Below are 72089 nucleotides of genomic sequence, written 5' to 3'. Positions count from 1 at the left end.
GTAAGGTCAGGCAATGTGAGTGGGTAAGGTCAGGCAATGTGAGTGGGTAAGGTCAGGCAATGTGAGTGGGTAAGGTCAGGCAATGTGAGTGGGTAAGGTCAGGCAATGTGAATGGGTAAGGTCAGGCAATGTGAGTGGGTAAAGTCAGGCAATGTGAGTGGGTAAGGTCAGGCAATGTGAGTGGGTAAGGTCAGGCAATGTGAATGGGTAAGGTCAGGGAATGTGAGTGGGTAAGGTCAGGCAATGTGAGTGGGTAAGGTCAGGCAATGTGAGTGGGTAAGGTCAGGCAATATGAGTGGGTAAGGTCAGGCAATGTGAGTGGGTAAGGTCACGCAATGTGAGTGGGTAAGGTCAGGCAATGTGAGTGGGTAAGGTCAGGCAATGTGAGTGGGTAAGGTCAGGCAATGTGAGTGGGTAAGGTCAGGCAATGTGAGTGGGTATGGTCAGGCAATGTGAGTGGGTAAGGTCAGGCACTGTGAGTGGGTAAGGTCAGGCAATATGAGTGGGTAAGGTCCCGCAATGTGAGTGGGTACGGTAAGGCAATGTGAGTGGGTAAGGTCAGGCAATGTTAGTGGGTAAGGTCACGCAATGTGAGTGGGTAAGGTCACGCAATGTGAGTGGGTAAGGTCTGGCAATGTGAGTGGGTAAGGTCAGGCAATGTGAGTGGGTAAGTTCAGGCAATGTGAGTGGGTAAGGTCAGGCAATGTGAGTGGGTAAGGTCAGGCAATGTGAGTGGGTAAGTTCAGGCAATGTGAGTGGGTAAAACAAGGTAATGTGAGTGCTTAAGGTCAGGCAATGCAAGTGGGTAAGGTCAGGCAATGTGAGTGGGTAAAACAAGGTAATGTGAGTGGGTAAGGTCAGGCAATGCAAGTGGGTAAGGTCAGGCAATGTGAGTGGGTAAGGTCAGGCAATGTGAGTGGGTAAGGTCAGGCAATGTGAGTGGGTAAGGTCAGGCAATGTGAGTGGTTAAAGTCAGGCAATGTGAGTGGGTAAGGTCAGGCAATGTGAGTGGGTCAGGTCAGGCAATGTGAGTGGGTAATGTCAGGCAATGTGAGTGGGTAAAGTCAGGCAATGTGAGTGGGTAAGGTCAGGCAATGTGAGTGGGTAAGGTCAGGCAATGTGAATGGGTAAGGTCAGGGAATGTGAGTGGGTAAGGTCAGGCAATGTGAGTGGGTAAGGTCAGGCAATGTGAGTGGGTAAGGTCAGGCAATATGAGTGGGTAAGGTCAGGCAATGTGAGTGGGTAAGGTCACGCAATGTGAGTGGGTAAGGTCAGGCAATGTGAGTGGGTAAGGTCAGGCAATGTGAGTAGGTAAGGTCAGGCAATGTGAGTGGGTAAGGTCAGGCAATGTGAGTAGGTAAGGTCACGCAATGTGAGTGGGTGAGGTCAGGCAATGTGAGTGGGTAAGGTCAGGCAATGTGAGTGGGCAAGGTCAGGCAATGTGAGTGGGTAAGGTCAGGCAATGTGAGTGGGTATGGTCAGGCAATGTGAGTGGGTAAGGTCAGGCACTGTGAGTGGGTAAGGTCAGGCAATATGAGTGGGTAAGGTCACGCAATGTGAGTGGGTAAGGTCAGGCAATATGAGTGGGTAAGGTCCCGCAATGTGAGTGGGTACGGTAAGGCAATGTGAGTGGGTAAGGTCAGGCAATGTTAGTGGGTAAGGTCACGCAATGTGAGTGGGTAAGGTCACGCAATGTGAGTGGGTAAGGTCTGGCAATATGAGTGGGTAAGGTCACGCAATGTGAGTGGGTAAGGTCACGCAATGTGAGTGGGTAAGGTCAGGCAATGTGAGTGGGTAAGGTCAGGCAATATGAGTGGGTAAGGTCAGACAATGTGAGTGGGTAAGGTCAGGCAATGTGAGTGGGTAAGACCAGGCAATGTGAGTGGGTAAGATCAGGCAATGCGAGTCGGTAAGGTCAGGCAATGCGAGTCGGTAAGGTCAGGCAATGTGAGTGGGTAAGGTCAGGGAATGTGAGTGGGTAAGGTCAGGCAATGTGAGTGGGTAAGGTCAGGCAATGTGAGTGGGTAAGGTCAGGCAATGTGAGTCGGTAAGGTCAGGCAATGTGAGTGGGTAAAATCAGGCAATGTGAGTGAGTAGGACCAGGAAATGTGAGTAAGGTCAGGTAATGTCAGTAGGTAAGGTCATCAGCCATAGTCCACAAAGAAGTTGAGATATCTCTCTCTGGTACAGACAGACAAATGGATAAACAGTTTGAGGGGCACCTCTCTACATTAGATTTAGGGCAAGGCATGGAGTCAACCCTCCATGAATGGCCACAGCAAGTACTGGGAGTGAAACAAATAGGCAACATTCTGGAGCACAGTATCTAACCAACTGAGCTAACCAACCACCACACAAAGCTAGTGTATTAATGCAATATGAACAGAACTTTGAAACTTACTTTCTTCAACATTTAATTGACTATTCTGCTTTAAAATGTTTGCAGCAAAGTTTATCTGAAATACTGTACTGTAGCAATGTGGCAGAAATACACAGCACAAGCTTCATGTTTTCCCATTTACCACAAGTTCCTTACAGAGATAGTCCATCTCTACCTGTATGATAATTCCCTTTGAACCATATTCTGCTTGGCAGCCTCTGGAGAATCTTTCAATGAAGATCTGGCAAATAATTTAGTGAGAAAAACAGAGTTAATGCATTTTAAAATTGGTCAGAAAAGGACAAGCAAAAGTTTATTTGAAAGATCTCAATTTGTGAGGATGATATTGGGCTACATTGTACCAATTGTTTGGGGACACTTTGGGAGTTGGGAAGGCCCATAAAATGGCACAGGAAGATGGCAGGTGGAGCAGGCGTCACCCTCTCACCACTGAGCCAACTGGCCAGGAACATAAAGGTGGCAAATAGCCTTCTCCCCAGAGTCTAAATAATCACTTAACTGACCAGCTGGGCGTCCTTCATACCTCTGTTGGCATTTAACCAGAAGCAGTGCTGTCTCTGCCACAAAGGATGGCTGCTAGGTAACCTCTTTGATGCACTGCTGAGCTCAGGATTGGGAAAACCCACACATGTCCTCCAGTAGATCTTTGGAACGAGCCATAGACACTGAAATCAACTGAGAGTCACAGTGATCAGCAAAGTGACCGACTTTCAGTGTCCACCAAAGTCCATGGGCCTCAGTTTATCCTGCAAGGTGCTACACAGGTCAGTGATGTGCTCCATGGAGAGCCACATTCTTCACTGACACTGCCCCTCAGACATTTAGTTCAGCCTCAGGAGGAACACTCCATCCTGGGGATTGTCTCACCTCTCTGCGTATGGTTGCCCATGTTTTGAAACAGCGCCCGTCCAGAGGCTGGTGCTTTTGCTGCTCCTGAGATTGTGCCCCTACCGATGGCTGAACCTGCCTCCCTCTGAGCTGCCCCTTCTCCTTAACCAGCCATGAGGCCTACATGAATGTGGTCTATATGGCAGGTGGCTTCCCTGTGAATCCTAGACCATCTATCAGGATGGTTCCCACTTGACCCCAAATCCTCCGCATACACCTGACACCTTCTCCCCCTCATCTGCTAACTTTTTTAATTTGTTCATGAATGAGGGCATCACTGGCTAGGCTTGCATTTATTACCCATCACTAGTTGCCTTTGAGAAGGTTGTGGTGAGCGGCCTTCTTGAACCGCTGACGTTCATGTGGTGTCGGAGCACCCACAGTGCTGTTAGGGAATGAGTTCCAAGGTTTTGACCCAGTGACAATGAAGGGACGGTGATATATTTCCAAGCCAGGATAGTGAGTGGCTTGGAGGGAAACTTGCAGGTGGTGTTGTTCCAGTGAATCTGCTGCTCTTGTCCTGCTGAAGGTCATGGAATTGGAAAGCGTTGTTGAAGAAGGTTGGTGGGTTGCTGCTTTGCATCGTGTAGATGGTGAACACCGTTGCCACTGTGTGTCGATGGAGGAGGAAGTAGGTGTTGAAGGTGGTAGATGGGGTGCCAATCATGTGGGCTGCTTTGTACTAGATGGTGTCAAGTTTCTTGAATGTTGATGCAGTCGCATCAACTCATCCAGGCAAGGGGTGAATGTTCCATCACACTCCTGACTTGTGCCTTGTAGATGGTGGACACGCTTTGGGGAGTCAGGAGGTGAGTTACTCTCCAGAGAATTCCTAGCCCCCGACCAACTCTTGTAGCCACAGTATTTACAAGGCTGGTCCACGTTAGATTTTGGTCAATGGTAACCCCCCCAGGATGTTGACAGTGGGGGAGTTCAACGATGGTAATGATGTTGAATGTCAGGGGCAAATAGTTCGATTCTCTCTTGTTGGAGAAGGTCATTGCTTGGCAGTTGTATGGCATGAATGTTATTCCAATTTATTAGTCCAAATTATCTAGATCTTGCTGCCTTGTTTTACCAGGCAGGGTTCTGAAGTCCCATGATCCCTGTGCGCCACTAATAAAATCCAAATCAACCTGTAAAATTTCAGTTGATTGGCCTTTAACCACCTCAATCGTGTCCCACTGCCTCAATATCAGAGGATCACCCTCCATCGTTGCTGCAGCTTGTAAGATCTGACCGTTTGGTCAGACCTGCAGCCAAATGCTGTCCACTTCCATTTTGAGCGCAGTTTTAGTTTAGAAGGGGGGTGACCATCAGACTGGAAAGCAGTGTTTCTCTCTCCCTGGTTTTGGAAATTCTGCTGTTAGTTGGAAGCAAGGTTCCTGGCCTTCCTGGAGTAGAAAATCTGCTGTTGGTGTTGGCTTGACCAGGATCTCCCTGGTGTTTTGGGAAGTTGCTTTGATTCCAAGCTTGTCCGTGTGTGCATCAAGAGAACTGCAGCATTCAACCAAAGGACTAAATTACAGTGTCACGTGAGCATTAGTCTTTGTTGTGTTAAACCTGTGAAAAGGGTTTTGTTTATGGAATTTGTTTGCTTGGAACATTTCCTATATTCATTAAGGGTTATAGAGTCAGAGGTTTACAGCATGGAAACAGGCCCTTCGGCCCAACTTGTCCATACCGCCTTTTCTTTTTTAAAACCCCTAAGCTAATCCCAATTGCCCACATTTGGCCCATATCCCTCTATACCCATCGTACCCATGTAACGATCAAAATGCTTTTTAAAAGACAAAATTGTACCCGCCTCTACTACTACCTCTGGCAGCTTGTTCCAGGCACTCACCACTCTGTGAAAAAATTGCGCCTCTGGATACTTTTGTATCTCTCCCCTCTCACCTTAAACCTATGCCCTCTAGTTTTAGACTCCCCTACCTTTGGGAAAAAATATTGACTATCTAGCTGATCTGTGCCCCTCATTATTTTATAGACCTCTATAAGATCACCACTCAGCCTCCTACGCTCCAGAGAAAAAAGTCCCAGCCTATCCAGCCTCTCCTTATAACTCAATCCATCAAGTCCCGGTAGCATCCTAGCAAATCTTTTCTGCACTCTTTCTAGTTTAATAATATCCTTTCTATAATAGGGTGACCAGAATTGCACACAGTATTCCAAGTGTGGCCTTACCAATGTCTTGTACAACTTCAGCAAGACGTCCCAACTCCTATATTCAATGTTCTGACCGATGAAACCAAGCATGCCGAATGCCTTCTTCACCACTCTGTCCACCTGTGACTCCACTTTCAAGGAGCTATGAACATGTACCCCTAGAACTCTTTGTTCTGTAGCTCTCCCTAATGCCCTACCATTAACTGAGTAAGTCCTGCCCTGGTTCAATCTACCTTCACTGTCTTCACTGTCCACTATGCCACCAATCTTAGTGTCATCTGCAAACTTACTAACCATACTTCCTATATTCTCATCCAAATCATTAATATAAATGATAAATAACAGTGGATTCAGCACTGATCCCTGAGGCACACCACTGGTCACAGGCCTCCAGTTTGAAAAACAACCCTCTACAACCACCTTCTGGCTTCGGTCAAGAAGCCAATTTTGTATCCATTTAGATACCTCACCCTGGATCCCGTGAGATTTAACCTTATGCAACAACCTACCATGCGGTACCTTGTCAAAGGCCTTGCTAAAGTCCTTGTAGACAACGTCAACTGCACTGCCCTCATCTACTTTCTTGGTTACCGCTTCAAAAAACTCAATCAAATTTGTGAGACATGATATTCCACTCACAAAGCCATGCTGACTGTCCCTAATCAGTCCGTGCGTCTCTAAATGCCTGTAGATCCTGTCTCTCAAAATACCTTCCAACAATTTACCCACCACAGATGTGAGGCTCACCGGCCTGTAGTTCCCAGGCTTTTCCCTGCAGCCCTTTTTAAACAAAGGCACAACATCAACATCAATCAACAATATCATGATTGGTTTTTTTCTTGTTTATAATTGGTAAAAGTTATTGTTAATGCTAAACTTAAATAAACTTTGTTTGATTAAAAAGCTCCTTAGTGGGTCAGTTGAATCATACCTGAAGTGAAATGTCTCAAGCTTACCCTAGCCAAATTCAAATTGCAAAACTTATGATCCAGCGGACTTCATAAAACACTTTGGAGTTTCTGACCTGAATTATAACATTAGAAAATAATTTATTTCAAGGAAACTATTGTCAGGTTTTGTTTTGACAAGAGGCTCAATTGTGGAGAGCTGACAGCCTTGTACACTACAGAGGCTTTGCTGTCTTTCAGATGAAAGATTAAATTGAGATTCTGTCTGTTTTCTAAAGAGGACATAAAGATCTCTTGAAATAATTTCAAGGAAGACTAGAATAATTAGTCCTGGCCTCTACTTATCCCTTAACCTACATCACAAAAGCAGATTATTTAGTTATTATGCCACTGCTGTTTCTGGGGGCTTTCTGGGCAAAAATGTCCTGTCAGATTTAAAGTTTATTTATCAGTGTCACAAGTAGGCTTACATTAACACTGCAATGAAGTTACTGTGAAAATCCCCTAGTCGCCACACTCCAGCGCCTTTGGGTACACTGAGGGAGAATTTAGGATGGCCAATGCATCTAACCAGCATGTTTTTCAGGTTGTGGGAAGAAACCAGAGCACCCGGAGGAAACCCACGCAGACACGGGGAGAACATGCAGACTCCACACAGACATTCACCCAAGCTGGGAATTGAACCCAGGGCCCTGGTGCTGTGAGGCAGCACTGCTGAACACTGTGCTTGCAACAGTGACTTCCAGAAGTGGTTGTAAAGAACTTTGGGATGTGCTGAGGTTGTGCAACGTGCTGTTATAAATGCAAGTTGTTCTTTATTTCACTTACGTCAGGGTAATGTAGAGTTAGAGCAGTGCAGCAGGCCAAGGGCCGTAATATTAGCATGAGAACAAGGTGGTGAACTGAAACTGCACACAATCAGGAAGGTCAGGGTCAGGTTAGTGAGCAGTGGTGTTCTGCAAAGGTGGAAGTTGTGAAAGGTAGTGAACGCAAGCATTTCTTTCATTTGCTTTTGGTTTAGACTTAAAGATAAGCTGACAGAGATTCATAAAATAATAAAAGAGCTGGATAGAATCCTTAATGAGAGATTATTCCCATTTCACAGACAGGAAAGACAGGTTAGGCTGTTCTTTTCCCAAAGACTTGAAATATATGGTATGCTCTGCCTGTGTAGTGCACAAGAAACAATCCTTTTCACTCTATGCTGATACATGTGACAATAATAAATCAAATCAAATCAAATATATTACTAACTGCTCAGGTGAGTGCTGACTCAGCATGTCTTAGAGAGAGAACTGGATAGGTTCCGAACTCGGGTCAGAAATCGTCTAACATCGAAGGGAGCTAAGGCTTGGAGTGATTTCAATTGCCCAGGAGGGGGGTCACAGAGGTATTTTATTGACTACTTTTTCCCTCTCATTGACCCTAGATATTTTTTGACCTGTCCCATAAAATTACATGGCTGCTGAGATGAGTATGAGGTGTGGGGGGAGGAATTGGAAAGTTTTACTGGCCATTAGCAGTTAATTTATTCCATTTCCACAATGAGAGGATCTGAAACATTAGAAATCAAAACGGTAAGACTTCTGAGAAAGAAAAATCATGTATTTTTTTAAAACCAGAAAGAAGTCATCAATGAGTTGAATTTCTCCAAAACACTTGCTGGATATTTTTCTGAACAAAAAGTCCAGAAATTAGAGGTTTAAGCCAGGAATTTCTGCAGCGCTGCTCCTGCTGCATTGTTGTAAAATCACTGGGAATGCAGCTGAAATCCCATTCATGTGCTTCACTGGGATTTCCAGTGCAATTAAGTGACAGCCTTATTGTTGATTCTATATTTTTAGTCAGTTGTCACAGAGAAGTACAAAAAAGTACAGTTTTCAGAGAAATTAGCCTACTCGAGTTAATAGTCTATTTACTTAATAACAAATGGAATAATAGCCTATTTATTTAAAACAACGCACCTTAGTGGAAGTATATAAACAGTACAGTGGGAACGGAGCACGAGCCACACCAGATGAAATGTTCAGGATCAAACCCTTCCGTCTGAAAGTACAATATTATTTTATATAAAAGATCAAAATATATATTACAGATACCCTGCATTTTCTTTCCAAAGAGAAAACAGACTAGATTAGATCTAAAATATCCAATTATTTGGTTTGGGCATTGTGATAAACCACTGTTAGCTTATTACCTGTAAATGTGACATGCCTGGACACATCCCTGCCGGCCCTACCCGAGACTCCTCCCCCCCACCCCCGGTCCAGGTATAAAGGCGACTGCTCCCCACCCCCCTGCCTCAGTCTGGACCAGTTCATCGGCATGGGTGTGCTCCAAGTCTTTTGCTAATAAAAGCCTATTTGTTCTTGCACACAAACTAGTCTTTGCTCGATTGATGGTGCATCAGGCATTTTACTCTTCAACCCCCATGTCCCATTCTCTGGAACTCCATTTCCATACCTGTCCGCAGATACTCTAAATTTCTTTTAAAACTTTCGCAAAACCCATCCTTTCGAGCAAGGTTTTAGTCACTTACCCATAAGTGGTACTCACACCTTCAGTTTTTTTTCATTATATTTATCTCACCCCATCTCTTTAAAGGGACTTGACTTGTGGAGCATTTTCAATCTTAAGGGCACTATTGAGCTACAACTTCATCTAATCCCTACAGTGCAGAAAGAGGCCATTCAGCCCATCAAGTCTACACCAACCACAATCCCACCCAGGCCCCACTCACATAACTCCACATAACTCCCTGCTAATCTAACAGGAGGGTCAATTTAGCATGACCAACCAACCTAACCCGCACATCTTTGGACTGTGAGAGCAAACCGGAGCACCCGGAGGAAACCCACGCAGACACGGGGAGAATGTGCAAACTCCACACAGTCAGTGACCCGAGGCCGGAATTGAATATGGATCCCTGATGCTGTGAGGCAGCAGTGCTAACCACTCTGCCACCATGCCGCCCCTTGTGTCAGTTGTAATCCACCACAAATTGTGATGGATTAGACAATACATATATTGTTAAATGGAATGACTATCTCCATAGGCTTTCTGGAGTCAGCCACTCTACTAGAAAGGCACTGTCTGAAAACCAGGCACCTCATTCCTTGGAATAAAAGAGAAAGGCATCAGATGAGTCACACAACTACCAGCAAGCGAGTGAAAAGTGTGCAGAGGACGCTGAAAGTCTGCAAAGGGATATAGATAGTCTAAGTGAGTGGGCGAGGATCTGGCAGATGGAGTACAATGTTGGTAAATGTGAGGTCATCCATTTTGGTAGGAATAACAGCAAAATGGACTATTATTTAAATGGTAAAAAATTGCAGCATGCTGCTGTGCAGTGGGACCTGGATGTCCTTGTGTGATGCACTATCAATCACGATACAAAGACTCCAGTGAGTGAGTGAAAATAACAGGCTTTTATTCACAAAGAACAGGAGCACACCCTTGTAGCTGACCTGGCCTAGACTGAGGCGAGGAGGAGGAACCATCACCTTTATACCCCACTCTGGGTGGAAAGGGAGGAGTCTCGGGCCAGGTGCAGCATGGGTGTGTCCAGGCACATACATGTAGTTACAGTGGCTCACCACATTCACCCCTCCTTTAAAAAAGAGTCCGGCGGGGTGGGTGGAACCATATGTACAGAGGTATGAAGATCTATATATACACAAGAGTCACGAAACTGAGGTAAGGCGTCGTCCCTTCACAGGTTCAGCCTGTCGGGCGGCTTGACCAGTCGTTGTGACCGCCGCAGTACCAGTTGAGGTATTGCTTCCGATGGCAGGGTGGAGCCGCTCGAATCCGCCGTCATCCCTTCTGGTCGGGTCCCGCGTGGTGACTCCAGGGGCTCAGGCGAGCTGCGTACACGGGGCAAAGATGTAAGCAGACCTGGTGCTACCTGAACAGAAGGGTCTAGGGATGTGGGGTTGGGGGTCATAGTGGGCTCCGGGGCAGGCGCCAGGTCCCGGATAGAGACCGTGTCCTCCCGCCCATCATGGTATGCCACATAGGCATATTGGGGGTTGGCGTGGAGGAGCTGGACCTTTTCAACCAAGGGGTCCGACTTATGGGGTCGTACATGCCTCCGGAGCAGAACGGGGCCTGGGTACGCCAGCCACGACAGTAGCGCGGTTCCCGAGGAGGACTTCCTCGGGAAAGCAAACATCCGCTCATGGGGGGTGGCGTTGGTGGCCGTACACAGGAGGGACCGAATTGTATGTAGTGCATCGGGGAGGGCTTCTTGCCAGCGGGAGACTGGAAGGCCTTTAGACAGTGGCGCTAGTAAAACGGCCTTCCAGACTGTCGCGTTCTCCCTCTCTACCTGCCCGTTACCCCTGGGGTTATAGCTGGTAGTCCTACTCGAGGCTATGCCCTTGGAGAGCAGGTACTGACGCAGCTCATCACTCACGAATGAGGATCCCCGGTCGCTGTGGATGTAGTTAGGGTAACCGAACAGAGTGAAGAGGCCGTGCAGGGCCTTGACGACCGTGGTTGAGGTCATGTCCGAGCAGGGAATGGCAAAGGGGAATCGGGAGTACTCATCTATCACGTTGAGGAAATAGATGTTGCGGTCAGAAGAAGAAAGGGGCCCTTTGAAATCGACGCTGAGGCGTTCAAAGGGGCGGGTGGCTTTTATGAGGTGTGCCCGGTCCAGCTGATAGAAGTGCGGCTTACACTCTACACAGACCGGGCAGTGTCTGCTTAAAGACCGGACGTCCTCAACAGAATAGGGCAGGTTCCGGGCCTTAATAAAATGGTAGAGCCTGGTGACCCCCGGGTGACAGAGGTCATTGTGGAGAGTCCGTAGTTGGTTCACCTACGCGCTGGCACATGTTCCGCGAGACAGGGCGTCCAGGGGCTCATTGAGCTTCCCGGGCCGGTATAAGATATCATAATTGTAGGTGGAGAGCTCAATCCTCCACCTCAGTATCTTATCATTCTTAATCTTGCTCCTCTGCACGTTGTTGAACATAAAAGCCACCAAACGTTGGTCCGTGAGCAAAGTGAACCGTCGGCCAGCTAGGTAGTGGCACCAGTGTCGCACTGCTTCGACGATGGCCTGAGCCTCCTTCTCGACAGAGGAGTGTCGAATTTCCGAGCCCTGAAGGGTTTGTGAGAAGAAGGCTACGGGTCTGCCCGCCTGGTTGTGGGTGGCGGCCAGGGCGAAGTCAGACGCATCACTCTCCACCTGAAAGGGGATTGACTCGTCCACAGCGTGCATCGTGGCCTTCGCGATGTCCACTTTGATGCAGTTGAAGGCAAAGCGGGCCTCTCCCGACAGGGGAAAAAGGGTGGATTTGATAAGCGGATGGGCCTTATCCGCGTAATTAGGGACCCACTGGGCGTAGTATGAGAAGAAGCCCAGGCATCTCCTCAGTGCTTTAAGAGTGGTGGGAAGGGGAAGTTCCATGAGGGGGCACATGCGGTCGGGACCAGGGCCGATGACCCCATTCTCCACTACATATCCCACGATGGCGAGGCAGTGAGTGCGGAAGACACACTTCTCCTTATTGTAGGTCAGATTTAGGAGAGCGACTGTACGAAGGAATTTATTAAGGTTGGCGTTGTGGTCCTGCTGATCATGGCCGCAGATGGTGACGTTATCCAGGTACGGGAAGGTGGCCCGCAGCCTATTCTGGTCCACCATTCAGTCCATTTCGCACTGGAAAACCGAGACCCCGTCGGTGACGCCGAAGGGAACCCTAAGAAAGTGATAGAGGCGGCCATCCGCCTCAAAAGCCATATATTTGCGGTCCTCCGGGTGGATAGGGAGCTGGTGGTAGGCCGATTTGAGGTCAGTCGTGGAGAACACCCGGTATTGCACAATCCGACTGACGATGTCGGATATGCGCAGTAGGGGATATGCATCCAGCTGTGTGTACCGGTTGATGGTCTGGCTGTAATCGATGACCATCCGGTGTTTCTCCCCAGTTTTGACCACTACCACCTGCGCTCTCCAGGGGCTGGTGCTAGCCTCAATGATCCCTTCCTTCAGGAGCCGCTGGACCTCGGACCTAATGAAGGTGCTGTCCCCCGCAGTGTACCGTCTGCTCTTAGTGGCAATGGGCTTACACTCGGGGGTGAGGTGTTCGAATAGTGGTGGAGGGGTGACTTGGAGGGTTGAAAGGCTGCAAGTGGTGCGCGGTGGGAAGTCTAGGAATTGTGGGTTGCAGATGGAGATCGGAGGAAGAGGCCCGTTGTACTGCAACGTGACACTCCTAAGATGGGTCATGAAATCGAGCCCTAGGAGTACGGGAGCGCAGAGGTGTGGCAGCACCAGGAGCTTAAAATTTGCGTACTCGGTCCCCCGAACCGTAAGGGTCACCACACAATACCCAAGGACATCCACCGAGCGGGACTTCGAGGCCAAGGAAATGGTTTGTTTGACTGGCCGCACCGAAAGGGCATAGCGGCGCACAGTATCGGGGTGGATGAAGCTCTCCGTATTCCCGCAGTCAAACAAACAATTTCCCACGCGGCCGTTTACCTGGATGTCCATCATGGACCTGGCGAGCTGATGCGGACGAGACTGGTCCAGCTGGACCGCTGCCACCGTGGGTCCCGGAGAATCATCGACCGGCGTCCACAATGGCAGCTCCCTTGTCTCGCATGCGGCCGACGGCGTCCAAGATGGCGTCCCTCTTGACTCCCACGTGGCCGATGGCGTCCAAAATGGCGGCTCCCTGGACTCACACATGGTCGATGGTGTCCAACATGGCGGCTCCCTTGAGTCACACGCAGCTGATGGCGTTCGGATTTTCTGTTCCCTCGGGTCGCACGCTGCGCTGTTTGGTTTCGAGGCCAACTTTGCCCTGCAGACTTTCGCGTAGTGGCCTTTCTTTCCGGGTAGTGGCGGGGGGCGGAACACCTCCCTTGCCGGGCAGCGTTGTCGGGAGTGCTTCCCTAGACCACAAAAATAGCACTTTGGGGCTGCAACAGCTGCAGCAATCGAGTCGTTGGTGTGGCGCTGTGTGGCATAAGTCTGTGGCCCTCCTAGGTACTGGGATGGTAGTGGCCGTGAGGCCCACGATGTCGCGTGATTGGGTGCGTACGCCTCGAGGTTACGGGATGCCACTTCTAGGCATTCCGGGAGTGTCACAGTTTTTGGCAGATCTAGTCCACCTTGTTCTAGCAGGCGCTGCTGAATATAGTTGGATGCGATGCCCGTAACGTAGGCATCGCGGATTAAGTCCTCCGTATACTGCGCAGCGGATACAGCCTTGCAGTTACAGGCCCTGCCGAGCGCATGTAGTTCGTGGAGAAACTGTGCGTTTGATTCTCCCGGCCGCTGTTTTCGGGTAGCTAGCAGGTACCTGGTGTAGACTTTGTTTGTCTGTTGGCTGTATTGGTTCTTTAGGAGCGCTAGCGCGTCCGCGTACGTTTCTGCGTCACAGATGGTGGCAAAAACTGCGTCGCTTACTCGGACGTTGAGCACGTGCAGTTTGTCTGCATCGGACCGGACGGCAGTGGAGGCTCCGAGGAAGGCTTCGAAGCACTTCAGCCAGTGATTGAAGCTGTTGGCAGCTCCCACAGCTTGCGGATCCAGGTTTAAGGTATCGGTCTTTAGAAGTTGCTCCATTCTGTTTTATTTTCTTTGTGAATAAAATTGATGCACTATCAATCACGATACGAAGACTCCAGTGAGTGAGTGAAAATAACAGGCTTTTATTCACAAAGAACAGGAGCACACCCTTGTAGCTGACCTGGCCTAGACTGAGGCGAGGAGGAGGAACCATCGCCTTTATACCTCACTCTGGGTGGAAAGGGAGGAGTCTCAGGTGGAAAGGGAGGAGTCTCGGGCCAGATGCATTTTGGAAGAAATAATGTAGGGAGGAGTTATACAATAAATGGCAGAGTCATCAGGAGTATAGAAACACAGAGGGACCTAGGTGTGCAAGTCCACAAATCCTTGAAGGTGGCAACACAGGTGGAGAAGGTGGTGAAGAAGGCATATGGTATGCTTGCCTTTATAGGACGGGGTATAGAGTATAAAAGCTGGAGTCTGATGATGCAGCTGTATAGAACGCTGGTTAGGCCACATTTGGAGTACTGCGTCCAGTTCTGGTCGCCGCACTACCAGAAGGACATGGAGGTGTTAGAGAGAGTGCAGAGAAGGTTTACCAGGATGTTGCCTGGTATGGAGGGTCTTAGCTATGAGGAGAGATTGGGTAAACTGGGCTTGTTCTCCCTGGAAAGACGGAGAATGAGGGGAGATCTAATAGAGGTGTACAAGATTATGAAGGGGATAGATAGGGTGAACGGTGGGAAGCTTTTTCCCAGATCAGAAGTGACGTTCACGAGGGGTCACGGGCTCAAGGTGAGAGGGGCGAAGTATAACTCAGATATTAGAGGGATGTTTTTTACACAGAGGGTGGTGGGGGCCTGGAATGCGCTGCCAAGTAGGGTGGTGGAGGCAGACACGCTGGCATCGTTTAAGACTTACCTGGATAGTCACATGAGCAGCCTGGGAATGGAGGGACACAAACGATTGGTCTAGTTGAACCAAGGAGCGGCACAGGCTTGGAGGGCCGAAGGGCCTGTTTCCTGTGCTGTACTGTTCTTTGTTGTAAGGGGGAAAATACAAGGGGGGCACACTCTAAAATGGCAATACAAGAAAGCACACTCTAAAATGGCTGCCTGGCACATAAAGGGTTAACTGGGAAAGCCAAAAGAGCAGACACAGGCTCCTGCTGTTCAGAAAAACCTAACAGACAAGCCATTCCCAAATCACAGACAGTGACTCATAGCAAACAAACACCTCAGGAAGCCAAAGCCAAGGGTCGAAACATCTTTAAGATAAGGAAACCCCTAAACAAAGAGCTTAGATTAATGTTAAAGGAAGGCGGGAAATATGAATGCGAGGGAACCGATTAGCACCCGCACAAGACGAAACTAGCCATTGATAGACCCATTCATAAAATGCTAAATGTCTATACCTGTTTGTATTCTTGTAAATATGGGGAAATGTACCCATTCATGAAATGCTAAATACTTGTAAATGTGATAATCTTCGAATCACCGGTCTAACCCATTGTGTAAAGGGTATAAATTTGAACCGCTCCCGGCATACAATTGAGAGAAGGTTTACTACAGACCAAGTACTTTGTCTCCATGGAGCTCCATTTAATAAATCGTATTTTCTGAATCTCGAAGTCTGACTACTGGTGGATTTTTCCCACAACAATTGGCGTAGTCGGCAGGATCCTATTACTGGTGAGACCGATTGGCCACGGTCGCAACCGGGGTAGAGATCACGGAATCTGTGACAGTCGGACTGGATCGGAAAATACGGTTTATAAGGGGGAAATATTTGTACTGTGTATTTGTGATAGTATTTGTTATAGTGATAAGTACTAACTGCTGATAGGAATAAATAACTGTGATTTGTGCTGATCGACAAAAAGGACAAGGTAGTGCCTGTCTCAAAACCTCTGCCTTAGACTGGCTATTAAGAGCAGAAATCTGCCATGTGAAGGTCAGGAATTGAAGTGAGTGAGAGACACCAAGGGCACTAAAGGATTGTGAAGCACAAAAGGGCAGAAGTCGGTTTAACATCACCCTCTGTAGTGGCGAACAGACGCAGAGGTGCCAGCTGATTGCATGAAAGTTATTGAAAAGTTGGAAACTGTACTGTCAATGTGGTGAAAAGCGGGGCGGAACAGGAGTTTGATCAACTCTGACCTAAACCGAAATCCGGTGGAGAAGCACATTGCCGAAGTGGTAATCGTGGAAGCCGTGAGTATAACTTAAAACCCTGTAACGGCAGTAAAACACGGTGTGAGAATAGCAATAGTGGCCCGGGGTAGTGAAGTCCCTACGGTAGTTAACACACTTTGCTAAGAGTAGTAATAGTGGCCGGGGGTAGTGAAGTCCCTACGGTAGTTAGCACACTTTACTAAAGAATAATCGTGGCCGGGGTTAGTGAAATCTGCGAAATGGCAGATAGTGAAGTTAAAAGGGGATCTGCAGGTTCCCTGATTGAAATCTACATGACAGACAGGAAGGAGTTAATAAAGAGAATGCAAAAGGATGGCTGGGATACTTCTCAAACCTTAGAGCAGCAGAGAAAGTGGATAGATAAAGTAAAAAGAAACAGAACGAAGAAAATAGGAATAATATTAACACATCAGTTAGCAGGTCTAATTGAACAAACAATTGCCTCTACAAGGAAATGGAGAGAGGACAAAGAAAGAATCAGAGAACTAGAATCCCAAGTGAGGGAACTGGAAAAACGAAATCAGGTTTTAGAAAGGCAAGGGGGAGGAGAAACTGATCCTCTACCTTCTTATGAGTCCACCCAGCAAGGGCCAACGGCACCCTCAGGAGAGTGGGAACAGCTGGAACATGACTTAGCGCCCATAACTAGAGGGGGGACAGCAGCGCGACCCAAGGCAAATTATAAACCCTTTACCCCAGGGGAAAGACAGCAGATAATGGCTTCCCTGGGCAAATTACAAACCAGAAGCGCGAACACTACATTCTGGGAGGAATTAGACACAATCTGGGTAGGACATCAATTACACCTAAGAGACATACACCAACTGGTCAGGGCAGCCTGTCCAGCGGATACGTGGAGGCAGGTAGCAGGGGGACCCGTTGCCCCTATAGCACAGGATTATAGTAGGGGACGGTGGACACATGTAATCCCCCTAACAGCAGAAATAGATACCCAACAACCACCCTTCTTACAGTTTAAAGAAGAAATTCAGAGGGTCTTAGGGAATGCTCCCACTAACTGGAGCAGAATTACCACCACAAAGCAGCTAAAAGGGGAAGGAGCCTCTGAGTATGGGGAACGATTGTTCCGAATATACCAAGAGTGCTCAGGACATAGGAATCCAGGGCGAGGAGATCGAGCGTTCATCCAGGCTTTTAAGGATGGACTCTCTAGTTCTCACCAGGTCATCCTAAAAATGGGAGTGATTATGTCCCAAGATTACGATGAATTGGTAGAATGGGCTAGTGGCATACCTGCAGATGGATAGGAGAGATCTTAGTTTTTGTATTTCAGTGTGTTTGTGAGATCTGGTAGCTTGTCGAATGTAGGTGGTTGTTGTTGTAGTAAGATTGAGAGCAGGGAGCTCTTTGTTCCTGTGGAATGTTTGCTACAGGCAGTGGGTGCAGTGTATTGCACCTTGGTTTAGCCTCAGGGGGCTGGGAGAGTGTTAAAACTGTTAAAGATTAAAGTGATAAGATTTCTTGAATTTACTTCTGTTTTGAGTCAATTACAGTTTGGAAGAAAGAAGAATAAAAGCGATTGTCTTAATCAATGTTCTGTATTCTCTTTGAATGTTTTACACTCATCCCAGTCTGAAATGATAAGTTTGAATGAAAAAGGATGTACTGTGGAATGACTTTTGGAAGCTTCCATGTGTATGTGTGTGTGTGTTTAAACAAAGTGGTTGCGTGGATGCTTTGTTGTTGTTTGTTTTAATGTTAAGAAAGGATTTAAACCTTGGAAGGAAGCATGTGCTCTTTCCTTTGTCTTGAAGTAGAAATTATAAGAGTTAGTTGAGGAGTTAAGAGAAGAAAATAAGTTATTTTGTGGAAAGGTAGAAAAGCAGGAACAAAAGACTGAGGTCTATGAATCAGTTTAAAGTATATCAAGTCAGTGAAATACAGTATTAATCGCAGAATATCGCGATTTGCGAACGTCAGATAGTTTAGTATTCTGAACTGGGTAAAATTATGTACTGCCGTCGGAATTTCATGAGCCATCAAGGTTCAAGGTTTGCCAAATATAAAAGCACTGCAAAGCTTAAAACCTAGCCAGTTAAGAAACCAAAATGTTCCTAATCAAATAACTGGTATGTATTGTACCTGCTTTGATTTTGATTCGGCGCCTGTTACTTTTCCTAGAGTGCGGGGGTTTCGATCTGGAGCTCAGTTTAAAAATAGAAACGGCTTGAATTAAAAGGGTTTGGATATCACGGTTACGATGTGTAAAGTGGTATGATACAACTGCCGCTTGATTATTTTTATTATACAGTATAGCACTGCCATATAGACACAAGAATAACATCAAATCCTGAAAAGCCTTAACCAACTTTGTATGATATATTCATATACTATATTGTGTATTGATAAAGACATAATTATTTTGTGAAGTACTGTGGTGTAGCGCTTGCACGCAAACAAATGATCAAATTAGAGATAGTGTAAGAGTACATCATATAAAGATCGGAGCTGTATGGCATGTGATTTTAATGGGGAAAGCGATGTCTTTTGATAAAGATTACATACAAATGAATGGATGTCCAACTGCAGCCAAAAAAGGCCAGTACAAAGTGTTATTTAATTCACACTAAGCTTGCTATGGAAGGGGGATATATAGTTAAAATGTATAATGCACTAGCTAAAGTCATACAAACATCAGGGAGAAGGTGGACAGAGGTATTGCCCACTATTCTAAAGAAATTAAGAGCTACCACAAACCGGACAACCGGATTAACCCCTTATGAACTAATGACAGGACGGGTGATGCAATTACCAGAAAGCATCATAACAGGTGGGACCGATGTCGGTCCACTAAAAGATAAAATCAAGAGATACGTTCTGGACCTGAGCACCCAGCTAAAAGGGATGCGCAAATTGGTAAAAGACAATCAGGAAATAAAAGACGCAGAGAGAGAGCTGGAAATGCTCCCTGACGTCCCAACAGTGGGAAGTCGCGTCCTAGTGAAAACACTACCCGACAAACCAGGGTTTGCACCAAAGTGGAATGGGCCACATGAAATTATAATTAGTGGGGACACCTGTGCCTGTATAGACATAAGAGGGAAAGGTGTCTGGAAGCACTGGACGCAGCTGAAATTATACAAAGGAGATAAGTAGCTAAATTGATGAACTAACAGAACTGCTTTCCTCGACACAGGCAAAGACTGCAAGCAAGAGCCGGCGTGCGCGGGTTAATAAATGAAATAACTGTAAAAAATTGAATTGTAGTGTTAAGTTTTATAACTGTTGCGAATATGTATGTAATCGCGTATGTAATTGTATTATTTTGTGTTGTGGTAACCGTAAATCTGACTGGGCTAGAAGACAACTTGTTTTACAAAGCCCACATACATTTACATGGGAATCGAACTGTATGTTACCCATTAACACAATCTGTAGAAGCCCTATTTGTAGCCACCCCTGGATGGACCCCTCAAGACTTATATACTGTAGATACATCAGAGACACCCTGTAAGGGACAAATTGGCAAATATAAAAGAGGTTTACAGGGGAGATGTGTGGGACTTGTAAACCCCACAAATCCTACATGCGAGGGGTCCCAAAAGGAGGGAGGAAAAGCTTGCCTAGACACTGCAAGCTATCCGCTTTGTTTCACGGGGCAGGGATGGGGATGTGCCTATGCCTTAGTCCCTAAGAATGATTCTTGTGTACAGACACAGTGTGTCCGTCAACATTGTCGGATCAACAAGGGACAGATTATTTGTATTTGTGACGAACGAAAATGTTTAAATATAACCGCGGGAAGACAGCTTATTTGCGGGCAATGTAATGGAACTCATGTAAGCTCAGCCAAATGGACATACCCCTTTGATACTTACCAGGTGGTGGGATCAAACGGGAAGCCAAATAAACTGAACAATTGGCAGTATGAGCAAACTAACAATCGGGCCACTGACTGTTCCATGCCCTCAGAAGGGGTACATTCGGAGGAGAATAGTAACCCGGGCTATTAGCAGGGAATTCTGCGCTGACTGGGAAGCCCCGGGTACACTAGGATCCTCACTGGGGTATGGGTTCCTCGGAACTTTATCTCTAGGAGGGTCAGCCGGGGTAATTGGAGCAAAGAATAGAAACCATATTGTTTGTGGGCTAACAATCCTGGGAAACAGCACTTCAAAAGCATTGGAGGCTGTCAACCAAGAAATGGCTGAATTAAGATTGTATGCGCAGCAGACACGATACGCAGTGGACTACCAGTTAGCACAACAAGGGGGAGTATGTGCCATCATAGGCGACAAATGCATAACCCATGTCACAGATGAGTCTTACAATATTACACAAGTCATCAATGACATCAGGACTCAACTTGATAACTTTAGACAGGGACCCAAAAGAGGAAGTAGTTGGCTGGCTTGGCTGGTGGGAGAATCTGGGAATCGTACCTGTTACATGGGTTGATTATACTCATTGTCATTATACTTGTCTGTTGTCTGACTGTGGGATGCCTTAAAGCCTGTTTTAAAATAATGTTGACAAGAATTGTGCCAGGAGCCAGTGTGTACATCGAAGAAGAACCCCTAATGAAGATCCCCGAAGACGTCAGAAGAAATGAAGATACTGGAAGAAATAAAGACATCAAAAGAAGCAAAGAAGGAGAGAAGAAAGAGAACCTGTATATGTGAATGTATGATTGTTGGTCTGAGGATTGTCCAAGCTATAATCCGACCAAAAGGAGGGACTGTAAGGGGGAAAATACAAGGGGGGCACACTCTAAAATGGCAATACAAGAAAGCACACTCTAAAATGGCTGCCTGGCACATAAAGGGTTAACTGGGAAAGCCAAAAGAGCAGACACAGGCTCCTGCTGTTCAGAAAAACCTAACAGACAAGCCATTCCCAAATCACAGACAGTGACTCATAGCAAACAAACACCTCAGGAAGCCAAAGCCAAGGGTCGAAACATCTTTAAGATAAGGAAACCCCTAAACAAAGAGCTTAGATTAATGTTAAAGGAAGGCGGGAAATATGAATGCGAGGGAACCGATTAGCACCCGCACAAGACGAAACTAGCCATTGATAGACCCATTCATAAAATGCTAAATGTCTATACCTGTTTGTATTCTTGTAAATATGGGGAAATGTACCCATTCATGAAATGCTAAATACTTGTAAATGTGATAATCTTCGAATCACCGGTCTAACCCATTGTGTAAAGGGTATAAATTTGAACCGCTCCCGGCGTACAATTGAGAGAAGGTTTACTACAGACCAAGTACTTTGTCTCCATGGAGCTCCATTTAATAAATCGTATTTTCTGAATCTCGAAGTCTGACTACTGGTGGATTTTTCCCACAACATTTGTTCTTTGTTCTTAGGTGCAGCATGGGTGTGTCCAGGCATACACATGTAGTGACAGTGGTTCACCACATTATGCAGGAATCTCAAGAAGTTGTTTTGCAGGTGCAGCAGGTAATTAAGAAGGCAAATGGAATTTTGTCCTTCATTGCTAGAGGGATGGAGTTTAAAAACAGCAAGATTATGGGCCCTATTTTACCATTTGGAGTCTAAGGGCCGGATCCAGACGTAATAGAGATCCGAGCCCGGAATACGCGTTTTGCCGGCTCCGGTCTGATCCGCGCAGTGGGCGGGGCTTAGCGCTGCCGGAGCGATCAGAGCTCTGAACTGCGCATGCGCAGTCAGAAAAAAAATCTGAAGCAGCGCGCCCGTGTCAGATCGCTCCCGGGCCACAGAAAGCAGAGAAAGCGGCCCGGGAGCGAAAAGCAGCAGCGAGGGTGTATCTCCGGGGGGGGTGGGGAGGTGCGCAGATGGATCTCTGGTTGGGGGGAGGGGGCAGGGGTGGAGATCGGTCTGGGTAGCGGGGGATGGTGGATAAGGGGGACAGTGATGTGTGTGTGTGTCCCTTATTCACCCCCCCACTACCCAGACCGATCGCCACCCCTGCCCCCCTCTCCCCCCACCAGAGATCCATCTGCCCCCCCCCACCAGAGATCCATCTGCCCCCCCACCACCAGAGATCCATCTGCCCCCCCACCAGAGATCCACCTACCCCCCCCACCAGAGATCCATCTGCCCCCCTCCCCGAGATACATCTTACCCCCCTCCTCCCCCCACCACCAACCAGACAACGATCTGACCTCACTCCCCTCCTCCCCCCTCCAACCAGAGAATGATCTGACCCGCCTCCCTCCTCCCCCCCCACCACTGATCTGAGTCAGAGAGCTGTTGGAAACACTGAACGCGCTCTTCAGAGGCTGGAGCACCCGACTCAGACTTTTATTTAGCAGGTCATTAAAAGCGCGGATCCGGATTGGGCCAGAAGACGGTAAAGTGGGATTTGGCGGTAGAGTTGGGCGAGCGGTTCATTAAGTCGATTTAAATGCATGCAAATGCATTTAAATCTTCGGGCCGCCTGATTTGGGCGCGGGCCGGACCCACGCCCGAATCGGGTGTCGGTAAAGCCGACGGGCGCAAATGTTTGGTACAATAGGGCCCTATGTTGCAGCTGTACAAGGTGCTGGTGAGGCCACACCTAGAGTACTGTGTACAGTTTTGGTCTGCTTACTTGAGAAAGGATATACTGGCACTGGAGGGGGTTCAGAGGAGATTCACCAGGTTGATTCCGGAGTTGAGAGGGTTGGCTTATGAGGACAGACTGTCATTGGAATTCAGAAGAATGAGGGGAGACCTTATAGAAACATATAAGATTATGAAGGGATTGGATAAGATAGAAGCAGGGAAGTTGTTTCCACTGGCGGGTGAAACTAGAACTAGGGGGCATAGCCTCAAAATAAGGGGAAGCAGATTTAGGACTGAGTTGGGGAGGAACTTCTTCACACAAAGGGTTGTGAATCTGTGGAATTCCCTGTCCAGTGAAGCAGTTGAGGCTACCTCATTAAATGTTTTTAAGACAAGGATAGATACATTTTTGAACAGTAAAGGAATTAAGGGTTATGGTGAGCAGGCGGGTAATTGGAGCTGAGTCCACAGAAAGATCAGCCATGATCTTATTGAGTGGCGGAGCAGGCTCGAGGGGCCAGATGGCCTACTCTTGCTCCTAGTTCTGATGTTATCTATGAAAAACAATATGCCAGGAATCTGGTAGCACAACTAATATCCGTCCTTTTTATCACAGGATCTCAATAACCCTAGTGCATTTATTGTTTGCATTTAACATGAGACAAGTTCTGGGATTGGGAACAGGTTTTCTATATGTTTCTACAGCAACTTCAGCTCAAGTGCCCGAAAGGAAATCTTCCAATATTTTCCAGGATCTGCCCACCTAACGATTCTGCACCACACCAAGCACAGAGTGCTCCAGAGGCAAGCCGTGCAATCAGTTAGAAATATGTCTTATCAGTACAAGTTCGTCGAGACCAGAGTGGGTAGAAAATATTTAGAGATGTGCTTCAACAAACAAGACCATACCAGACATACCTCGTAGCAATTAAATTCTGTGAGAGAGATAAGAGCATAAGAACATAAGAAATAGGAGCAGGAGTAGGCCATCTAGCCCCTCGAGCCTGCCCCGCCACTCAACAAGATCATGGCTGATCTGAAGTGGATCAGTTCCACTTACCGCCTGATCCCCATAATCCCTAATTCCCTTACCAATCAGGAATCCATCTATCCGTGATTTAAACATATTCAACGAGGTAGCCTCCACCACTTCTGTGGGCAGAAAATTCCAGAGATTCACCACCCTCTGAGAGAAGAAGTTCCTCCTCAACTCTGTCCTAAACTGACCACCCTTTATTTTGAGGCTCTGCCCTCTAGTTCTAGCTTCCTTTCTAAGTGGAAAGAATCTCTCCACCTCTACCCTATCCAGCCCCTTCATTATCTTATAGGTCTCTATAAGATCCCCCCTCAGCCTTCTAAATTCCAACGAGTACAAACCCAATCTGCTCAGTCTCTCCTCATAATCAACACCCCTCATCTCTGGTATCAACCTGGTGAACCTTCTCTGCACTCCCTCCAAGGCCAATATATCCTTCCACAAATAAGGGGACCAATACTGCACACAGTATTCCAGCTGCGGCCTCGCCAATGCCCTGTACAGATGCAGCAAGACATCTCTGCTTTTATATTCTATCCCCCTTGCGATATAGGTCAACATCCCATTTGCCTTCTTGATCACCTGTTGCACCTGCAGACTGGGTTTTTGCGTCTCATGCACAAGGACCCCCAGGTCCCTTTGCACAGTAGCATGTTGTAATTTTTTTCCATTTAGATAATAATCCAATTTGCTATTATTTCCTCCAAAGTGAATAACCTCGCATTTGTCAACGTTATACTCCATCTGCCAGATCCTCGCCCACTCACTCAGCCTGTCCAAATCTCTCTGCAGACCTTCTACGCCCTCCACACGATTCACTTTTCCACTTATCTTTGTGTCGTCTGCAAACTTTGTTACCCTACACTCAGTCCCCTCCTCCAGGTCATCTATATAAATGGTAAATAGTTGAGGCCCAGTACCGATCCCTGCGGCACGCCACTAGTTACCATCTGCCAACCAGAAAAGCACCCATTTATTCTGACTCTCTGCTTCCTGTCGGATAGCCAATCCCCAATCCACGCCAACACCCTACCCCCAACTCCATGTGACCCAATCTTCTTCAGCAACCTTTTGTGAGGCACCTTATCAAATGCCTTTTGGAAATCCAAAAACACCGCATCCACCGGTTCCCCTCCGTCAACCGCACTAGTCACATCTTCATAAAAATCCAATAAGTTCGTCAAGCATGACTTTCCCCTCATGAATCCATGCTGCATCTGCTTAATCGAACCATTCTTATCCAGATGGCCTGCTATTTCTTCTTTAATGATGGATTCCAGCATTTTCCCAACTACAGACGTTAAGCTAACCGGCCTGTCGTTACCCGCCTTTTGTCTATTTCCTTTTTTAAACAGCGGCGTAACATTAGCCGTTTTCCAATCCGCCGGCACTACCCCAGAATCCAACGAATTTTAATAAATAACCACTAACGCATCCGCTATTACCTCTGACATTTCTTTCAGTACCCTGGGATGCATTTCATAAAATAGTCGTGTTTTTTTTTTATCTGTTTTATACCTCGGCATCCCTCTGCACCAAGGGACTCCCTGTACTGCTGGCACAATTGGTCCTTGTCACTACTTGTTACCACTTCAGAGTAGCTAAGCCCCATGTTTAGTGATGGCAGCAACTGCATGGGAACAGCTGCCTGGAACCCCCTTCTGTTGTACCACATTGACCCCTAACTGTGTCCATCCCACCAGTGCCACAGTGCTGCCCCCTGAAACATTCTGCAAGCTCGGCACAGGATGGCCAGTCCTCTCTGCCAATTCCACCATTTATGCAGCATCATGAACAGCTCCCTCCCACTGCAGCCAAGTCATCTTTTGGACTGTGCTGTGGGCCCAGTTTGTGTTCAATGCAACATCTCAAAAATCTAAATCAGCCCCCAAGTGGCTCATCAACTGCCTCAGCTGATTGCTGCCCCGCCCCGCTCCCCACCCCCCACCACCAAAATCTCAGGCTGGTTGCTGGGACTCGAGAGAAGATGCCTTCACTAAAGTTCACTAAATTCGCTGGGAGGGGAGAATGCATCTGGAAATGAACATTCTGCTCGGGGTGGCTATTTTCCCAGCATGCTTGCCACCAAACTCACCACGGGATCAAACCCAGCCCGTGAGCTCTTTCCACATGTCACTGGACTTGCTGAATATTTCCACCATTGTTTTGTTTTTATTCCAGATTTCGAGCATACACAGTATTTGTTTTTGAAAAATACTGGTAGAAGTCATCTGATATCGACATTATTTATGTCCTTCATGCTTTTTAGTCAGGGACGACCATAAAAGCCATGTGTGGAACTTCAATCCCAGTAGTCCAGAATCACGGAAATGAGCTTTAATATTTCACCAACAAAGATAGGTTACCATTACGTTCAACTTGATACAGATCTTGAGGTTGGCTCAAAATCATTAAATCGATTCATTTGACCTCCAATTTTAAAAAATTAATATGTACAAAATAATTGCACTGGCACTTAAATCAATGAAACGTTTCTGAGGCTTTCTCTCTGCCCTTTGCCCACAATGTCAAGGCCATGAGTGCACAGGCAGCGCATCAGTTCTCAAGCCTGTCAGTGACCTGAGCCAGTCTCCTTGGCACATCATTTATGAGGAGGTCAGCGGATGCTACGTGTTCAGCCATGTCGCATTCAGCCTTGAGCATACAAATCACGTCACACAAATTACCACCCACAAAGATTGATCACTAACACACAGCCACATTGTTTCCGACACAAGTCATAGAACATAGAACACTACAGCGCAGTACAGGCCCTTCGGCCCTCGATGTTGCGCCGACCAGTGGAACCAATCTAAAGCCCCTCTAATCTACACTATTCCAATATCATCCATATGTTTATACAATAACCATTTGAATGCTCTTAATGTTGACGAGTCCACTAATGCTGCAGGCAGGGCATTCCACGCCCTTACTACTCTCTGAGTAAAGAACCTACCTCTAACATCTGTCCTATATCTCTCACCCCTCAATTTAAAGCTATGTCCCCTCGTGCTAGCCATCATCATCCGAGGAAAAAGGTTCTCACTATCCACCCTATCTAATCCTCTGATCATCTTGTATGCCTCAATTAAGTCACCTCTTAACCTTCTTCTCTCTAACGAAAACAACCTCAAGCCCCTCAGCCTTTCCTCATACGATTTTCCCACCATACCAGGCAACATCCTGGTAAATCTCCTCTGCACCCTTTCCAACACTTCCACATATTTCCTATAATACAGCGACCAGAACTGTACGCAATACTCCAAATGCGGCCGCACCAGAGTTTTGTACAGTTGCAGCATGACCTCCTGGCTCCAAAACTCAATCCCTCTACCAATAAAAGCTAACACACCGTACGCCTTCTTAACAACCCTATCAACCTGGGTGCCAACTTTCAGGGATCTATGCACATGGACACCCAGATCCCTCTGTTCATCCACACTACCAAGTATCTTACCATTAGCCCAGTACTCTGTATTCCTGTTACTCCTTTCAAAGTGAATCACCTCACATTTTTCCGCATTAAACTCCATTTGCCACCTCTCAGCCCAGCTCTGCAGCTTATCTGTGTCTCTCTGTAACCTGCCACTTCCCTCCGCACTGTCTACAACTCCACTGACTTTAGTGTCATCCGCAAATTTACTAATCCATCCCTCCACGCCCTCATCCAGGTCATTAATAAAAATGACAAACAGCAGTGGCCCCAAAACAGATCCTTGCGGTACACCACTAGTAACTGAACTCCAGGATGAATATTTCCCATCAACCACCACCCTCTGTTTTCTTACAGCTAGCCAATTCCTGATCCAAACCACTAAATCACCCTCAATCTCATGTGTCCGTATTTTTTGCAAAAGCTTACCATGGGGAACCTTATCAAATGCTTTGCTGAAATCCATGTACACCACATCAACCGCTTTACCCTCATCCATCTCTTTGGTCACCTTCTCAAAGAACTCAATAAGGTTTGTGAGGCACGACCTACCCTTCACAAAACCGTGCTGACTATCCCTAATCAAATTATTCCTTTCTAGGTGATTATAAATCCTATCTCTTATAATCCTTTCCAATACATTGCCCACAACAGAAGTAAGGCTCACCGGTCTATAATTACCAGGGTTGTCTCTACTCCCCTTCTTGAACAAGGGGACAACATTTGCTATCCTCCAGTCTTCTGGCACTGTTCCTGTAGACAATGACGACACAAAGATCAAAGCCAAAGGCTCTGCAATCTCCTCTCTAGCCTCCCAGAGAATCCTTGGATAAATCCCATCCGGCCCAGGGGACTTATCTATTTTTACCCTTTCCAGAATTGCTAACACCCCCTCCTTATGAACATCAATCCCATCCAGTCCAACAGCCTGCATCTCAGTACTCCCCTCGACAACACTGTCCCTCTCCAGTGTGAATACCGACGAAAAATATTCATTTAGTGCCTCTCCTACCTCTTCAGACTCCACGCACAACTTCCCACTACTGTCCTTGACTGGCCCTAATCTTACCCGAGTCATTCTTTTACTCCTGACATACCTATAGAAAGCTTTAGGATTTTCCTTGATCCTACCTGCCAAAGACTTCTCATGTCCCCTCCTGGCTCTTCTTAACTCTTTCTTTAGGTCCTTCCTGGCTAACTTGTAACTCTCAAGTGCCTTAACTGAGCCTTCACGTCTCATCTTAACATAAGTCTCCTTCTTCCTCTTCACAAGAGATTCAACCTCCTTAGAAAACCAAGTCAGATGTCCCTCAGTCCCTACATTCAGCAACAAATGCCAAACATGACACATGCAATAAGCTTCCTGAAGAAGCACGTCACTAAAATGTGCACAATACCCAAGTGAACAAAATATATTGTGAATGTATGCACACATATATATTTAATATGCATAACATAACAATGTCTCGATACCCACCCCCCCATTGTGCCCTAAATATTTCTTAATCTTTCTTTTACAATCACTGCACGTCGATACGACATCAACATCAGTAGCTGATGAGGAGGCAGGCTGCTGAAAGCGATACTCCACTATGTTCAATGAGGCAGATGGCCTCTGATGGCCTAAAGCCTGAGGCTCCAGACCTACTGGAGTTCTCCTGCATTGGGGTGGAGGCACCTTCCTCAGCCTCACCTACTGCCGCTCTAGGTCATCGGCAGAGGATGAGGTGCACTCACTGGCCCTAGGAATGTCCAGAGAGTGTTCCCCCAGGGTGGTTCCTGCTTCCTCCCGGTGTGCAAAGACACCTTCCTATGTCCCTGAGGTGAAGGGGCACTGAGAGGGAGATCCAGTTGTCTCATTCCCCTTTCACAGTGTCACTGCTGTGCTGAGCCCGTGGCTAGAGTGACAGAATGCAGCTTCTCGTGCATATGGGTTGTGTAATAAACCTGGCTCCCCACGATGGTCACCAAACTCTCTGTGAAGGAAGTTATCCACTCATAATCCAGAGCTATGGCGGAAGCCAAGGCTTGGCCGGACTCCTCCGCCATCCGCGCGAGGTTCTGCATCGTCTCTGAAACCACCACCAGATGTTTCCCTGCCTGTCTCTGCATCTCCAGCTGTCTTACTGTGGCTGAGACCAGAGGCCCATCATCAACCTGGGGCTCAGCATGGGCCTGATCTCAAACAGTCCTCCTCCCACAGTTCAGGAGCCTCAGTTAACACAGCTTCCCTCAGCTGCTGGGATGTGTCTGTGAAGTGGTCAAGAGTATGTACCCCTGATCCTATACACAAACCTTCGGAAAGCCACATGAGTGTAACCATTCAGCTGGCAGATGAGGGAGAAGCAGATGGCAGTGCATCCTCCAGAGGTTCTTCACCTTAATCAGAGGTGGAGCTGTTTGTTAGCACTATTGGCTTTCGCTTTTTCAGACTGTGGTGATGACCTGTAGTGCTGAACAGCAAAAAGACATTTAACGAAAAGCTCAGTCTATCAGGAAACGACAGTTTCATGTGTGTCTCTAATATGTCGATGCGTCAACACCAGCTTGGAGGCATTCTCATTCTGCTGGTTGGCTAGTCCAGCATTGCCTTCTGCAACTGAGCACCCTTCCCTTTCTCCAGCAATCTCCCAGGCCTCCAGCTCCAAAAACATGATCACCTCCTCTGCCAGGCTGCCTTAGTCATGCGGGAGGGCCTCCTGTTCCCATCTGGCCTTTCCCGGATGGACAGGAAAAGAAACTTGAGAGAGGCATCGCTATACTGTCAGGCTGTTCTTTATGGTGAGACATCCTCATGAATGGGAGGGGGTAGTAGTGATGGGGATCCAAGAATATAAATGAATTAACAGATGAATGGGGTAACATTGGGGGTTAACTTATAGAGGGTATCAAGAGAGGATGGAGGTTTGGCGCTATGTAGAAACTTTCCAGTTGGCCCTCATTACAGCCATACTGGCACAGCAATATTGTGACTCTTTCAAGAAGTTATATTTTTAAGTTACACTTCAAAAGACTGAAATTCAAAGTGGCTTCAGAAGACATCAGATACTTTAATGGATTACAAAATGTTATCCCATCGCCAGAGAAAGAACAAAGAACAGTACAACACAGGAAACAGGCCCTTCGGCCCTCCAAAGATAAAAGAGGAACCTCTTTCTGATATTGACTCAGTGTTTACCAGGCCAAGAGATAAACGAAACCCCAATGACACTGTCATTGTAAAAATGTGAATTCTCCTTTTCAAACACAAAAAGCTTCAGAAACCACAGGTGGGCTTTTGTTAGTTCCTTTGGAAAGGTTTTAAACTAGTATGACAGCGGGATGGGAACCAAAGGGTAGGCTTAGATGGGTCAGATTCAGATAAGGAAATGGGAGGTAGAACATTAGTTAGTGACAGTAAGAAGTCTTAAAACACCAGGTTTTAAAGTCCAACAGGTTTATTTGGTATCATGAGCTTTCGGAGCACTGCTCCATTGTTGGCTTCACAGGCACGGCATATATAGACACAGACTCAATTACAAGATAATGGTTGGAACGCAAATTTTTGGTTAGTGATGTGGTCAGCAACTTGGAAAGACAACAGAAATTAAGACTGAAAAACGTCCAGCAAAGGAAATTGACTGGGTTGAGCTGTTTATACTTCAATGCAAGGGCTATCACAAACAAAGCAGATGAACTAAGGGCACAGATAGACACATGGCAGCATGATGCTATTATAAGGGAAACCTGGCTAAAGGAGGGGCAAAATTGGCAGCTCAATAAACCTGGATATAGAGTTTTCAGGCTGGATAGAGTGGGTGACAAAAAAGGAGCGGGTAGCATTATTGGTTGAAGAATCAATTACAGTTGTGAGCAGGGATGATGTACTAAATGGATTAACAAATGAGACTTTATGGGTTGGACTTAGGGATAAAAAAGTGGCAGTCACACTCCTAGGAGTATATACAGGCCCCCAAATAATGAGAGGGAGATAGAAGAACATATATGTAGACATACTTCCGCATGTAGGAATAAGTGGGCAATCATAATAGGAGACTTTAACTATTCCAATATCAACTGGGTTTCAAACACCTGAATTTTCAACCTCTTGTGGCTCTCTGCAACAGTCTTTGTAGCCACAGAGAAATCCCTGCTTTACAAGTTTACTTCCAGCCAAAACATCAACTCAACCAAGAAACATTGAGCCCACAATAGAGACTCAGTAAATTCTATTTTTATAGTTACTGTCTTACCTTCAATTATATCTAGTTTTTGGGTGTGTATGTGGTAGCATGAGTGACTCATGTGAGTGGGATATCAAGCTTTAGTTTAACCTTCAAGGCAAGTGCGTGTGAGAAATAAAGTAACTTTCTTCATTTTTAATACACAAAAGCTTGCTGCTGAGTTGTTTAAATTGACTCAATCCTCCAAGGGTAAGAAAATACACAACCATATACAAATATATTTGATCATGGGCAATAAAAGGTAACATTTAAAATTGTTTATGACACACTGCAGGTGGATGATTACTTCTCCCAATCAGCACCAATTCTCCCTGCCTGCAGAGACTCCTTCCTGCTTTGTTGGTTTTGATTTGATTGCTACAATAAAAGTTTTAAAAGTGAAATCTTGTGCAACGGTTTCCTCCATTGGGGTTGTTTGAGACGTTCAGTTCCTTTGTGCTATTGCTCTCCACAGGGATCACAACAATATACCCAAAGAACTGCTGCTAAGTACAAATAACATTCAGTGATGTCTGCTTTAATTGCCATTAACTAACAGTTGTTAGTTTAACTGTATGGATATATAATGTCAAATTCATTACAAAATCGCTACTAGTGAAAACAAAATGATTTCTGCTAATGACTAATTAGACATCGCAGATTGTCAAAAAAGTTCAAAGTCCTTACCTCTGTTTCATCTTTGGCAGGACAAGTTGGGTCATCTGCAAATGATTACAAGAGACTAATGCACCAAGATACATTTGATAAATCTTTTTAAATATGTGTGTCCTTTGACAGTGTCCAGCTGTGCTAAAATCACCCCACAAAATTATTTCTTGCTGGTATTGAATTGTGAACCTTGAAATGAAAGCATATCTAGTCCCCAGTGTCCAGTAGGATGAGAGGTATTTTATGGTGGGTTAAAGGTCTCTGCTTCCTATTTCCACATTGGCCACAACAGACTGATGCATACATATCACCATAGAAAATTCCTCCAGCTGATACACTATCACAGTCTCTAGTAACTGTACTGGATGTTCAGAAATCATCTGAACATGATCCAAATTCATCAGCCAAGGATGGATACAGGCAACAGGTTCCCCTCCTTCTCCTGTCCTACAACTTTTTAATGTGGATTACCTTCTTGAATCTCCTTTTAAAATTTACAAACTTCAGATTTACACTAAAAACAGGCAGAGCTTCATTTTCATATCAATCCAGTTTTTCAAACTTGCAATAGGTTCATTTACAATGACTTTGCCATCAGTGGTGTAAGAATCCACATTTATCTAGGTATTAGAATGCAAATTATTGCATTTGCATAACAAGACATACTAATATATCTGTTTAATGGTAGCGATTTAACAATTGCAAATGTCTTTCACTTGTAGACTTTAGCCAGGACATAGCCAAGAACAGAGACAAAAACATGAAATAATAACCATCAAATGCCCACTTTAACTGTGCCTGGTGTCACACATGTCTGAGAGAAGATAAGCAAATTGTAAGCACTGGACAACATACCTTGGCAACAGATACCATATTAACAGCGATCATATCATCGATGGTCTAATGTACAGACACAAAAAGATCGGAAAGTAATTCGTTAGGATTAGAATCAGCACGAGCACAAGTGTTTAACAGACACTAACATTTTCATATAGCAAATTACAATTCAGGTTTTCTCACAAAATTTAAAATAATAATACAAAGCAGATTTGAAACTGTCTTCTCAACAGTCAAATGACACTATGGGCGGGATTCTCCAACCATTCATGCCAGCGGGATTCTCCGGTCCTGCTGCTGTGAATGCCAGATTCTCCGTCCTTTCTGGCAGCGGCGGCGGGACACGGATGGCCGAAGGACTCCAGCCTTAATTTACCATTGAGCAGTGATGGAAGCAGGGAGGTTAATCCAGCCCATTGGAATGTTAACCCTGCAGCTACCCAGCAGGAAACTTCAAAATAGTAAATCACCAATGTATATCTATCTAATGGCGCAACTAAAATTAAAAAATAATCCTCAAATATTACAGCTGTAGAAATATATCAATGATTATTCCACTTCAGAATTGTGTCGAATTATGTTGAAATCCACACCCCCAATCCCCACCCCACCACCACCTTTCCAAAAGCCACAGATTCTGGCTGGGTTACAGGTGTCAATACTTCTCATCCAAGTATTCTTCCTATGTCAAGAAGCACTAGGTTTGGACAACAGAAAATGAATGGGGGTGGGGTAGGACTACCAGATTCCCAGTCTTGCCAGCACCACCGCCAACCAGCAGGAATCTTCCTCCATTCCATCCACAGCAGCCTTCAACTACCGTGTCACATATACATAAGGGTGGGTTCAAAATGTCCAGCCAATTTCTCTGCTTCTCGCCTCAACTACCACTTGACCCAAGGACCATGAAAAAGAAGTGGTGGTAAATTGTAAAGCAATACCAACAAATGCAAAATGTAACAGCGAGAGGAAGAGAGCATAATCGTCAGCATCCGTCCACCTCTTCAGGCCCATTACCATTTCACACAACTTAACAACAGCTTCTTTTTAAATTGCATGAGTTTCAGGGGCAGGCCCACCCTGCCCATCCCAATTAGGTAGCCAACAGTTGTAATTTGAATGTAATTAGCGGGCTTGAAGCCTAAGTCAAAGCCCTTCTGCCATTCACTCGCCTCCCCTCTGGGACCTGCACTGGGCAAGCTTTGGTGCTGGTCATGAGCATCATGGACTTTGCGCGTTGGACCCTGATGAGGGTCAAGGAGCTAAGTGCAGTGCCTAAGTGCTCCTCTGTCGCTGCCAGTCTGCAGAAGAAGGGTCTCCCAAAGGTCCAGGAGATAACCTTGGCACTCTCCTCCAGGATGGGGATCTTATGACTAGACCATCCCTTCTAGCCCTGGGAAACCTGAACATCACTCTTGGCATAGTGATTTCAAGAATCGCTCTGATCAAAGTCTTCATTCTGGTCTGTGTACTGTGAAAGCTTTGAAGTGGCCTGGTCACTTTAATCTCCTTGTCCCCTGGCCACCTGGCAGGCTTCCAAACCACAGCAGCACTTCATTCTGCAAAAGGCATTCCCCTTTCTCTCTCGCAGAAGCTGCCGGTGTGCGAAGACTCCTTTCAAGTCCTCTGACTTGACAGGAGACGTCACTCTCACTGGTGGGGGGGGGGAAGGAATTCCTTTCTCCACAGTAGCTCACTCAGCCCCATTTTTTTAACATTGCATTTATTCCCAGTCTCTGAGCCTTCCTAGAAAGCACAAATCCTTGGAAATCCCTTGAAGTCCTTTGCTTTCCTTTGAAAACCTTAAATTTTATAGAGCAGCCTAACAAACCTTTGATTGACAGCCTAATGGTTTTTGCACAGCATGCAGTGTTTATCTTTCCCTTCACGGTTCAATGCACCTGAATTGCAACCCCCCCCCCCCCCCCCCCCCCACTAACCCTAACCGCAATGTTTATACACTAGGATCACCATCGAGCCTGCATGGTGTATGTGTGTGCACGGGGTTGGGGGGGGGGGGGTGGGGGAGCGGTGTGTGATCTGTTCTTTACGTGGTGGGGCGGGATGTTCCTCTATGATGATGAGCTGGTGATGCTCCCCAGGTCAGTGGATGGGGTCACCATTTCCAATGTGGCAGGGTGGGGGGTCTGTCTGTCAGCACGGAGACTGGGCGCCCCGATCACTGAACAGCTGGGCTGGCGGAGGTGTTCCCCACGATGCGCAAGGGTGGGAGAATCCCACTCACAGCTGCTGCTAACAGCAGCGGGAAACACTCCAGTTAGACTCAAAGTGGGTGTTGAAAAGCAGAGCTCCTGGCCTGGCAGAGAGCAGCATTTATATCCCACAGCATTTATATCCGAGGAAGCTTCAGGGGCACACTTCAATATTTCTGACAAAGAAACTCGACTGATGTAGTCTTGACAAAGCTGGACAAACATTTTATGACAAAACTTAACAGAGATATGATTTCAAATCAATAACGTAGTCTTTTTTCAAAGTATTAGCAAATGTATTACAGGAACCCTCCACATGCCTCAGGATTTTTATACTTTAGCAATTCTCTAAAAGCAACTGTGTTCCTTAAATCACCAGGAAATGTTTAACTTAAATATCACAAAACCACTTATGGAGCCATATACATACCGAGCGGGATTTTGCCCATCCCCAGTCACAGCGTGTATTGCAGCGGTGGAGGAGTCTCACCATTTGGTCCTGCTGCTGTCAACAGGGTTTCACATTGTTCACAGCCTCCATCACTGGGGAACCCATGGTGGATGGTCACTGTCGGCAGGACCGGAAGATCCCAACAGTGGGAACGGTGGCACAGTGGTTAGCACTGCTGACTCACAGCGCTAGGGTCCCGGGTTCGATTCCTGGCTTGGGTCACTGTCTGTCTGGAGTTTGCACATTCTCCCTGCGTGGGTTTCCTCCGAATGCTCCGGTTTCCTCCCAAATCCGTGTGGATTTGGTGGATTGGCCATGCTAAACTGCCCCTTACTGTCAGGGGGACTGGCTAGGGTAAATGCATGGGGCTAGGGGGATAGGGGCTGAGTGGGATTGTGATCAGTGCAGACTCAATGGGCCGAATGGCCTCCTTGTGTACTGTAGATTCTATGAACGACCGGAAGATCCTGACAGCGGGAACAACCGGAAGATCCCAACAGTGGGAATGGCTATGAAATCCCACCGACTGTCACATGTGGTGATGAATCTATCGAACATTAAAGGGTTGCTTTCACAAATAACCGCGAGATTCCGGCATTAAAAGATGAAAAGAGATGTACCTCATCAATGTCAGTCATTTCAAGGAACCGGCAAGGATTTGGGGTTTGCAGCATTCCAACGTTATTCACTGCAAGAAAAAGGAAAGTTAGTTGCATTTATTTTTACAATATATAAAAAAGTGATGCAAGTTTGTTGATCAATTCAACACCCAAACGATGAAAAAGAATCCAACTCAAATCGAGTGAAAACAGCTTTGCACAGTTCCCAAACTCAATTTATAATCCCAAAAGATTGAAAAAATATTCTTGCTGCTAGTTATGTTGTGGGTTTGTTCTTTTTACAATTGCTTCATCAGTCCTCTAGTTTAAAACATTTCTTAGTGCTTTTTTAAACTTTGCCATCTATTTCTGTTGAGGTTTTTTTAAAATAGCTGTAAAAGTAAGGAATGTCTCCAATATTCTGCAAACTGATTTCAGAGGGATTACCCACCTCAGTGGTATGCAATATCTTAAGAAGTATATATGGGGGGATTCTCCGGCCCCGCACACTCATGTGTAGACCATACTGGAGCCGCATAGAGCCGGAGAATCATGGGGGAGGGACCTAACACATTAGTGTCAGTAAGGACCACCTTGGGGATCTCCCAGCCCCCGCACCCCAACCTAATACAGTTCCTGCCCAGTCAGGGTGGGAACCAGTTTAGCATATTGAAATATTTATTTAAATATGCGTAGTCGGTTTCAAATGAGATTCTCCTTGCTCCCAGGATTCTCCAATTCTCGGGCACAGTGGGAACCTGGTCCCCACAAATGGAGACTAATCCTGATGTACACACTGGGGGGGGGGGGGGGGGGGGGGGGCTCAGAGACCATTGAAGCCTCCGAATGGCCAGGAACATGGCTGGGCTGTGTCCTGGCACTGCCAGGGTGCTGGAGGCAGTGCCAAGCGGGCAGATCTGATGCGGTGGCATCTGAAAGGGATGGGGTCTGAAGGCAGCAGGGCATGAAGGGGCGCGGGGCATGAAGCGGGACTCTTTGGGAGAGCCCCAATGCCCCAAAGCCAGAAATCTATGTTCGGTGTTGGGTGGGGAGATCAGATCAGATCAGCAATCTATGTTTGGGAAGGGGGGGGGGGGGGGGGGGGGGTGCGGGAGGGTGTGAGGGTGGGGGAGGGTATCAGGTCGGTGATCTATATTGGGGAAGGTGGGGGTGGGGAAACGTGCTATCAATGAGGAAGGGGAGGAGGGGATCCGATGTCCATGAGGGATGGAGAGGGATCTTCAACTTCCCTTTGAGATTGGGGCACTCTTTAAAAACAGCACCCAATCTCTGTGAAGCCAGGCTTGCCAGCATGTTTAGGCCAAACTCCTTTCAGAACGAGTGCAAAACCCACCCCCCCTCCCAAAAAATGACTAATTGAGGGATGATTGCAATCTAATTTGCACCTGTTTTCTCACCTGAAATGACACTTAGGCCGGAATCCTCCGACCCGAGCCGCAGCTGGGATTCTCCAGTCCCACTGCAGTAAATGGGGATTTGGCCAAGAACCAAAATCTCCGTTCTTCCTGGCAGTGGTGGCTGGGTGAACGATGTCAGAGAATCCTGACCTTAGTCATTTTTTGGGAAAATTCCATCCAGAGGCTGAAACACTCTGTATAATGCTTAAATCTACAAATCTGATTGAAGTTTCATGGTGTAGCCATAACAGAGTGTGAAACCCAGCTCCAATCATCCAATGATAATACTCCCAGTCTGAGACAACTCTTTATCTTGCTTGGCCAAGTTTCTTGTGGAAATTGTTGTTTGGGCTTTGGTCACGGCCAACTGATAATTGAAAAAAAGCTTTGAAAGAGGTAGCAATGTGGTGGGAGAATTCATATCGATTTCTGGCAACATTGGCAGCTGTGACGGCAGAGGCTATTTATCACTGCTTTCTTGTGGTGATAGTCTGGTCAGTTGTAGGTGGCTGCAGCCACAGTCTCAGCTTGATGACTGCATTGAGAACTTCATTGAAGTCGTCTTGCTGAAATCGAAACTAGCTCAGTCTCAAGTAGTGTAAATCCTCTCTGGACTCTTTACAAATTAAGAAGTCTAACAACACCAGGTTAAAGTCCAACAGGTTTATTTGGTAGCACAAGCCACTAGCTTTCGGAGCGCTGCCCCTTCATCAGGTGAGATCTGTTCACGAACAGGGCATATAAAGACACAAACTCAATTTACAAAATGATGGTTGGAATGCGAGTCTTTACAGGTAGCCAAGTCTTAAAGGTACAGACAATGTGAGTGGAGAGAGGGTTAAGCACAGGTTAAAGAGGTGTGTATTGTCTCCAGCCGGGACAGTTAGTGAGATTTTGCAAGCCCAGGCAAGTCGTGGGAGTTACAGATAGTGTGACATGAACCCAAGATCCCGGTTGAGGCCATCCTCATGTGTGCGGAACTTGGCTATCAGTCTCTGCTCAGCGACTCTGCGTTGTCGTGTGTCGTGAAGGCCACCTTGGAGAATGCTTACCCGAAGATCAGAGGCCGAATGCCCGTGACCTCTGAGGTCAAACACAGAAGACAAACACGGGACACGGCGGACAGAGTACCCTTCATCATCCAGTACTTCCCCGGAGCGGAGAAACTACGACATCTTCTCCGGAGCCTTCAACATGTCATTGATGAAGACGAACATCTCGCCAAGGCCATTCCCACACCCCCACTTCTTGCCTTCAAACAACCGCACAACCTCAAACAGACCATTGTCCGCAGCAAACTACCCAGCCTTCAGGAAAACAATGACCACAACACCACACAACCCTGCCACAGCAACCTCTGCAAGACGTGCCAGATCATCGACACGGATGCCATCATCTCACCTGAGAACACCATCCACCAGGTACACAGTACATACACTTGCAACTCGGCCAACGTTGTCTACCTGATACGCTGCAGGAAAGGATGTCCCGAGGCATGGTACATTGGGGAGACCATGCAGACGCTATGACAACGGATGAATGAACACCGCCCGACAATCACCAGGCAGGAGTATTCTCTTCCTGTTGGGGAACACTTCAGCGGTCACGGGCATTCGGCCTCTGATCTTCGGGTAAGCGTTCTCCAAGGCGGCCTTCACGACACATGACAACGCAGAATCGCTGAGCAGAGACTGATAGCCAAGTTCCGCACACATGAGGATGGCCTCAACCGGGATCTTGGGTTCATGTCACACTATCTGTAACCCCCACGACTTGCCTGGACTTGCAAAATCTCACTAACTGTCCCGGCTGGAGACAATACACATCTCTTTAACCTGTGCTTAACCCTCTCTCCACTCACATTCTCTGTACCTTTAAGACTTGATTACCTGTAAAGACTCGCATTCCAACTATTATTTTGTAAATTGAGTTTGTGTGTTTATATGCCCTGTTTGTGAACAGAACTCCCACTCACCTGACGAAGGAGCAGCGCTCCGAAAGCTCGTGGCTTTTGCTACCAAATAAACCTGTTGGACTTTAACCTGGTGTTGTGAGACTTCTTACTGTGTTTACCCCAGTCCAACGCCGGCATCTCCACATCATCTCTTTACAAATGGCAAGGTCATTATTATTTGTTTCAGGGATAACAGCAATTTGTGCCAGAGGATTCCACAACTTAGGCACCCAAAAACACATATTTAATTATTTGTGTTCATTTCTTCAATTTGTGCTCTTCCATTACCCTCTCAGAGACTGCCAGGGAAAAAAATATCACTATTGATCCCATCATATTTCTAATCTTCAAGGTCTTCATCAGGTTACTTCTTCACAATCTCAACTCAATGTGAACAGCTCAAATCACTCATAGAATCATAGAATCTTACAGTGCCGAAGGAGGCCATTCGGCCTATGAGTTTGCAATGACCACAATCCAACCCAGGCCCTATCCCCATAACCCCATGCATTTACCCTAGCTAGTCCCCCTGACACTAAGGGGCAATTTAGCATGGCCAATCCACCTAACCCGCACATCTTTGGACTCAAATCTCTTTTCATCACTGTGAACCCTCCTCTGTGATAACACCCGAAGTTCAATCCATGATGCAAAATGTAAGACCAATTTTGCAGTGCTATATAGCACATATGTGCCAGGACAGAATTTGATTATTTCAAACCTAATTTCTGATGTCCAAGGCAGTTGTGGCCAGAATCGGCTCCCATAATCATCTAGTGAAGTGGTATGTTGATCTACAAAGGATTTCACTTACTTACCCAGGACCCCAATTTCAAGTCCTTTCAGATTTTCTTCAATGTGCTCATAAATGTCCCTTTTAGTAAAGTTAACCTGAACTGCCTTTACTTTTCTTCCTGTGGCTTGCTCTGTCAATATACAAAAAAGAATGTTCACATGTTAAAAATACACACCATTCAGCATTCAACTGAACTTTACAACAAAAAAAATTGCAAAAGTATCTCAACTAATTCCCTGGGTATGACTGATTTAGTAATTTCAGGATTGTACATGTTAATATTTCTAACTTGTATGTTATGATAGCATTGGAGCTTCTATTTACTGAAATTCTTCCCCAGCACTGGCTGACCTTCACAAATAAATTTCCTTCTTTTTTTTCTCATTTTAATCAGCACTTCCCTGTTATCTAATACTCTGCTGCTCTAGCACGGAAACACCTCTGTTTAGACAAGATGGAGGCTTCCATGGCTGATCTATATTATTTTCTACAGTTGATGAGACTTCGGTCTCATATTCACACCATCACTAACACTGCATATTTCCACCTCTAGCATCGCTCAACTCTCTCCCTGTCTCAGCTCATCTGCTTCTGCAATCCTCATCCATGCTTTCGTTACCTCTAAACGCGACTATCCCAAGACACTCCCGGCTGGTCTCCCATATCCTACCCTTCATAAATTTGAGGTTAGCCAAAACTCTGCTGCCCTTGTCTTAATTCACAGCAAATCACTTTCCCTTATCAGTTCTGCTGACTTACATTGGCTCCCAGTCTAACAATGTCGTAATTTTAAAATTTCCATTCTTGTTTTCAAGTCTCCCCATGGTCTTGCTCGCTCCACCCCTGCAAACTCCTCCAGAACCCCAACCCTCCAAGATATCTAATTCTGGTTTATTTTGCATTCCCAATCATAATTGCTTCACCGTTGATGTTCAAGCCTTCAGTTGCCGAGGTGCCAAGTTCTGAAATACTTTTGTTGCACCTCTCTTTCTCTCTATGTCACTTTCCTCTTTTAAGGCACTCCTTAAAACCTACCTTGATCAAGCTTTTGATCATCTGACCTATTATCTCCTTATGTGGCTTGGTGCTTTATAATGCTCCTGTGAAGAGCCTTGGGATGTTGTTAAAGGTGCTATACATATATTATATATATATAAGTTGTTGCTGGACACTTGCCCAATAAAAATGTCAGATTTGGTTTTGGAAATTTCAATTGATCCAGTACCCACAGCTTCCTTCATCTCACATTGATTCTTCTTTGTGTGCCAATGAGCTTCCCAATTTCACTCTTGATTGGCCCAATGTTGAGATTGTGCCTGTTTGTCCTGGAGTATAACTCCCACCATCCCACTGCCACTGCACGCCCAAGAACGTTATCAAACGCCATATGGAATTCCATTTAGACAACATACAAATTAGACATTTTCCACATTCATCTTGTCAGTGACATCCTCAAAGGTTTCACCGAGATTTGTCAGGCAAAATCCACCTTTCACAAATTTATGTTAAATTCTCTAATCAGCTTATTTTGTTCAAATACTCCTTGAGAATTGATTCCACCAACTTTCCCACAACACATGTTGACAGGTCTATAGTTTTCTGTTCCCCTCCACTCTATTCTTAAATAATGCCTGTATTCCACTTACCATTATCAAATACTCTCCTCCTTTAGTTCCTCCTACATATCCAATTTCTGCTTGTCCACAAATTGCTTCTGTCCTTTCTCCTATCACATGAAAATCCCAAAGGAATAATCCATGACCCTCAACTCTTCCTCAGTTACATGGTGATATCAGACACGGTGTCCGATTTCATATGCACAGTGCTAATACCCAGTTCGCTCTCTTCACTATCTCTCTTTACTGTTTCTGTGCTTGGCTAACATGAGTCATCCAGTTTGACATCAGGAAGACTCATCCCCGGTTTTCACTCCGTTTGGCAGAAATTGGGAGAGGGGGTGGGAGAGTTAAACTGCATGCAGAAACATATCCCCTCTGACAGCAAAGCTTTTCCACTGCATCAGAACATTAATCGAAAATTTTGATCAGGCAAGCGGGGACACCCATAGGATAGCCGGGAGGTCCTCTTTCAAATGAAAAGTCAGGATTCAATTGGCAATCTTAATTGGAGACCCAAGAAAAGGAGTCGTTTTGGCTTCCCAGTCCAGCCAGACCTGCCAGGAGGACCATGGTGGGCCAAAAGAGGCAGGCAGATTTTCGGGCCTGACGAAAGTCTTCGACTTCCTTACTTGTCTCAAGCTCACACATACACACACACCCACCCCACTCTTCCTTAAGTCCAGAGGCGCCAGCTGCTGAATCCCACCCCTGCCTTGGTTCAGGCAGGCTACCAGGGAGGTTTGTGGAAATGACCATTAGATCAGCAGAGCCTCTACATTCCCAGACTCCCCAACTCTGCCACCTGCTTCATGGTTTACATGCACTGTACCCTCCATCCCTTTAAAATCAGAGCCACCGGACAGGATTTTCCATTCCTGTTGATGTTAGATCGGTTCGGCAATGGGAGTGGAAAATATCATGAGAAGCACAAAGTCACATTTTATGCCGACATGAGAGCTTGCCGCGATTGGCCCCACCCTCACCCACCCCATTCAGCTTTCCAGTATCATTCTTCCCATTAAAAATAACACAAATAGATGAGATTTAAGTATTGTTCAAGTAAGAGAACTTTTTAATTATAAAAAGTGTACAGAAAAAGGAAATGGAAAAGACTACTATAATTTTTTTTGTCTGTTTGTGCCTTTTGCAAATAAACAATTATTATTTTGTGGTTTCACTCTTCAACACAATAAAAATGTTCTCAGGGTTTCTGTCAGTATTCCTGAGAGGTCTAAAGGGTCGGGAAGGTTTGGGAAACACTGACTTGCATAGTTTATGCAGCTTTCTGTCAATCTCCCACCAAAGTTATGGGGAAAAAACGTTAAAGAAATTCCCAATGGTGACATTTAGTTCCGAAAAAATAAGTTTGGAGGAAAAAATGGTCACCTTACCAATTTCATCTGCAACCTTTATTAGCTTCTCCTTAGTTCTGCTGATAAGAACAATATTTAAACCACGCTTGGCAAACTGTGGAGAAAAGAAATACTGGATAGCATCATGTGCCTTTAAAACGGTTACAAACTGACCCAGTTCCTCTCTGATCAATACTACTAGCACTCAATTCAGAGGTAATCTCACTGAGAGAAATATTACAGGACCAGCTACAGACCTAGATGGACCTGGATGCAAATCTGTGCTGGGAAAGGCAATTTACAGGTAAATGAAATATAAAATGTAATGACTTCAATCAGGCCATTGAGGTTGGCCTATTGAAATATGAGGAGGCAATTGAGGGCCAACCAGGGAGTCTTTTCCTTGTATTTAACCGGGAGTGTCAGTTTCACTGGCACTCCAGGGGGTAGACTGCTGACTGGTAGCACTCTGTGTACTGCTGTTAGGAATTGTAAATAAAAGGATTCTGGTGAAGGGACTTTTGCCTCCAAAGACTTACTACATAAAGAGAAGGAATCAATTAGATTGGAGTGTCACAATAGGGAGCTAAAAACTCAGGAAGCTTTTAGAAAGCCCAAAAAACATTTTGAAACTTTAGCCAAGGCTGACAGCAGGAGATGCAACACTGTCATAACATGCTATGATACTATCCCCAGAATAGGGAGACAGTGGCGTAGTGGTATTGTCACTGGACTAGTAAACCAAAGACCCTGGGCAGATGGTGGAATTTCAATTCAATAAAAATCTGGCATTAAAAGTCTCGCGATGACCATGAAACCATTATCAACTGTTGTAAAAACCCATCCGGTTCCTTTAAGGAAGAAAATTTACACTCTTAATTGCCCTCTGAAATGGCGTAGCAAGTGACTCAGCTCAAGGATATGAGCAACAAATGCTGGCCTTGTCAGCTATGCCCGTATCCCTTGATGGAATTTTAAAAACCATCATTGCAACATACCTGCAAAAAGATAGAGCCAAGTTTCAAAGCACAACTGATTGTTGTGATCTTTTTATGTCCCTGAAGCAAATGGCACAGCCTGAACCTGCTTCTTTTTCATTGCTGGCTCAGCTCCTAAGCAGATATCTGATCTGTGGCTATTTGAACAGTTGAGACCAAGCATAGAATACTGGCGCTCGGTCACCTCCACCTACATTCTTTCATGGTGCATTATGAAATGCAAACTGAATTGTTGGTGAAAACCAGGTAGAGAGTACAAATAGAACATAGAACATAGAAGTCAGCAATGTGCTCACCACATGATAAATTTAGGAAGGACAGGAAGATATCGACTCAGAACCAAATGTTCAAATGCCCAGTATCAGTGTCCTTGTTTTAGTTAAAGATAATGACAAGTCAGAACATGCAGATACCAATTGGGGTTTTACATTGCACCACTTGAAACCACTGGTCTAAAATGATTTGTTGTGCCTAACTTCAGGGCAGTGACATGGTTCAGTAAATCAAATGCAAAACCAGTTTTTAACCCATCAACAACAATGTGGCCACTCAATGTCAGAATAATTATTCTCTTCAGAAAACATACCTGAAAATTCCTGACATGCAAACAATTGCAGCTTAAATAAAATCAAAAGAAACTCAAAGAAAGCAATTGGGAGTTTTGTAACTTATGCAAAATGAAGAAATCATGGTGAGAACTCACCTCGAATGCATATGCTTTTCCAATGCCATCTGTACCACCAGTGATGACTGAAAATAAATAGAATTAAGTGGTAACATATCATAGCATGTCAACTTAAATAAAATTTGTGAATAAAAACTTTTATCTCAAAAAGCAAATAAAGTAGGGATCATGGACTGCAGGGATAAATTTAGTCATTATGCATTCGGGGCAGCACAGTGGCACAGTTGTTAGCACTGCTGCCTCACAGCACCAGGGACCCGAGTTCAATTCTGGCCTTGGGTCACTGTCTATGTGGAGCTTCCATCTTCTCCCCGTGTCTGCGTGGGTTTCCTTTGGGTGCTCTAGTTTCCTCCCACAGTCCAAAAATGTGCGGGTTAGGTTGATTGGCCGTGTTAAATTGCCCCTTAGTGTCAGGGAGATTAGCAGAGTAAATACGTGTGGTTACAGGGATAGGGCCTGGGTGGGATTGGTGTTGGTGCCAAATGGCCTCTTTATGCACTGTAGGGAATCTATGATTCTATCTATTATTCACTCCTGGAAATAGCCACACTCACCAAGTTTACACAATGGAAACTCAAGGATGCTAAAAATGATCAGCAAATTATGGGCTTTCCACAAACTCAGAATTATTCCTTGTACGCAAGGAATTTGCATTTTTGAACCTTTACTGAGAGGTGTGTGATCATTTATTGTCAATGACAATTACATTTTCTGCAGATATACAACAGTGCTGGTTGTATAAATCGTGAGGCTGGTTTCTCAACAACTGTCATATATTTAAGAGGTTGCATGATGGCTTTAAAAGGTCACATGACTTGATCATGAGGTCATTGGGTGTTTCACAGGCTTCTGTCTTAGTTTTTATTTTCTGTTCTGTGCAAAGAATATCCCTCTCAATAAACCTGCTGTGTGTTACTTTGAACCTATGTGTGCAAACCGCATCTCATGAAGTAAGCAGGAGTAAATCATTCAGCCCTTGAGCCTCCTCAGGCAGTCAATAAGATTTGTTAATTTGTTAAATGTGTCCAGGAAGGTTTTCTCGAACAACATGTAGATAGTCTGACTAGAGAGAGGGCTATTCTGGACCTGGTTCTAGGGAATGCACTCGGCCAGGTCATCAAAGTTGCAAATGGGGAACATGTGGCGAACAGTGACCACAATTCCATATGTTTTCGAATATTCATGGTAAAGGACAAGTGTTGTCCTAGGGTTAAGGTATTAAATTGGGGAAAGGCTAACTACAGATTAGGCAGGATTTGGAGACTGGTGTTTGGAAGAAGCTGTTTGAGGGTACATAAGAACATAAGAAATAGGAGCAGGAGTAGGCTATCTAGCCCCTCAAGCCTGCTCCGCCATTCAATAAGATCATGGCTGATCTGATAGTGGGTTCAGTTCCACTTACTCGCCCGCTCCCCATAACCCTTAATTCCCTTAATGGTTAAAAATCTATCTATCTGTGAGTTAAACACATTTAACGAGATAGCCTCTACTGCTTCATTGGGCAGAGAATTCCAAAGATTCAATACCCTCTTGGAGAAGAAGTTCCTCCTCAACTCTGTTCTAAATTGACTCCCCCGTATTTTGAGGCTATGCCCCCTAGTTCTTGTTTCCATTGTAAGTGGAAATAACCTCGCTGCTTCTACCCTGTCTCGCCCTTTCATTATCTTATATGTCTCTATAAGATCCCCCCTCAACCTTCTAAACTCCAATGAGTACAGGCCCAGTCTACTCAATCTCTCCTCATAAGCTAACTCCCCCATCTCCGGAATCAACCTGGTGAACCTTCTCTGCACCCCTTCCAAAGCTAATATATCCTTTCTTAAATAAGGGGACCAAAATTGTACACAGTGCTCTAGGTGCGGCCTCACCCTGTACAGTTGCAGCATGACCTCCCTGCTTTTATACTCCATCCCTCTCGTGATAAAGGCCAACATTCCATTTGCCTTCTTGATTACCTGCTGCACCTGCAAACTGCATTTTTGTGATTCATGCACAAGGACCCCCAGGTCCCTCTGCACAGTAGCATGTTGTAATTTTTCACCGTTTAAATAATAGTCCATTTTATTATTATTCCTTCCAAAGTGGATAACCTCACACTTACCAACGTTATACTCCATCTGCCAGATCCTTGCCCACTCACTTAGCCTATCCAAATCTCTCTGCAGACTCTCTGTGTCCTCCACGCAATTTGCTTCCCCACTCATCTTTGTGTCATCCGCAAACTTTGTTACCCTACACTCGGTCCCCTCCTCCAGATCGTCTATATATATGGTAAATAGTTGAGGGCCAAGCACCAATCCCTGCGGCACGCCACTAGTCACTGATTGCCAACCGGAAAAGCACCCATTTATTCCGACTCTCTGCTTTCTGTTAGATAGCCAATCCTCAATCCACGCTAACACTTTACCCCCAACTCCGTGTACCCTGTAAATCCACATCTGGCATGTGGGAGTATTTTAGGGAGCAGTTCACCGGAGTGCAGGACAGGCATGTGCCTGTGAAAAGGAAGGACAGGAAAGGCAGGATTGGGAACTGTGGATGACCAGGGAAATTGCGAGCCCAATCGAAAAGAAAAAGGATGCATACATAAGGTCTAGGCAACTAAAAACAGATGAAGCACTTGAAGAATACAGGGAAAGTAGAAAAGAACTCAAACAGGGAGATAGGAGGGCAAAAAGGGGTCACAAAATGTCCTTGACAGACAGGATTAAGGAGAATCCCAAGGCATTTTATACATATATTAGGAACAAGAGGGTGGCTAGAGAAAGAGTTGGTCCACTCAAGGACAAAGGAAAGAAATTATGCATAGAACCAAAGGAAGTGGGTGATATCCTTAATGAGTGCTTTGCATTGGTATTCACAAAGGAGAGGGACACGTTGATTGATGGTGTCTCGGAGAGGTAAGCAAACCCCCTAGAGCAAGTCATCATTACGAGGGAGGAAGTGTTAGGTGTACGAAAAAGCATTGAGGCAGACAAATCCCCAGGGCCAGATGTCATCTATCCCAGATTACTGAGAGAGACAAGGGAGGAAATTACTGGGCCTCTAACAGAAATCTTTGTTTCCTCATTGGCCATTCGTGAGGTCCCAGAGGATTGGAGGATACCCAATGTTGTCCCGTTGTTTAAGAAGGGTAGCAAGGATAACCCGAATAATTATAGGCCAGTGAGCTTGATGTCAGTGATAGTGAAATTGTTGGAGACGATTCTTAACGTTAGGATCTATACACATTTGGAACTGAATGGTCTTATTAGCAACAGACACCATAATTTTGTACGAGAGAGGTCATGTCTCACTAATTTGATTAAGTTTTTTGAGGAGGTGACTAAAATGATTGATGAGGGAAGGGCTGTGGATGTTGTCTACATGGACTTTAGTAAAGCATTTGACAAGGTCCCACATGGCAGGCTGGTGCAAAAGTTTAAATCACACGGGATCAAGGATGAGCTAGCTAGCTAGATTCAGAAGTGGCTTGGCCATAGAAGACAGAGGATAGCGGTGGAAGGGTGATTTATGAACGGAGGTTTGTAACTAATGGTGTTCACAGTGATCAGTGTTGGGACCTCTGTTGTTTGTAATATATATAAATGACGTGGAAGAAAATGTAGCTAGTCTGATTAGCACGTTTGCGGATGATGCTAAGATTGCTGGAGTTGTGGATAGTGATGAAGATTGTCAGAGAATACAACAGGACATAGATAGGCTGGAAAATTGGGCAGAGAAATGGCAGATGAAATTTAATATGGACAAATTGGATGGTAGATCCAATTCAGGTGGGAGCTATAAAATAAATGGCAGAACAATCAGGAGCATAGACACACAGAGAGATCTGGGAGTACAGGTCCACAGATCCTTAAAATGGCAACACATGTGGAAAAGGTGATGAAAAAAGCATATGGCATGCTTGCCTTCATCGGCCGGGGCATCAAGTATAAAAGTTGGTAAAATATGTTACAGTTATATAAAACATTGGTTCGGGCACATTTGGAATTCTGTGTCCAATTCTGGTTGTCACACGACCAGAAGGGCAGGGAGGCTTTGGAGGGAGTACAGAAAAGGTTTACCAGGATGTTGCCTGGTATGGAAGGTATTAGCTATGAGGAGAGTCATAAAGTCATAGAGGTTTACAGCATGGAAACAGGTCCTTCGGCCCAACTTGTCCATGCCGCCCTTTTTTTTTAACGACTAAGCTGGTCCCAATTACCCGCATTTGGCCCATATCCCTCGATAGTCATCTTACTCATGTAACTGTCTAAATGCTTTTTAAAAGACAAAATTGTACCCGCTTTGACTACTACCTCTGGCAGGTTGTTCCAGACACTCACCACCCTCTGTGTGAAAAAATTGCCTCTCTAGACTTTTTGTATCTCTCCCCTCTCACCTTAAACCTATCCCCCCTAGTTTTAGACTCCCATATCTTTGGGAAAAGATACTGACTATCTCGCTGATTTATGCCACTCATTATTTTATAGACCTCTATAAGATCACCCCTAAGCCTCCTACGCTCCAGAGAAAAAAGTCCCAATCTATCCAGCCTTTCTTTATAACTCAAACTATTAAGTCCTGATAGCATCCTGGTAGAGACTGAATAAACTGGGATTGTTCTCCCTGGAAAGATGGGAATAGAGGGATACAGGCGGTTGGTCTAGATAGGACAAGGTGATCAGCACAGGCTTGGCGGGCCGAAGGGCCTGTTCCTGTGCTGTACTGTTCTTTGTTAATTAAGATCATGGCTGATCTAATTTTAACCTCAACTTCACATTCCTGCCGATCCCCCAGTAACCGTTCATCCTCTGGCTTATCAAGAATCCATAACCCTGCCTTAAAGATATTCAAAGACTCCACCTCAACCAGCTTCTAAGGAAAAGAATTTTGAAGTTTCACAACCCTCGAAGAGAAAAATATTTTCCTCATTTCTGCCTTAAATGAGCAACCCATTTATCCTCTCAACATTAACCCTGTCAACTTCCTTCAGGATCTTTTATGTTTGAATCAAGTTGCCTTTTACTCTTCTAAACTCCAGTGGATACAAGCATAACCTGTCCAACCATTCCCATAAAACAATCCGTCCATTCTAGGTGCTGGTCTAGTAAGTCTTCTCTGAACTGCTTCCAATGTATTTACATCTTTTTCTGAATAAGAAGATGAAAATTGTACACAGTATTCTAGATGTCGTCTCACCAATACCCTGTATAGTTAAAGCATAACCTCCCTACTCTTGTATTCAATTCCCCTTGCAATAAATGATAACATTCTATTAGCTTTGCTAATTACTTGCTAAGCCTGCTTACTAACCTCTTTCTATGTATGCACCAGGGCACCCAAATCCCTCTGCATCTCAGAGCTCTGCAATCTCTCACCATTTAGATAGAAACATAGAAAATAGGAGGAATGGGCCATTCAGCCTTTCAAGCCTGCTCCGCCATTTTCAACATGATCATAGATGATCCTCTATCTCAATGCCATACCATACACCAGCATTCTCCCAAAGGAATCAGCCTGCTGAATATTTGCTGCACTCTCTATGGCAAGCATATCCTTTCTTAGATAAGGAGACCAAAACTGCACACAATACTCACTATTCTCTCACCAAGGCCCTGCAGAGCTACAGTAGGACATTCTTGCTCCTGTACTCAAGTCCTCTTGCAATGAAGGCCAACATAATATTTCCTTCCTAATTGTTTGCTGCACCTGCATGTTGCTTTCAGTGACTGGTGTACAAGGACATCCTTTGCACGGCAACATTTCCCACTCTATTACCGTTTAAATAATACTATGCCATTCTGTTTCTCCATCCAGAATAGATAACTTCACATTTATCCATGTTATACTGCATCTGCCATGTATTTGCCCACTCACTCAACTTGTCTAAATTACCTTGAAGCCTCTTAACATCCTGCTCACCATTCACCTTCCCATGAGGTTTCATGTCATCAGGAAACTTAGGAATATTACCTTTGGTTCCTTCATCCAAATCATTGATATATATTGTGAATTGCTGAGTACCAAGCACTGATTCCTGTGGGACCCCACTAGTCGCTGTCTACCACTTTGAAAAAGACCCATTTATCCCTACTCTCTGTTTCCTGTCTAACTAATTCTCAATCCATGCCAATATTACCCCCAATATTACCCAAAATTCATATTACCCCCAAACCCATGTGCTTTAATTTTGCACACTAAACTCTTATGTAGGGCTTTTCAAGAGCTTTCTGAAAATCCAAATGCATCACATCCAGTGGTACACCTTTATCTATCCCCCTAGCTATGTCCTCAAAAAAACTGCAGGTTTGTCAAACATGATTTCCCTGTCATAAATCCACGCTAGCTTTGTCTAATCCCATTGATATTTTCTAAGTGTCTTGATATTGCATCCTTTATAATAGACTCTAGCATTTTCCCTTTTACTGATGTTAGGTTAACTGGTCTGCAATTCCCTGTTTTCTCCCTCCCTCCTTTGCCACCCTCCAATCTGTCGGGACTATTCCAGAATCTACAGAACTTTGGAAGGTGACAACCAATCCATCCACTATTTCTATGGCTCCCACCTTTAGTATCCTGGGATACAGATTATTAGCCCTGGGGATTTATCGGCTTTCAGTTCCTTTAATTTCTCCAGCACTATTTTCCTAGTAATACTCATAGAATCACAGAATCCCTACAGTGCAGTAGGAGGCCATTCAGCCCATCAAGTCTGCACCGACCACAATCCCACCTAGGCCCTATTCCCGTAACCCTACATATTTACCCTGCTAATCCCCTGACACTAGGGTCAATTTAGAATGGCCAATCAACCTAACCCACGCATCTTTGGACTGTGGGAGGAAATCGGAGTACCCGGAGTAAACCCACGCAGACATGGGGAGAATGTGCAAACTTCACACAGCCAGTGACCTGAGGCTGGAATTGAACCCGGGTCCCTGGTGCTGTGGGGCAGCAGCTAACCACTGTGCCACCTACTCAGCACTAATTTCCTTCCTTCTCACTGGACCACTGATTCCTTATCATTTCTGGGAAGTTATTTGTGTCTTCCTCTGTGAAGACAGAACCCAAGTAGTTGTTTAATTGCTCTACCATTTCCTTGTTCTCTATTATAAATTCTCCTGTATTGGACTGTAACAAACCTACATTTGTCTTCATTAATCTTTTCTTTATATACTTATAGAAACTTTTGCAGTCTGCTGTTATGTTCCTTGCAAGTTAATCTCATACTCTATTTTCCCCTTTTTAACCTTTTTGTCCTCTGAACTTTCCCCAATCCTCAGGATTGCTACTTTTTCTAGCAACTTTATATGACTCCTCTTTGGATCTAATACTATGCTTCATTCCTTTCATAAGCCATGGTTGGGCAGCTTTTCTTGTTTTGGCTCCAGAAAGGAATGTATGACTGTTGCAATGTATACACTTGTTCCTTAAATATTAGCCATTTGCCTCCATGCTGTCATTCCTTTTAATGAATTTCCCCAATCTATTTTAACCAACTCACGCCTCATACCTCCATCGGCTGGGGATAAATCCCCAGGGCTAATAATCTAAATCCCAGGATACTAAAGGTGGGAGCCATAGAAATAGTGGATGGATTGGTTGTCACCTTCCAAAATTCTGTAGATTCTGGAATAGTCCCGACAGATTGGAGGGTGGCAAAGGAGGGAGGGAGAAAACAGGGAATTGCAGACCAGTTAACCTAACATCAGTAAAAGGGAACATGCTAGACTCTATTATAAAGGATGCAATATCAAGACACTTAGAAAATATCAATGGGATTAGACAAAGCTAGCGGGGATTTATGACAGGGAAATCATGTTTGACAAACCTGCAGTTTTTTTGAGGACATAGCTAGGGGGATAGATAAAGGTGTACCACTGGATGTGATGCATTTGGAGAGGGATTTGGAAGGACGGGAAGGCAGTTGATTCGGGGAGAGAGTGTGATGAACTGGGATGGGGGTTGAAGAGAATGAGAAGTCTTTCAGTGAAAAAGCTGAAGGAGGGAAGCAGTGGAGATCTGAGAAGGTCTTTATGGTATTTGGCTGCACAACAGAGCTATAAGGCAAGACAAGTGGAACAAGACAAGCTGCTCAAAAGGAGGGAAGACCACAGGAACAGGAGACAGACTATGAAAATCGTGGCCTTTACTTACAATTTCCAATGACTATCACACTGGTCCCACTTTGTTTTGCTATTGGGGGTCTTGTTCAGAAATTCAGTCTCCTGAGGCACAGTCCATTCTGCCACTGCTTCCAATTCTCCATGACCTTAAGTTTCACCTCCATTTATCCATCTGACAACTGATTCTGCACATTCCTGGCTCTTCAGTTCCATGGAGATATCTCCAACAGTGCAACCTTCAAACCTTTATGCTTCAAAGAGCTTCTGAACTCTCTTGCTCTCTGTACATGTCTTTGAATCTAGACATCAGCTAGTTCAATGCTCTCAGCTAATACTGTCAATACGTCAACTTTATCTCACCATGATATGTACCTCTGACTAACTTTCCATTGTAAGAAGTTTAACAACACCAGGTTAAAGTCCAACAGGTTTATTTGGTAGCAAAAGCCACACTGTGGCTTTTGCTACCAAATAAACCTGTTGGACTTTAACCTGGTGTTGTTAAACTTCTTACTGTGTTTACCCCAGTCCAATGCCGGCATCTCCACATCATAACTTTCCATTCCCATCAATTGCCTCCATTCTATTCTATCTATTAATAGAGCATATTTATTCTTATGTTGCCATACCAATGCTCCCAATGTCCATTCACAAGCACAACTTGGTTGTCACTCCAGACCCAAGTCCATGAATTCTATTTGCTTCCAAAGTCATTCCTCTGTTGTCCTTTTCTTCCTTCTTTCCTTCCATTTCTCCCGACTTTGGCACTCTAACCCCCTACCCCAGCTCTCTGCAAATTCCTACCCCAAGGCTTCATGTTCCCTGTTGCGATCCCAGAGTTGGCATCCTGCTTGGTAAACTTATTGATTTCCTCTGTGCCTCACGTACCATCTTCCAAAAAGCCCACAAGGAGCTAACTCATCACTATCTCTTAAGGAGCAACAACCCCAATTCCCACTCTCACTGGCCTTCCCATCCGGCTCACCTACTGCGTGTTAATCCTGCCAACATTGTAGTTCCACTCATGCCTCTCAGTGCAGAGTTTACAAACATTGCCAGCAGACCAAGCATCCCTCTCTGTATCTCTCTCCAAAAGACCCTTCTCATACATGAGCTGATTGAAGATGACTACATCAATATTATGACCTTGATGGAAGTTTTGCTGATGGATGATGAGATCTTCCAATGTACTAAAACTTCCCCTCTGGCTACACCCTCCATCACTTGCCCCACACATACCACCACAATATCAAAAAAAAAATCACACTTTGTCTTCCTCTCACTTCTCAAACAATCTCAACTTCCATCTCAACACATCAAAGCCCTCTTTCAAGTTCACCATCCTTCTATCCACCATGCTACGATATTGACCTTTATTCATGAGTTCTTTCCAACTTGGTCTCCACCCCCATCGTGTTAAACATAGATCAGGTCATTAGAAAAGCAAAATACTGTAGATCCAAAATAAAGCCAGAAAGTGCTAGCAACACTCAGCCCGACTGGGAGCAGCTGAAGAAAGATAAACAGAGTTAATGGGCAGAATTCTATCAGCCATGATGGTGGATTGGGACAGGGTGAGGATGGCTTTGCTGAACAGGGCATATCTGGTCAGTGTTCTGATGCCACTTCCAACCAAGGTTGCCAGAGGTAGATGAGTAATGGAAGCAACTGCCTGCCCAGCAGCAGCAGGTAGTCAATCAGTGCCAATTAGTCAGCCAATTGGGATTGAGGATGTCACCAGGATCGCATACCGATCCCAAGCTGTGGTGACTCCAATGGGTTCCTGGCAGCAGCATCCCTGAGGCAGGCCAAGGGTGTCAACAAAGCCTTTTATTTATACAAATACCAGACCCCCCCCCCCCCCCCTCAACCCCTCTCCTTTCAACGTGGAACCACTTCTGTCACAGGGCATTTATATCTTCAGAAAGCAGTCGCAGCTTGTAGATCCCTCGCTTTCTCCTGCCTGCTGTGGCAGCAGCCACCATTCCTCGTCCTACCAGCAGGACAATGTAACAAGCCTTCCCACTGGTCCAAATGGGTACATGTCCTGCCCATCATCATTAATTGGACAGCTCACCCAGAGGCAGCCTCTTCAATGGAAAAATGGGGAAATGTTTCCTTTTGCCAACAATCCTAAATCTGTATTCTCCAGCTATCAACCTTTCTGACATTGGAGACAGTTTCCCTTCATTCACTCTATCAAAATCCTGCATGATTTTGAATGCTTCCATCAAGTTTCCTCTGAACCTTCTCCTCACTCAGAACAACCTCTCATCTCACCATATACCTGAAGTCTTTCGTCCAATCCAGTGAAATCTCCTTTGCCTCTTAACAACCTTCTTCAAATGTGGTGGACAGAATTGGCCATAGTACATCAGTTGGAGATGACCAGTATTTTATAAAGGATTAGGATAACTAAACCACCAAACATCCCATCTGCCTAAACATTCCAGCATCAGTCTGCAGTTCAGACATTGCACGTATTCACCATTTCGGAATGCATCAAATCGGAGTGGAAGCAACTCATCCTCAAACCCAAGAGGAAGGGGATAAGCAGTATGGCTTGTAGCCACACTGCATTGTCTGAGCCCGTTTGGACTTCCCCTACAACCCTGACCTCACCATTATTTAGAAACATGGTTTCATTGCTGATTGTGATGACGACAACATTGGAACCAATATCAAAATAAGCCAGTAAACTACCAAGAGCACTGCTGACAAACTGGGGGGGGGGGGGGGGTTGAGAGGAGACAGAGGGAGAGAGAGAGATCGCAAAGTAGAGGAAGAAACTGGGGAAGGCAGGATTCATGTCAGCCTGTGATGTACACTATTATGTAATTTTTTTCCAAGTGTTAGGCAGCTTAAGTGACTTACTGAGGAATGGCTCTGATCTTCCTGAAGCTGCGATGCAATGGTGAGATGTAAGTTTGTTTTTATTATTTTTATAATTTGCTGTATATTGCGAAAAGTCAAAGAATTGTACAAAAAATTGCAACCTGGCGTGAACTTAGTTATGATGTGGAGAGTGTCAGGAGACCTTTTGCGATCCGTGCATATCTTGTGAACTTAGTTGCGTGAACGTCTTTGCGGTACTAGATTATGCTCAGTTTTTTATTCTGTAGGTAAAAGTTTCAAAACACAAGACGAATGATATTTTCAACTTTTAACATCATGCTTAAGTTTTTTTCTCTTTTAATTATTTGCATTTCACGGTGGGGGTTGGGGGGGGCACAAGCGTAGGGAAGCGGGGGGAGAGATCTAGAATTACAATTCACGAAATTGGGCACTCTTTTTGGAAGAGCACTGTTATAAAGGATAGGAATTTGAGCTACGCCCGATTTGTAATTATTCTGAACTCCAGACCAAATTCTGGTGGAACTAGATGCTGTCACAAGATATTTATGTCAATTAGGTACTTATGAAATGAGAAAAGAATTCAGCTCCGCAGCCTCCAAACACCCCAAAGCACTTAACAGACATTTTTTTGTGTGTGTTGTTTGCAAAATGGATCCCAATTCATGGGGGAGAAATAACTTTGGGCAGACCCAAATGGAGAAGTTTCTGTCATTAATGGATTGCAACATTTGGGGAGAACCAGTGTCTTCTGGACAAGTGAGCGCTGCACAAAGCCAACAGATCCCTCTAACGCTATGTGGTATCCGCACTCGGCTATGCAAACTCGGTCCACTGTCACATACAAGACAACCTCATCTGTGAACCAGTCTTTCCTTTTCAACTGTTGAACACACATCCGTCAATAGGATGGGAGAATCCAACATCAATGTAGGGAATGCACACAAAAATTTGCACACAGCAACCATAATGACCACATCATCAATGTGTCGGTGCTGAAGTGATAAATGTAGACTGGGACGTGGGGGAGAACATCTTGTTCTTCTGTGAAAGAGTGTCAGGAGACCTTTTGCGATCCGTGCATATCTTGTGACAGCATCTAGTTCCACCAGAATTTGGTCTGGAGTTCAGAATAATTACAAATCGGGCGCAGCTCAAATTCCTATCCATTATAACAGTGCTCTTCCAAAAAGAGTGCCCAATTTCGTGAATTGTAATTCTAGATCTCTCCCCCCGCTTCCCTACGCTTGTGCCCCCCCCCCCCACCGTGAAATGCAAATAATTAAAAGAGAAAAAAACTTAAGCATGATGTTAAAAGTTGAAAATATCATTCGTCTTGTGTTTTGAAACTTTTACCTACAGAATAAAAAACTGAGCATAATCTAGTACCGCAAAGACGTTCACGCAACTAAGTTCACGCCAGGTTGCAAATTCGAAACTTTGTACATATCCCTTATTACATTACATTACATTAGCACGTCTGTTCTAAACATTGCCGAGAATAGTGCAAAACAACGATATGATTGATACCTGCCCATTCGCCCAAGGAACTGAAGAAGGAATTCGGTACTCCAAACCACTTGGTAAGTACAAAATACCTCAAGCATTTCGCTACTTTTAGAAAAAATATGAAAATAGTAAATATGCCAAACAAAACGAATGCATCCTCCAAAAGTGTTTCCATTGCTTCAGTATCACTGACAACTTTAAATAATAACAGTAGCCGGTGATGAGACTGCCTTGGGCTGAGCTGCAACATTTCATGTAACCCAAAGCACCTGTCAATCACATACCGTTGCCACAAGAACCACAAAAAAGACTACCAATCAAAATTGTTGTGGAGATGCTGGCGTTGGACTGGGTTGGGCACAGTGAGAAGTCTCACAACCCCGGGTTCAAGTCTAACAGGTTACTTAAATCAAAATTGAGCCCTGCTTCCACAACATTCGAAAGGAGATGTGTTGTCAGGGCTCAATTCGATTGAGATGACAGTTTAACTGGTCTATTTCTGTGTGTGTATGTGTGGGCGGGGGTGAAATCACCTTTAAACTTCAATTCACTGCCAATCGTGAACAGGGTAAAATCTCCCGTCCCAGGACAGAGCCAATATTCCTCAGAACATGACCCCAGCTGCTAAGGCAGCACAGTGTTCTCCCGTACCCTCCATCAGAGTTTGCAAGGAAAATGGGTGGACAGCTCTTTGGGAACAGTGGGCAGAAACTCCAGTATGTGCTTAGGAATGCATGGATTGTGCATGAGTTGCATGTTCAATTTTAAGCAGTGGAATTAGGACATCTCTCCCTTTCAAGGTCCTGGGGATTTATCTGCCTTCTATCCCATCAACTTTCCCAGCACCATTTCTCCAGTAATATTGATCTCCCTCAGTTTGCCAATTTGAATTTGGTATTTTTCTCCCTAAAATTCAAATCTTATAGGTTCTTGGTAGCTGAGTGCCTGCTTTAAATTGATTGGCCAAAATTTAAACAAATACGGGTTGTCTTGTCAAGACAATTGCTTGACGTTTTGATACAAATGTTTCAGCTTGGACTCTGGATGTACTTTGCATTTTAAACCTCCAAGCACTGAAACAAAACACCAGCTTTTAAGTGGAACACGCAATGTCTTTTCACTCTAGCATTAGTTTTTTTTACATCTTTACCAACATCAAATTCCAACTTCAAGAAACTCAACTTCACAACATTTGAATGAAGGGAGTTTGGATGCTTTAAAATGGCAGAGATTTGGGAGACGAGGTTCACAAGATAATAATAACAGCATTTCAAGGCACCCAAGCCATGGAAAACTTGAATGAAATGGGTTTAGTGGCAAGAAATAAAGAACAAGTGAGTTGAGCTGAGAGGTAAGATTCTTACCTTGATGCATCTGGTGGGGTCAGCGAAATCATTACCCTTAGCAACTGAGAGTTAGCAGTTACTGAAAGTTTCATTCATCCCAGAGTCCGTGCCTCTGTTCACCATTATCCATTGGAGACTTGGAGTATTTAGCATGAACATGACTGAAGAAAGGGAACCTAAACTTGAGAGATCATGGGGGCGATTCTCCAATCCCATGGCGCTAATTTTCTAGCGCAGGGGGCCAGGAGATTTCCACATCAGTCGATTTGTGGGGTTCTTGCGAGCGTTCGCGCCCCGTTTGCGTCTCCCAACCCAAATCAGCGTAACCATCACTTGCATGCTTTTACATACCTTAGCATCTGATTAGCGAGTCTGAGGCAGCAATCTCCACCCTCGTTAGCATCTCCTACCTCTCTGGCATGATGTCACTCTGGCACAGTTGACACTAGGTATATAAAAGTCGGGAGTTGGCGTGGCAGCGTTGAACAGGTGTAAGAAGGGAAGTTTGATGGTGCTGCATACCCCGGAGTACTGGGGAGGTTGGAGGCCGGGCCTGGAGTTTTGCTGTTCTCTGTGTGGAGCTTCCTGCAGATGTTCAGGTTCTGTGCCCTGGCCTTGTGGGGTGGAGTGGGGCCCTTAATGGAGTGCTGGCCAGGCTGCCCTCTGCAATCACTGTGCTGTTCCTTTGTTCTGGCTGTGGTGAGGGACTGGACTGAGTGCTGGGATTTGAGGGAGGGTGGGAGTGCACCATGTGCTGCTTGAGGGCTCATCAGTTCAAGCAGCTGTGTTCCAAGCATGGGTGCTCAGGTTAACATAGACACATGTACTCTGCAGAGAATGGGAACCCATCTTGTGCCCGCACACCAACCTGCATACTCTCCCTGCCAGCCATGTTCACGATGCCAATGACAGGCAACATAATCAGGTGACAAATGGCACCACAGATTGTGTTGTGTTGCCAGCACCCATAAGAAGGGGTACTGGACCCAGTGAGGGATTGGAGGGGTGGGGGTGGTGCTGGGGTAGATACAAGCAATGACATGAATCTATCAATCTTTCTCTCTCTAACCCCGACTGTGCAGAATGTATCTGAGACTGATTGATTTCGAGCTGTCCATCATGGTGGCAGCTAAGGAGGAGGAGGCAGCGGCGGCTCAGGAGGTGGAGGGCACGGGAAGGCCACCGCAGGAGCAGTGGCAAGCGCTCAGGAAGGAGGTCAGGGGGCTCCCGCTGAAGGCCAGGAGGTGGGAGAGCAGTCTCCCAAAAGGGTGGCCAGAAGAAGGAGAATGCGGAGGCCTAGGCATTTATTTGAGGGGCTGTTAGAGGGTATATGCTGTCGCCGAGTCAGACTATCCAAGGGCATGTTCTGGCACCTGTGTGGCACCTGGCACCTGAGGGAGGGGCAGCCACCCGCTCCCAGTAGAAGTTATGGTGATGGCGGCCCTTAACGTCTACACAGCAGGGTCATTTCAGGCACCCAGTGGCGACCTCTGTGGATTATCCCAGGCCTCTGTCCACAGATGTGTCTGCCAGGTCACAGATGCCTTATATGCCCGGGCAGGGGAGTACATCAATTTTGATTTTGGACAGGCTCAGCAGGAGGCCCGGGCTGCAGGCTTCGTGGCCATTGCAGGAATGCCCCATGTCCAGGGGGCAGTGGACAGGACTACATCTTCCTGCCTTGGCTCCATATCCCTTAATATCCTTGTCCAGCAAAATCTATCTTCGACTTAAAATTATAAATTGAGTTAGGCCTTACTTTTTTTGTGGGATGGAATCCCACACTGTCACCACCCTTGCAAGAAGAAGTGTTTCCTAACTCCTTTCCTGAATGGCCTGGCACTGATTTTAATGTTTGGTCCCCTTTTCCTGGGACTTCCGGATTGTTGGAAAAAGGTTCTCTTTATCTATTGTATCAATGTCTTTTAAAATCAGAAAAACCTCAGTCAAATCATCTCTTAATCTTCCATATTTCAGAGAATACAAGCTTGTTTTCAGTAATTTCTCTTCATAACCTAACTCGGTAGTCTCCAAACTACGGCCCGCGGGCCACATCCGGCCCGCAGCGGGCTACATCCGGCCCGCAGCGGGCTACATCCGGCCCGCAGCCAGTGGGGCGGGACGGGATTCCCGCTGCCGAAAACACTCCCGCGTCCGGAACCCCGCCGCTGACTCAGGATCCGGACGCAGGGACGGAAGCAACAGGCCGGACATTTGCTGCTGCTCCGCGCGGTGTCTGATGGACCCATGGGAATCCCCCGCCCTCTTTACCAGCCTATTGTCCAATCAGAGCTGCCGTCCTGTGACTAACAGTTCATTAAACGAATCAGCAATTGAGATATCTGTTATCCAATTGCTGCTCTGCATTGACTGAGTGACAGCTGCTTTATCCAATCCGTAAGCTCCATCTGTCTGAAATGAGCGAGAACAATGACAATGATGGCGGCAATTCAGACCAATTCAGTTATGGAAGGAGAAAAGAAAAGTGGAAAGTGAGTGCCGCCTGTTTAATGAAGAATGGGGTGTAAAGTACTTCTTTGTACAAGCAGGTGATAAAGCCTTGTGTGTCATATGCAACAAAACTGTTGCAGTTTTGAAGGAGTACAATGTACGTCGGCACTATGAGACCAAACATGAACCAAGTTATTCCCAATTCACAGGAACACAGCGTTCGGAAAAATTTGAATCAATGCAATGCAGGTTGTTTTCCCAACAAGCTTTTTTTACACAGAAGATAACTGAAAATGAAGCTTTAACCAGGGCCAGTTACAAACTAGCTTATGTGTTGGCTAAAAGAGGAAAGCCATTCACCGATGGAGCTCACATCAAAGAGTGTATAATGGAAGCAGTGGAAGAGTTATGCCCAGAAAAAGCAAATCTGTTCAAAATCATCAGTCTTGCGCCAAATACTGTTGCTCGTAGAATTGAGGATATAGGAAGCAATATATTTCATCAAAGTGCAGACAAAGCAAGAAATTTTCAGTTGTATTCTCTCACACTTGATGAATCGACTGATGTGTGTGACACATCACAACACCTAGTATTCATCCGTGGCGTCGACAGCGAATTTAATGTGACACAAGAATTAGCAACAGTGCATAGCATGCACAGCACAGTAACTGGAGAAGACATCTTCAAAGAATTGCAAAAAACTGTGTTAGAATATAACCTGGAGTGGAATAAACTGCAATGCGTGACAATTGATGGAGGAAAGAACATGTCTGGGGTGAAGAAAGGTTTGGTTGGACAAATCACAAAAGCTTGTGAGGTTGGTGGATTCTCAAAGCCCACGTTTCTGCATTGCATTATCCATCAACAAGCATTGTGCGGAAAATATGTGGATATGTCTTGCGTTCTGAAACCTGTTGTTTCAACAGTGAATTTCATTCTATCTCACGGGCTTAATCACCGCCAGTTTCGTGATTTTCTGAGAGAAACTGATTCTGAGTTCGGTGACTTGCCTTATTATACAGCAGTTCGATGGCTTAGTTGTGGAAAGGTTCTATCACGGTTCTTTCAGCTCAGAGAGGAAATTGATTCCTTTCTCACAGAGAAGAATTGACCCGAACCACTTTTATCAAACACTGACTGGCTTTGGAAATTGGCATTTTTTGCAGACGTGACAGGCCATATGAATCAATTGAATCTGAAGTTGCAAGGTGAAACAAATTTGATTTGTGATCTATTCGCGCATGTCAAGGCATTCAGGGCAAAACTGATGCTATTTCAAGGACAGCTGAAAGTTCATAACTTGGTTCATTTTCCATGTTGTGAAAAATTTCATGAAGAAAGTGAAGCAGAATTTCCTTCTTCATTTGCAACAGAAATCATTAAGGACTTGCAAAAACAATTTCAGGAACGATTTTCTGATTTTGATGGAAACACAGTTGAAATAAAGCTGTTTCAAAATCCATTTGGCTGCAATGTTGAAACACTCCCAAGTCAGTTTCAAATGGAAATTATTGATCTCCAATCAGATGACATGGTGAAAGACAAGTATAAAGAAGGAAATCTGATCCAATTTTATAAATCTTTGCAGCCTGAGCAGTTTCCAAATTTGAAGCGATTTGCTTGTGGATTTGTATCAGTTTTTGGTACAACGTACCTGTGTGAACAAACATTTTCAAAAATTTCAAGCTTGAAACCTCAGTTCAGCAATATTTTGAAATTAAAAAAGCAGTTCCATCATTCCCATTAATCTTGTGCAAAACTTCATGATTTGTTGGTTACGATTGAAAACTCCAATTGCCAGAATTGTGTAGAAAGGTGCAGACTGAATTTATTTTTGTTCGACCTTTATTAATGGTTCAAGTTTATTTTGAATTTCTTTGCTTTGTTTTACTGAAGTTCTGTCTTGGGGCGTGTTTATTTTTCTTATTGTGTGCCACAAAATTGGGCAAATTCTCATTTCAAGTAAACATTTGTAAAATTTCAGTAAATAAAATTAATTAAAAATGAATAGCCTGCTTTTCTCATCTGCAGTTAAGTAATTGATTATTTTGTCAGAGCATTTGCTAATGTTTGACATTTTTACTCATGATATATCATTTCTCAGCGTAAGCACGGCATTGTTTCTTTGTAATTGTCACATTTCTCTTTTGTTCTGAATCATATCATGCTGATTACAAAGATGATCCAAATAAAACTTATTCATTCATTTAAATTTTATTCATTCATTTATAAAACTAATTTTTTTCCTTTGGCCCCCGAAAATGTGTGAAATATACGATGTGGCCCTCGTACTGAAAAGTTTGGAGACACCTGACCTAACTCCTGGAATCTTGGTAACATCAGATGAATCTGTACTGCATTCTCCCATGGCCAGTACATTCGTTCTAAGAAGCGGTTCACAGAACTGTACACAGTATTGCAGGTATGGTCTAATCAGGGCTTCATAGACCGCAGTAAAACTTCTTCCTCTTTATATTCCAGCCCTCTAGTTTTAACATGTAAACTTCTGTTAATCCTTTTGATTATTTTTGTACTTTATTACTACATTTTAGCTTTCTGTACACAGTCCACTAAATTTCTTTGGATTGCCACTATTTTTTCTTTTTCACCATTTAAAAACATATTTGGATTTATCCTTTATGGATCCAAAATGGACGTCCTCACATTCACCCGAGTTGGACTCCATCTGCCACTACTTTGCCCATTTGCAATGTCTCTTTGTAATTTTGTTTGCTCCCTTTAGCACCACATACCATGTCACCAACCTTTGTTTCATCAGCAAACTTGATATATGGCTCCCTACTGTCTTATATAAATCATTAATAAATATAGTGATTAGTTGAGGACAAATTCTTGGGGAGTACCACGAATCATATCTTTCCAATTTGAATATATTCCTTCTGCTGCCTAACCAATCTCTCTAACCGGGTCAAATTGCCTTCATTAACTTAACAAAGACTGGAAAATAACAGTATAAAGGATTCATTTCAGTGAGTTGAAAAGGGGATCCAGCCCAGGTTTTATTTTAATTTTAATTATTTATTAGTCACAAGTAAGGCTTATATTAACACTGCAATGAAGTTACTGTGAAATTCCCCCAGTCTCCACACTTCAGCGCCTGTTCGGGTCTTTGCACCTAACCAGCATGTCTTTCAGACTGTGGGAAGAAACCGGAGCACCCGGAGGAAACCCACGCAGACACAGGGAGAACGTGCAAATTCCACACAGACAGTGACCCAAGCCGGAAATCGAACCTGGATCCCTGGCGCTGTGAGGCAGCAGTGCTAACCACTGTGCCACCGTGCTGCCCCAGTTGAGAAGACTGTTAGTAACCAAATAGAATCCTTAGCTTCATTATTCAAGACATTAGAATACAAAAATAAGGAAGTGAGGCTAAACCTTTAGAAAACATGGATTCTGCCTCAGCTGGGGTATGGTGGCCAATTCTGGGTACCACACTTTAGGGAGGATGTCTGGGCCTCAGACAGGATGCAGAGTGAATTGGATTAATCCTTGATGATGGGAAATTTTCAGGGCCATGGGAATAGAGCAGAGAATGGAACTAGTTGGATGGTTCTTTCAGAAGTACGATGGGCTAAGTGTCCTCATTCTGTGCTTTGCCATTCTTTGATTCTATGATTAAATTGAGAACTAAACACTGGTTGAAGGCTGAGGTTCAGTATTAAAAACATCCCCTTATCTGTTGCTAATTTCCAAAGAAAATCTCGCGTCAATCACCCTCTCACAGCCATTCCAGTAGCTGATGACTTCCAAATCAATGTAGCACTGACATCAAGGTCAAGTCACTCCAGGTCTTTGCTCACACTGGATGATGATCAGAAGGATTTTTCCTCCTCTGGTGCCGGTCTGGTGCCTTTTATTGTTTAACCTTTCCTCCAAGAAAATGTGAAGTGTGCTAGTGAGTAGTTTGGAGAATGTAATTGTCATGATAGAATAGCAAACAGTGATGTGAGATGTGAATAATGAGTAAGTGAGGGTTATGTTGGTACTAAAAAACTCAGCCTGATCTCTTCTACAGTTCATTATTATTTTTAATTTTTGTTATGGCTAAACATGGACTATCTCCACTGTATTTACTTCTGCTTATCTCATCAGGCTGTCTAGTTTGCCCAAGGATGTTTCCTTCCCTTCCACCGGATGTATAATCTCAATATATGCTAACTATATAAAGTAGTGATGGGCAACCTAGGCAGGTGAGTGGTCTGCATGAGTGGCTCTCCTTCATCTCAGTGGGCCATGAGATTGGAATCGGGCTTGTGCAGGATCCCGTGAATAAGATTAAATACATTTCATGAATGCTGAGTATTTCATCACATTGGCCGTGGGACACATCGGTACAAACAACATGTAAAAAAAGAGATGAGGTCCTAAAAGCAGAATACAGGGCGTTAGGAAGAAAGTTAAGAAATCGGACCTCAAGGGTAGTGATCTCAGGATTACTACCAGTGCCACGTGCTAGTCAGAGTAGAAATGACAGGATATATCGGATAAGTATGTGGCTGAAGAGATGGTGTCAGGGGAAGGGTTTTAGATTGCTGGGGCATTGGGACCGGTTCTGGGGGAGGTGGGAGCTGTACAAATTGGATGGGTTACACCTGGGCAGGACTGGGACTGACGTCTTAGGGGACTGTTTGTTAGAGCGGTTGGGGAGGGTTTGAACTAATATGCCAGGGGGATGGGAACCTATGTAAGGAATCAGAGAAGGAGGGAGAAAGGACAAAAACAAAAGGTAGAAAAGGGAGTAAGAAAAGTGATAGAGAAACCAAGGACAAAGTTCAAACAGGGCTATGGAGAAAAATGTTGGGATGAAGGCAAACAATGTTAAAAAGACAAGCTTAAAGGCTCTGTGCCTTAATGCTCGAAGCATTTGCAATAAAGTGATGAACTAATCGTGCAGATAGATGTAAACGTGTACTATAATTGGGATTATGGAGACATGGCTGCAGGGTGACCAGGCATGGGAATTGAATGTCCCAGGGTATTCAATATATAAAGGAAAAGGTGGTGGAGTGGCACTGCTGGTTAAAGAGGAAATTAACACAATAGTGAGAAAGGATATTCATTCTCACAACATGGAGTCTGTATGGTTGGAGTTGAGAGATACCAAGAGGCAAAAAACATTAGTGGGTGTCATATATAGACCCCCAAAGTGGTGATGTTGGGAATGGCATTAAACACAAAATTAGAGATGCATGTGATAAGGGAACATTGCTGATCATGGGCACATAGATTGGGCAAATTAAATTAGCCACAATGCCATAGAGGAGGAATTCTGGGAGTGTATACAAGATGGTTTTCTTGACCAATATGTCGAGGAACCAACTAGAGAGCAGGCCATCTTAGACTGGGTACTGTGTAATGAGAAGGGAATTATTGCCAATTTAGCTGCACAAGACCCCTTGGGGATGAGTGACCATAACATGATAGAATTTTTTATTAAGGTGGAGAGTGAAGTAGTTGATTCGGAGACTAGGGTGCTGAATCTTAATAAAGGAAACTATGAGGATATGAGGTGGGAGTTGGCCTTGATAGATTGGGGAGTGTTACTTAAAAGGATGACAGTGGATGAGCAATGACAAACATTCAAGGAATGCATGAGGGAACTGCAGCAACCTTTTATTTCTGTCTGGCATAAAAGCAAAATGGATAAGAAGGCCAATCCATGGCTTACAAAGGAAATTAGAGTATCCGATCTAAGGAAGAAGCACATAGATAGGCCAAGAAAAATAATAGGTCTGAGGATTGAGAGCAGTTTAGAATTCAGCAAAGAAGGACCAAGGGATTGATTAAGAAAGGGAAAATACAGTATGAAAGTAAGCTTGCAGGAAACATAAAGACTGACACTAAGAGTTCCTATGGATATGTGAAGAGAAAGAGGTTGGTGAAGACAAATGTTGGTCCCCTACAGACAGAAATGGGGGAAAGTACAATAGGGAACAAAGAAATGGCCGAGCAACTGAATACATACTTTAGTTCTGTCTTCACAAAAGAGGACGCAAATCAGATGCCAGAAATGTTGGAGAACGCAAGATTTAGTGAGAGGGAAGACCTGAGGGAGATCAATATCAGTAGAGAAATGGTGCTGGGAAAATTGATGGGATTGGAGGTGGATAAATCCCCAGGGCCTGATCATCTACATCCCAGAGTACTTAAGAAAGTGGCTCTAGAAATAGTGGATGCATTGGTGGTCATCTTCCAGGATTTTATAGACTCTGGAACAGTCCCTGCAGATTGGAGAGTAGCTAATGTCACTGCAATATTCAAAAAGGGAGGTAGAGAGAAAACAGGAAATTATAGACCAGTAAGCTTAACATCAGTAGTGGAGAAAATTATCAAATCCATCATCAAGGACTTTATAGCAGAGCATTTAGAAAGCAGTGGCAGATTCAGACAGAGTCAGCGTGGATTTATGAAGGGGAAATCATGCTTGACAAATCTGTTGGAATTCTTTGAAGGTGTAACTATTAGAGTTGACGGAGGGAACCAGTAGATGTGGTATATTTGGACTTTCAGAAAGCGTTTGACAAAGTCTCGCACAAGAGATTATCGTGCAAGATTAAAGCGCATGGGATTGGAGGAAGTGTATTGAGATGGATAGACAACTGGTTGGTATAGAGGAAACAAAGAGTAGGAATTAATGGGTGCTTTTCAAATTGGCAGGCAGTAACTAGTGGGGTGCTGGGACCCCAGTTATTCACAATATATATTAATGATTTGGATGAAGGAACAAAATGTAACATCTCAAAGTTTGCAGATGATACCAAGTTGGATAGGAGGGTGAAGGATGCAGAGATCCTTCAGAATGATTTGGACAGATTGGGTGAATGGGCAAATCAATGGCAGATGCAGTATAATTTGGATAAATGTGAGGTTATTCACTTTGGAAGCAAAAACAAGAAGGCAGATTACTACCTGAATGGCTGTAAATTGGAAGAGGGGAGTGTGCAGCAGGACCTGTTCACCCTCCTATCCACCTTGTACTCCAGTCACTGAAGGTAAGCATGCAGGTGCAGCAGGCAGTAAAGAAAGCAAATGGTATGTTGGCCTTCATTGCGAGCAGTTTCAAGTACAGGTGCAGGGATGTGTTGCTGCAATTATACAGGGCCTTGGTGAGGCCACACCTAGAGTGTTGTGTGCAATTTTGGTCTCCTTTTCTGAGGAAGAATGTTCTTGCTCTCAACGGAGTGCAGCGAAGGTTTACCAGGCTGATTCCAGGAATGGCGGAACTGATGTATGAGGAGAGATTGACTAGGTTAGGATTGTTTTCGCTGGAGTTCAGACAAATGAGGGAGGGGGATCTCACACAGACTTATTAAATTCTAACAGGACTAGACAGCATGCATGCAGGGGAGGATGTTCCCGATGGTGGGGGAGTGCAGAACCAGGGGTCACAGTCTGAGGATTCAGGGTAGACCATTTAGGACGGAGGTGAGGAGACATTTCTTCACCCAAAGAGCGGTGAGCCTGTGGAATTTATTACCATAGGAAGTAGTTCATGCCAAAACATTGAATGTATCCAAGAGGTGGCTGGATATCGCACTTGGGGTGAATGGGATCAAAGGTTATGGGGAGAAAGCAGGATTAGGCTATTGAATTGGGTGATCATCCATGATCGTAATGAATGGCAGAGCAAGCTCGAAGGGCCAAATGGCCTCCTCCTGCTCCTCCTATCTTCTATGTTTCTATCACAAGTTATAGAAAATGCTTAATGCTTTATATATTAATAGAACTATCATCAACTTCCAATGGTAAAAACAAAAGAAATATTTACACTTTGGATGCAGAGGGAGTGCATTGCTCTCAAAGTCAATGCTGTGTGCAATCAGCACACACCTCACTTCACGTGCCCTTGCTTTCCATGTGTCATACTGGTAGAAAAAAACTACGTGGAGGTAAATCAGCAGAATGTGGCAACCCAGGCACTTGGGCAATGGCCAACAAAATATCTTGAAGGCTGCACTCAGAACCCAAGCGGACCACATGTGATCCCGGGCCATAGGTTGCCCATCAATGATCTCGAGAGACTAGTGAAGCTGGAGCTGCCCTCCCAAGAACAATGAAGTTTAAGGGAAAATTTAAGAGACATTCAAATTCACGAAGGGCTGAATTTTAAAATGGGGAGAGGAGTTACTGCTCACTACCCGTCCAAAGGAAATGTCAGATGCCCTGATGCGCACTGGGCTCCTCCTAAAGAACATACCCCACCTTCCAACAAATCTAGTTTTTAAAAAAGTCCTACATACTTCCACCTTCCTGCCTCGCCACCCATACTATGGCATGAGCAGCATAATATTTGGGTTAACTGGCTTGTTAACAAGCGCAATTACCCATTAATTATCTTTTTTAAACTGGCAGACAGGCTACCGATTTCAGCAACTGTCCGTTTGCTGTTTTCTGGAGAATGGATTGAGTTGGGGTTGAGTGAGGAGGAAAGTGGTGGGCCAGCTGTAAGACAATAAGACCATAAGATACAGGAGCAGAATTAGACCATTCGGCCCATTGTGTCTGCTCCGCCATTCAATTATGGCTGATAAGTTTTCAATCCCATTCTCCCGCTTTTTTCCGTAGCCTTTGATCCCCTTACCAATCAAGAACCTATCTATCTCTGTCTTAAGTATACTCAATAACCTGGCTTCCATTGTCTTCTGTGGCAATGAATTTCATAGATTCACCACCCTCTGGCTGAAGAAATTCCTCCTCATCTCAGTTCTAAAAAGTCATCCCTTTATTTTGAGGCTCTGCCCTTGGATTCTAGTCTCTCCCACTAATGGAAACATCCTCTCCACGTCCACTCTATCCAGGCCTTTCAGTATTCTGTAAGTTTCAATGAGATCCCCCCCCCTCATCCTTCTAAACTTCATCGAGTATTATCATATCTTACATGTCCCCGCTGCCAAAAACACGCCTGGCGGAGGGCCATAAAATCCAACCCAAAGAGTCTTGACAGCAAATAAGAAAAGGCTGTTTCCAGTCGCTGAATGCTTAGAAACCAGAGGACAGTGATTAGCAAAGAGACAGAGGTAACTTGAGAGGAACAAAATTAACAGTGAGTTCTTTTAATCTGGAATACACTGCCTAAAAAAATGGAGATGCCGGCGTTGGACTGGGGTAAGCACAGTAAGAAGTCTCACAACACCAGGTTAAAGTCCAACAGGTTTATTTGGTAGCAAATACCATAAGCTTTCGGAGCTTGCTGCTCCTTCGTCAGATGGAGCGGTCCACTCCATCTGACGAAGGAGCAGCAAGCTCCGAAAGCTTATGGTATTTGCTACCAAATAAACCTGTTGGACTTTAACCTGGTGTTGTGAGACTTCTTACTAAAAAAATGGAAGCAGATTCAATCATATCTTCAAAGGAGAATTGGATAAATACTTCAAAGGGAGATATTTGGAGGGCTTTGGGAAAATAACAGGAGGAGCGCATCCAATTGGTTAGGCATGACGGACTAAATGGCCTCCTTCAGTGCTGTACGATTGTATTATATCCCACCATCTTTTGTGAACCACGCGAATCACCACAAAATGTAAGCTAATATAAATATTTATAAATTTAGCAACATTATATAAAATCTTAGCATTTATGTAGAACAATGAAATGATTTTTCACAATACCGAACACTATTCAAAAAGCCTTTCTTCCAAAGTGTCCAAGAGATTTATGCTTGACTCACTCCTCTTTCTTATCCACATGCCTCTTTGCAATGGATTCCACACACACGGGGTCAGCTTCCACATACTAATGATAGGTGCTCGACCTTTTCACAAACGGTGAGGCCACACCGTTCACTACTCTACTTTGTCAGAGTTCATTCAATATCCAGTCTTGAATGAGCTGCAATTTCCTCAGGCTGAACATCAGGGAAGACTGAACTCATCACCTTTGGCCTCTGCCACAAACTGGCACATTTGTCATTGTTTCCATCACCCAACAAACTCCAGGGTGTCAGAGGAAAGACTCCAGGGTCCCAGGGCATTGACTCCAGGTTCCAGGACGTTGACTCCAGGTCCCAGGGCGTTGACTCCAGGGTACCAGGACGTTGACTCCAGGTCCCAGGGCGTTGACTCCAGGGTACCGGGGCGTTGACTCCAGGGTACCGGGGCGTTGACTCCAGGGTACTGGGGCGTTGACTCCAGGGTACCGGGGCGTTGACTCCAGGGTACCGGGGCATTGACTCCAGGGTACTGGGGCGTTGACTCCAGGGTACCGGGGCGTTGACTCCAGGGTACCGGGGCATTGACTCCAGGGTCCCAGGGCGTTGACTCCAGGGTACCGGGGCGTTGACTCCAGGGTACCGGGGCATTGACTCCAGTGTACCGGGGCGTTGACTCCAGTGTACCGGGGCGTTGACTCCAGGGTACCGGGGCGTTGACTCCAGGGTACTGGGGCGTTGACTCCAGTGTACCGGGGCGTTGACTCCAGGGTACCGGGGCGTTGACTCCAGGGTACCGGGGCATTGACTCCAGTGTACTGGGACGTTGACTCCAGTGTACTGGGACGTTGACTCCAGGTTCCAGGACGTTGACTCCAGGGTATCGGGGCGTTGACTCCAGGGTACCGGGGCATTGAGTCCAGTGTACCGGGGCATTGACTCCAGGTTCCAGGACGTTGACTCCAGGGTATCGGGGCGTTGACTCCAGTGTACTGGGGCGTTGACTCCAGGGTACTGGGGCGTTGACTCCAGGGTATCGGGGCGTTGACTCCAGTGTACTGGGGCGTTGACTCCAGGGTATCAGGGCGTTGACTCCAGGGTACTGGGGCGTTGACTCCAGGGTACTGGGACGTTGACTCCAGGGTACTGGGGCATTGACACCAGGGTACTGGGGCATTGACACCAGGGTACTGGGGCGTTGACTCCAGTGTACTGGGGCGTTGACTCCAGGGTACTGGGGCGTTGACTCCAGGGTACCGGGGCATTGACTCCAGTGTACTGGGGCGTTGACTCCAGGGTA

At 45.1% G+C, this 72089-nt stretch overlaps 1 protein-coding gene across 1 annotated transcript; it reads right to left on the bottom strand.

Moving 5' to 3' along the window:
- Positions 1-29443: 29443 nt before the first annotated feature.
- Positions 29444-59560, bottom strand: hsd17b3 (hydroxysteroid (17-beta) dehydrogenase 3). Its single transcript, XM_078213869.1, has 9 exons — positions 59496-59560; positions 57344-57591; positions 44871-44917; positions 43209-43284; positions 40221-40328; positions 36052-36119; positions 32786-32830; positions 31949-31983; positions 29444-29504 (listed from the first exon to the last, which is right to left on the bottom strand). Exons 1-9 carry the CDS (start codon positions 59558-59560, stop codon positions 29444-29446), a joined length of 753 nt encoding a protein of 250 aa, XP_078069995.1.
- Positions 59561-72089: the final 12529 nt, after the last annotated feature.

Source organism: Mustelus asterias, chromosome 6 (assembly GCF_964213995.1).
Source record: "Mustelus asterias chromosome 6, sMusAst1.hap1.1, whole genome shotgun sequence".
NCBI lineage: Eukaryota > Metazoa > Chordata > Chondrichthyes > Carcharhiniformes > Triakidae > Mustelus > Mustelus asterias.
Note: the sequence above shows the minus strand (reverse complement) of the source record. Positions and strands in the feature narration are given on the sequence as shown.

Bases quoted from the DNA above. Each gene is read 5' to 3' on its own strand.
- hsd17b3 (XM_078213869.1), bottom strand. From the start codon at position 59,560: ATGGCTGGCAGGGAGAGTATGCAGGTTGGTGTGCGGGCACAAGATGGG. The intron at 32,831-36,051 runs GTACATCTCTTT...TCTGTACATTAG, and splicing joins AAATGACTGACATTGATGAG to ACCATCGATGATATGATCGC. The intron at 31,984-32,785 runs GTATGTTGTCCA...AATCATTTGCAG, and splicing joins ATATGGTATCTGTTGCCAAG to ATGACCCAACTTGTCCTGCC.